The sequence below is a fragment of the Moschus berezovskii genome, chromosome 11 (assembly GCF_049115385.1).
Source record: "Moschus berezovskii isolate FMDL1 chromosome 11, NW_MosBer_1.0, whole genome shotgun sequence".
Taxonomy (NCBI): domain Eukaryota; kingdom Metazoa; phylum Chordata; class Mammalia; order Artiodactyla; family Moschidae; genus Moschus; species Moschus berezovskii.
Window position 1 is genome coordinate 18676791 of NC_142470.1, and position 72089 is coordinate 18748879.

General features: G+C 45.4%; 1 long non-coding RNA gene and 1 pseudogene across 1 annotated transcript; both read right to left on the reverse strand.

Moving 5' to 3' along the window:
- Positions 1–6583: 6583 nt before the first annotated feature.
- On the reverse strand, positions 6584–10255 carry LOC148776096 (52 kDa repressor of the inhibitor of the protein kinase pseudogene; annotated as a pseudogene).
- A 5709-nt stretch (positions 10256–15964) lies between these two features.
- On the reverse strand, positions 15965–43530 carry LOC129539454 (uncharacterized). The gene is made up of 3 exons (XR_008682455.2): positions 43381–43530; positions 16631–16795; positions 15965–16506 (listed from the first exon to the last, which is right to left on the reverse strand). It is a non-coding gene; the product is annotated as an uncharacterized LOC129539454 (long non-coding RNA).
- Between the last annotated feature and the right edge of the window lie 28559 nt (positions 43531–72089).

The following is a 72089-nucleotide window of genomic DNA, read 5'->3' on the forward strand; positions in this document are numbered from 1 at the left end:
TTGATCCCTGGCCAGGGAACCAGGATACTGAATATCACATGACACAGTCAAACAAGAATACAAAAACAAAAAGACATGTACACTAGTTAAAATTACTTTGTGCATAATATAATAAATTCAAGCTAGTTTAAAAAGCAAGAGGAATTTCTTTTACAGAATTTGGAATATCTTGCACGTGGTAATTACTTTGTATGTAGATTTTACATTGAATTGAAGTTTTAGAATAGTATTCCTTTAAGATGAATGGGGAAATAAAGAGAAGAACAATAGATGTAATGAGAGGGAAAGAATGCTGGTGAGAACAGTTATTAGAGGACATTGAGCTCAATAAAAGAGAAGCTGGGGTCATTCTAATCCAATAATCTTGCTTCATGCCTCATTCTTTGGGCCTGCCAGGCTCCTTTGTCCATGGGATTTCCCAGGTAAGAATACTGGAAGAGGTTGCCATTTCTTCCTCCAGGGGATCTTCCCCACCCAAGAACTGAACCCAAGTCTCCTGTGTCCCTTACATTGGCAGGTAGATTCTTTACCACTGAGCCACCTAGGAAGCCTTTGGGATACCTTGGTCATTCCCAAAACGGATGCTTATGACACAGAGAACTGAATCTTCCTGGCTACTTTCTCCCTTCCTTTTCTGCAACCAGGGATGGAAAGTTTCCTGTTAAAGGAAAACATTTTCACAAGAGGTAGTTTTTCTTTTCCTTTCCACTTTGTATTATCATTAGGCACACAAACTACTGTAATCACATCCCCTTCTGCACAAAGTGGGACAAAGTCAAGTAATGCTATTTCTTAAAAATAATGGTACTAAACAGGAGAAAGAAACATTTACTGTATGACAGATAGTCCTAAGTTTTTAGAGTTTACTTTTCTTCATTGTACATCTCAATCTTGTTTTATTTTGAGAATTAATTCAGAGGGCAAACTCCACTCAGCCTGTTAATATTATAATAAACAGCTGTGAAAGCAAGATTTGTTTTTAAAAGCTGTGAGTATAGTTCAGACAAAATCAACATTACTTCATTTGTTCAAAGAAGATTTAAAAATAAAAAGACAAGTTAAAAGGAACAGTAAGATCAGAGAGGAAAGCAGTCTGGGAAGTGTAAATGAGCAAATATTCCCATATCTTTTTTTGTCTTTTAAGAAACAATTATGAACTTTTGTGACTTTATAGGAAGAAAAACTTAATGTAACATTAAACTACAATTACTATTATTCCAATTTTATTTAGAATCTTTTCATGTAATTTATAAACCTTACATTGTAATAAGTAAGGTATACCCCTAATATGTTCTATTTGGGGCTTTTTCATTTTTGGTTTTATATAAACATGTCCATGTACTGATGTTAGCACACTTGTCATTCTAACATCCTATCGTGTTGACATAACCCCTACATACTTGGTAATTGGAGAGTGAGTGAGAGGGTGTTCATACCATTACAAGGCCTTTCTCCAACCGCAAATTGACTTCGTATGTGTAGAAGAACAGCCAAGTGGAGCAGTATAAACAAAGAAGAAGGAAAGTCATTATGTGAAGAATTTTATTATGGTTGTTATTTTCAGGAATAGGTTCTCGGTAACTTCTGTTTGTGAGGTTTTCTTTAATAAAAAAATAAAACCCAACAGAGGCAAGATAGTAAATCATTTCAACATGTTGGAGGAATAGGCTTAAGAGACTTGCGTGCCAGTTACTAAGTTATTGTCTATTAGGTGAAAATCACCCTTCCACACTCTGGGATGTTGGAGCTGAAACTCTGAAAACCACACTTCCATTTTGCCAGCAGCTCCATGTCTGGCTCTGTCCATAGGGGCATTAGTGGAAATCTTCAACACTGGAAGGAAGAAGGAATTTGTCTCTTCCTAGTTGTTTCCTGGTGACTTCCTGTTTACTTCCTGTGTGGCTTTTGTCTACTGTGTGTGACTTCCTGTCTTCTTCCTGGTGACTCCGTGTCTACTTCCTGTGTGATTTCTGTCTTCTGTGTGTGGATTCTTGTCTTCTTCCTGGTGTGTGTGTATGTGTTTGCTCAGTATTACTCAGTCATGTCCGACTCTTTGCAACCCCATGGGCTACAACCCACCAGACTCCTCTGTCCATGGGATGTTATAGGCAAGAATACTGGAGTGGGTTGCCATTTCCTTCTCTAGGGGATCTTCCTGACCCAGGGATCGAACCCAGGTCTGATCGAACCCACTGTGCCACCTGGGAAGCCCTGAGACTTCCTGACTGTGTACTTGCTCCTACTTCTCACCCTGACCACCAGGGTTCCTTCCTGAAGTATCTGAATCCAGATCAGAGTTGGGACTCAGAATTTTGAGGAAGGGCATGGGCTGACTGCTGTCTGTTTACTGAGTGGGTGAAATGAGGCTGATCCTGTGAGCATCAGGAATAAAGTTGGATACTAGAACCAACCACTACCACTGAGGTGAAAAGTCACCACAGCGGGAAACTGTTAGAAGAGCAAGCAAAACTGAAGGATCAACTCCCTTCTCTATTTCTACCTTTCAGTCTCCTATCCAGCCTCCAATTGATAAAATCTAACATGGCAAAGAAGAGATATTTTTCTCAGAGTCTCAGCCCCATTTCACAGAGCAGCACAAAGAAAAGTCGATTTAGAGTTGAGAGACAACAGCTTACTAGTTGGCACAAGTGCTTTACTAAATAGGAATGGCAAGGACTTCCCTCGTGGTCCAGTGGTTAAGACTCTGTGCTCCTAATGTCAGGAGCCCAGGTTTGATCCCTGGTCAGAGAACTAGATCCCACATTCCACAACTAAAGACCCCTACGTGTGGCAATGAAGATCGTAGGTCTCAAGGGCCACAACAAAGAGCTAGTGCAGCTAAATTAAATGAATAAATAATTGTATTTTTTAAAGGGGATGGTGATAGGCCATATCTTGGCTTTATTCCTATATTTAAAAGAGGGATGATGCTAGTATCCTTCATTAAGTATAAAGATTGAGGACAGGAAAGGAGACGACAGGATGAGATGGTTGGATGGCATCACCAACTCAATGGACATGAGTTTGAGCAAGCTCTGAGAGATGGTGATGGACAGGGAAGTCTGGAGTGCTGTAGTCCATGGGGTCACAAAGAGTCAGACACGGCTGAGTGACTGAACTACAACAACATAAGGACTACCAAGTAGTTCAGACGTAAAGCTAAGATTCATGGCTGGACTATTATCAGCCTTCACTGATGAATACAAAACCAGTAATCTCTGAGGGTTTACTCGCTCAACAAGGACTGGCAGTGAGATGACTCTGGTGCCAGGCATGTGTCGTTCAGCTACGTGGACCAACTGAAGGGCATGTCCCTGCTTTTAGGGCTGAGAGCAACATTAACAGGTGGGGATAAATCGGCAAGCTAATATAACTGGTTGTAATATATATATTGCTGCTGCTTCTGCTAAGTCGCTTCAGTCGGGTCCGACTCTGTGCAGCCCCATAGACGGCACCAGGCTCTCCTGTCCCTGGGATTCTCCAGGCAAGAACTCTGGAGTGGGTTGCCATTTCATTCTCCAATGCGTGAAAGTGAAGTTGTTCAGTCGAGTCTGACTCTCAGCGACCCCATGGACTGCAGCCTACCAGGCTCCTCCATCCATGGGATTTTCCAGGCAAGAGTACTGGAGTGGGGTGCCATTGCCTTCTCCGAATATATATTGACACATAATTAAATTTGATTAAGATCAATTCAACTAGATGAAGTTGAATATCCTAAATTATGTTCTGAGTATTAGTATGTTCAATTTCTGACTTCTCTTGGAGTATAGCATTCAGTTCAGTTCAGTTCAGTCGCTCTGTCGTTCCCAACTCTTTGTGACCCCATGGACTGCAGTACGACAGGCCTCCCTGTCCATCACCAACTCCCGGAATTTACTCAAACTCATGTCCATTTAGTTGGTCATGCCATCCAACCATCTCATCCTCTGTCGTCCCCTTCTCCTCCTGCCCTCAATCTTTCCCAGCATCAGGGTCTTTTCCAATCAGTCAACTCTTTGCATCAGGTGGCCAAAGTATTGGAGTTTCAGCTTCAACATCAGTCCTTCCAATGAACACCCAGGACAAATCTCCTTTAGGATGAACTGGTTGGATCTCCTTGCAGTCCAAGGGACTCTCAAGAGTCTTCTCCAACACCACAGTTCGAAAGCATCAATTCTTTGGTGCTCAGCTTTCTTTATAGTCCAACTCTCACATCCATACATGACCACTGGAAAAACCATAGCCTTGACTAGACAGACCTTTGTTAACAAAGTAATGTCTCTGCTTTTTAATATGCTGTCTAGGTTGGTCATAACTTTCCTTCCAAGGAGTAAGCGTCTTTTAATTTCATGGCTGCAATCACCATCTGCAGTGATTTTGGAGCCCCCCAAAATAAAGTCTGACAGTTTCCACTGTTCCCCATCTATTCCCCATGAAGTGATGGCACCAGATGCCATGATCTTAGTTTTCTGAATGTTGAGCTTTAAGCCAACTTTTTCACTCTCCTCTTTCACTTTCATCAAGAGGCTCTTTAGTTCTTCTTCACTTTCTGCCATAAGGAAGGTATCAACTGCATATCTGAGGTTATTGATATTTCTTCCAGCAATCTTGATTCCAGCTTGTGCTTCTTCCAGCCTAGCGTTTCTCATGATGTACTCTGCATATAAGTTAAATAAGCAGGGGGACAATATACAGCCTTGACGTACTCCTTTTCCCACTTGGAACCACTCTGTTGTTCCATGTCCAGTTCTAACTGTTGCTTCCTGACCTGCATACAGGTTTCTCAAGAGGCAGGTCAGGTGGTCTGGTATTCCCATCTCTCTCAGATTTTTCCACAGTTTGTTGTGTTTCACACAGTCAAAGGCTTTGGCATAGTCAATAAAGCAGAAATAGATGTTTTTCTGGAACTCTCATGCTTTTTCGATGATCCAGTGGATGTTGGCAATTTGACCTCTGGTTCCTCTGCTTTTTCTAAAACCAGCTTGAACATCTGGAAGTTGACGGTTCACATATTGCTGAAGCCTGGCTTGGAGAATTTTGAGCATGACTTTACTAGCGTGTGAGATGAGTGCAATTGTGCAGTAGTTTGAGCATTCTTTGGTATTGCCTTTCTTTGGGATTGGAATGAAAACTGACCTTTTCCAGTCCTGTGGCCACTGCTGAGTTTTCCAAATTTGCTGACATATTGAGTGTAACACTTTCACAGCATCATCTTTTAGGATTTGAAATAGCTCAACTGGAATTCCATCACCTCCACTAGCTCTGTTTGTAGTGATGCTTCCTAAGGCTTGACTTCACATTCCAGGATGTCTGGCTCTAGGTGAGTGTGAGTGATCACACCATCATGATTATCTGGGTCGTGAAGATCTTTTTTGTACAGTTCTTTTGTGTATTCTTGCCATCTCTTCTTAATATCTTCTGCTTCTTTTAGGTCTCTACCATTTCTGTCCTTTATAGAGCCCATCTTTGGATGAAATGTTCCCTTGGTATCTCTAATTTTCTTGAAGAGATCTCTAGTCTTTCCCATTCTATTGTTTTCCTCTATTTCTTTGCATTGATCACTGAGGAATGCTTTCTTATGTCTCCCTGCTGTTCTTTGGAACTCTGCATTCAAATGGGTATATCTTTCCTTTTTCGTTTGCTTTTCACTTCTCTTCTTTTTTTCTTTTTTACGCAAAATTCACATTTTATTTAGGTTGAAATAAACTATACAAAATTGATTTTCTTCACCAAAAATACCAGCAATATTTTCTGTATTATTCCTAGATAAACTACAAAACACTTATTTTTGTAGGCTTTCTAGGCTTTGCTTGTAAATCAAGATGAGGCAGTAGATACAGTCATGGAAAAAGACAGAAGAAAACAGATAAATCAGTTGTCAGTTTCCATGGCCTCTGATCCTTTCTTGACCATGAAACTGAAGTGTTCAACATATACCTGCCAAAAAGCTTGCAAAGACGTAGGCTCAATAAAGGAATGTCAGCAATAACCAGATGTGGAACAACAATGGCAGGCTCTTCCATTCAAATTTTAACTTGTTGCCTTAACTTCATTTGATAAAGAGAAAATCTACACTGAAATCCTTGTTTGACAAGTTCACACAATTCTCTTATAGTCTGATAATTTTCTTAACTGTCCTTTACAGATTTTTAATAGCATACTTATAACTCCTAGTATTCAAAAGTCAGTCATGAGCTTCATTGTAACATTTTACAAAATTCATTCCTTCCTCCCATACCTCCTCTAATTTTATTTTTTCAAAGGTCTGATAATTTAATACCTGACAATTTGATCCACAGTGATAAACGTAATGCCTAAAATCACTTAACTAAAACAATTCCAAAGTGCCATTAGCAGAGATCACATAAAACTGTAATATGGTACTTTCAATGCTATCTTCTGGAAGAACAGTTAGGTCTCCAAAGCATGGGCATTCGAACAGGCAGATTGTCAATAACTAATGTACTCAATGGGAGGCCTACAGGTCAAGATATTCAGTGATTAAGTGGCCTACCCTTACAACTTTTCTGTAAGATATTTTAAATTTTCTTACAAGTTTTTTTTTCAAATATCAAATATAAGAGAAAGACTAGGTTAAAATCTCTTAGGTATTTTCAGTGGTTTCCAAATTATCTGTAGGAAGCTCTAACTTATTTGTATAGAGTTTGATATATGTATCCACCATTAAATCCAAATCATGTTTTATATCAAAATTTATGTTAAGCAAAGCCAAGTTACTTGACCTTTGATCTGTCAAAGTGTTCCTCAAGTATGCTTTGAGAGGCTTTCACCTGTTTTCATAGCGTTCATTCTCAACTTTCATCACAGGAAGAATATATAGGACCTTCACCAATGCATAAACATTAGGAAAAAACTTGATGTCTGGTAGATGAAGGGCTTCGTAAATAGTGGATGGAAGTTCTATATCTTTCCCTCTGTGTTTCCATTTGATTCTCCAACAATGAAGCTCAGCAGAGAGTGTGTCAGGATTAGGTAAGTCATTTTGGTATATGTCATCATGGTGCTCCTCTGATATATTTAATTTGAGCTGTCCCATGACAGAGGGTACCAGGGATAAGCATTTAAGAGCTTTGAGGTGCTGTTCTGAGAATATATCTTTCAGTTCCTGAATAATGTGTTCCACAGTTGGAACACTTAGAGTTTCTTTATAGTAACTCTCAGAGGTTACCTGAGATTCCAGATTACTGTGCTGAGCTCTTTGAAATTTCCCTGGGAGTTTCATCTGAATATCAAGTTTGGTTGCCAAATTTGTGGCTTCCTCAAACCAAAATTCATGATAAACTTCAATATTTTCCATCACTTCATTTAGTGAATGTAACACTGCAGTCAAGCTGCTAAGTCACTTCAGTCGTGTCCGACTCTGTGCGACCCCACAGACGGAAGCCCACCAGGCTCCCCCGTCCCTGGGATTCTCCAGGCAAGAACACTGGAGTGGGTTGCCATTTCCTTCTCCTGGCTGCAAAAAAGACATCAGAGGTTTGCCCCTGAAGATTTTTCCCAAAGGCTCTTGTAAAAGATAAAACATTTTTAAGAACAATAATGGTAACGATGAAATCAAAATCTGTTACCACAGTACAGAGCACAAATGCTCGGCCAGCTTTACAGTTATTCCATCTAACATTTGTATCACTATTTATACCATCTAAACATAAAAGAAGTGCTTGTAGGAAGTTCACTAAGATTTCAAAAGCATCATGCCTGCCTGTCCACTGAGAATGGCAAAATTCCTCCAGTTCTTTGCCCCTTTCTTCATTGTTCTGAAAGAAGACAGAAATCACATTTTCAAGCTCTAAAAGCAGTTGTGGTGATAGATGAAAAAAAGAACAAACTTCCTCAATTGTTCCTAATGCAACAGATACTCCCATAACAGGCACTGATTTTGTCAACCACATATTTAAGGCACAGGAAAAGCAGAGTGTGTAGATAGCTTGGGGATATTTCTCTAAAAGTCTAGAAGCAACAACTTTCATTTTGGATGAAAATCCACTAGATACAATGTAAGCCTGGCCAGGACAGTACTCCATGTTTAATCCCCATTTCTCAGTTATTGTAGGGTGCAATTTCACAGCCAAAATTTCTGCATCAGCTTCATAAGGCAGGAAGCCTACAAATTCCTCTCTCAGGTTGTGAGCTTCATCGACAAACCTCACAAACACAGGCAGGTGCTTGCTCTTCCCCTGCTATGTCCACCACATCATCAGTGATGATGGGAAAGAAGTGAGAATCTCTCACTTCCCTGAGGGTTTCTTCCTGAATGCAGCTGTCACAGATCTCCAGCATCTGTTTCTGCTGTTTTGTAACAGAACAATGTGTTAACTGCTGTTGTCTCAAAGCGCTTTCTCAGAACCTCTTCAGCAGAATTGATCCAGCACTCTAGCAGTGCTTGAAAGTTATCAGGAGTAAAAAGACCTTCTGGGATTTCATCAGCTTCATGCCCATCCAGAGGTATGTTTTATTTTCCCATAAGAATCAAAATGTCAAATAAAGATTTTAAATATTCTTTGTTTTCCTTCTCTTCAAGGGTTAAAGGTAAAATGGCTTCATCCTGCTCTTCACTCTCTTCTTCTGCACTGGGATTCTGAGCATTGCTGTTGTTTATTTCCTTATGTTTTGGTTCCTGTTCAGAAGTTTCATCAATTTTTTTCTGTTTCAGTGTCCTGATTTCACCTTCACTCAATTCTTTTATTCGTTTTCTGGGTCTACTATGTAGATTATTCAAATGGCTGGTAAGATCGAATATTGTTAGTATGGCATTATCTCGGAGAACTGTCCTGTAAGGAACTAGTTCTGCAGATCACAGAAGTTTCAAAGTGTTTGGCACACAATCGATAATGTTTATTTAGTTAATCAAGTGTGTTATCTTCTAAGTCTGCTCTCCTACAGCTCTTCACCCACTTCTGGCATCTGGCCAGATCACGCGGGAACCTGAAGAAGGCCAGGTCCGACTGCGTGCTCTTCCGCCTGCAGTTGGGGGCCCGCGCAGAAGTTCCGAATTGTTGTCTGCCCACCGCCGACCCAGCCCTCCCCTCCCTGCCTCCTCAGGGCAGCCTTGTCGGGCGGGGGAGGGGAGCCAGGCCGACCGGACGGGGCTGCTGGCTCATCAGGGCCCCACTTCTCTTCTTTTCATAGCTATTTGTAAGACCTCCTCAGACAGTCATTTTGCTTTTTTGCATTTCTTTTCCATGGGGATGGTCTTGATTCCTGTCTCTTGTACAATGTCACGAACCTCCATCCATATGTTAGGAGCCCTAACATCTGAGTAGCCAGGATAGGCCTGAGACCTTGCTTAGGCCTAAGTTTCCAATTCCTGGAGACAGGGTGGAGGCTAAGTTCACAGAAACTCCTCCCTAAGAAGATCCCTCCGGGGCCAAAAATAAGAAACTCCTCCCTATAAAAGTCCCGCTGGTGCCAAAAATGGCCAATCAGAGTGAAAAGGGAAATCCCCCAGAAAAACCCCACACGCGCGCACATGAACTGGCCAATGAGCTTCTGCGCGCATATGAACTGGCCAATGAGCTTCTGCCAGCTTGATCTTTTGAACAAAAATAGGTGCTTATGTAATCTGAGACTATAAAAACCGCTGTGACCTGGGCTCAGGACCGCACTCCACTGCGCTGGAGGAGGCATGAGCCCTAGCTCCAGCTAGAAATAAACCCCATTCTTGCTTTTGCATTGCTGCGAGTGTCTTATTCTACCAGGATGGGGGGACCGGACTCAGGGCATAACACATAGTTCATCAGGCACTCTGTCTATCAGATCTAGTCCCTTAAATCTATTTCTCACTTCCACTCTGTAATCGTAAGGGATTTGATTTAGGTCATACCTGAATGGTCTAGTGGTTTTCCCCACTTTCTTCAATTTAAGTCTGAATTTAGCAATAAGGAGTTCATGATCTGAGTTCCCGGTCTTGTTTTTGCTGACTGTATAGAGTATAGTGTAGAGGAAGGAAAAAGAAGATAATAATATGTACTCCTATCCAGAGAAGAGAGGGTGACTATGGGGGAAAGGACATTTAGCAACACCACATGCCAGCCTTTGGTTTGGGCAGAAATTCCATGACCATGAGTTTGTTGATATTCCTTTCCCTGGCAGTGGAGTGGATTTCTTGATCAGCTTTGACCACTGAGAATATTTGCTTTTTCTTACTTAAATAGCACATCTGAGAGGAGCATTATAAATAAAGAAGTACCTTGGGCTGGGAAAATGCACCTGAGGGTGTGTGTGTGTGTGTGTGTGTGTGTGTACGTGAGCCCATGCCATATCCTTAGCAAAGCTGTTCCATTTTATAGCTGGGTCTGACAATAGCGACAGAAGCTGAGATTCTCTGTTAAGGCAAGCATGAGTCTCTTATCGCCAGGACTGGATAATCTTTTCTGCTGAGAACTGCTTTTCTGGAGAGAACTCCTGGAGAACCAGAGTGAGATGTCTGCCAGTTTCCTCTCGGGGAGAGTTGACTGTGAGCAGAGACAGTGGTTTAATCTCATTGACCTCAGCTCCTCCAAAGCCTTCAAGCCTGTGGGCTGAACCGTGGGATGGTTAAGAGTGTAGGCTCTGAAGTCAGGCTGACCTGAGCTGAAATCTTGGATCTTCCCAGTGTTGTTGCACAAGTTTCAACTGAATCTGTGTCCAAGTCTATAAATGGTAATAATAAGTGTGCTCATATCCAGTCATTTGTGATAGGAGCCCATAAAACACTGACATGGAAAACAGAAAAGACCGAACAAGTATTATGGTTGATGATTATTGTGGTGTTTATTAGGCTTCTTAGAAACTGAAGTAACAGCATTCAACCATGTTTTCATGGCTCCTCTTACTTACCTGTCTTGGCCCAAGATCAGTTAGCAACTTTCTCCTCCTCTTAACAGTCAGTGTTGGCCTCAGCACACAGCTGGGGACTCACAAGTTACAATAGCTGAGAACTCTGCCTCTCTACAGCCTCAGGCTGCCTCCCAACTCCAGTTGGCAAAAACGACAGAGGTGTGGGCAGATAGGAACCCCATACCTTAACAACGTACACAGAGAACCCCAGTCCATCTGCCAGAACACCCAGTCTTTTCTAATCAGGACATTAACTTTAGACACAGGAAATTAGCTGACACAGTTCTGAAAGGTAAATTAATTTCTCAGTCTAGCCCTCCACCCTCTCAGAACAATGTCTCTGCTTCCTCTGTCCCTTGTGAAAACACCCCTCTCAAGAGCCACAAGTAAACAGGCTTTCATGTCAGGAATATATTCTCTAATAATTTCTTTTTTAAAATTTATTTATTTTTTAATTGGAGGATAATTGTTTTATAGTATTGTGTAATTGCAGTGTATGGTTTCTTGGGTACCAATATTGCTATGTTGGGTCTTATTTCATTATCTAGTGTGGTTCATTCCGCTGGCATCCTTATCATCTGTTCATATAATTTAGCCATATCCGGGTTCTCCCTGCTTGTGTGTTATCAGCCCCCACTGTGTCTTTGCTGCAATAGTTCTGTTCCCGACAACTCCCCCAATGTCTTGGGTTTCTCTGCAAACATTTATAGCACTAAGCAGACTCTCAGAGTACAGAGCATTCTTTTGTAACAATCTTTCTTTTCTCTTTTTTCCCTTTTATAAAAGTGTTGCTATCAATTCATTCAAGGCTGCTTTAAAGAGTTCTGTTGCTTCAGGAGCTATAGTTGTGTTTTCAGGGTTAATTTTCACTGTTTCAAATATTTTTATTGAGGCTTTCTTCAGTAGATTTAGCTTGGTGTGATTGTACCTTTTCTGGCAAATATTTTATCCCTTCTCATAGTTAAAGAAGTATATTAACGTAACATATCTGCCTCATTATGCTACACTATGGCTGGTCAATGTTTGCTCTAGTTCAGTGCATTTAAGCAAGACAGATCCGGTTTCCTTATCCAGGCAGCAAGCACTAATTTTATTATAAATAGTTTTTTGTTGTTGACCTTGGCAACATTTCCTAATGGTTCACTTGCTCAACTTTCTAGCAATATTAGAAAAAGAATTTAAAGAATGTTAAAACATTCGCTGAAAACAGTCTTTGTTATCATCGTTTGGAATTCTTTGCCACAAAGAAATCTGAAGCAAAGAGTAGGTGACAAAAGGGACAGGATATTGACAAGGGAATCCATGTTTCGGGGGGGATGCCACGGCTGGATGGTTCCCTGGGTGTCCCTCAACATGAAGATTCCGTGTTCTCCGTGATCCACTCCCTAGAGCCACGCCTCTGCAGTGCTCCAGCGTGCTCCTCTGTGCTGATGGTGTGACACCACGCTGGTGGTGGTGGTGCTGCTGCTGCTAAGTCGCTTCAGTCGTGTCTGACTCTGTGCGACCCCATAGATGGCAGCCCACCAGGCTCCCCCGTCCCTGGGATTCTCCAGGCAAGAACACTGGAGTGGGCTGCCATTTCCTTCTCCAATGCATGAAAGTGAAAAGTGAAAGTGAAATCGCTTTGTCTTGTCCGACTCTTCACAACCCCATAGACTGCAGCCTACCAGGCTCCTCCATCCATGGGATTTTCCAGGCAAGAGTACTGGAGTGGGGTGCCATTGCCTTCTCCATGGTGGTGCTGCTCCTAAGCAAATACCTGCAAGGCAGCAGATTGAGGAAACACCAGTTGTTAGTTTACGGTAATCTTAGAAGCCAAACCAAACCTACTGTAATATTTTTATTCCTTTAAAAGCAAACAAAAAGGACTACGTGTGCTGGCAACCCTCTCACTCCACGTCATATCTCCTTACTCCAACCTCTGCTGCTAGACTGGCTTTGCTCCTGCTCCGACCAGCCTCGCACAGGTGCAGGCTGGCCAACCTCACCTGAGCCCCACACCCACTGCCCGGCCCCTCCCTTTGGAGGAAATCGTAACCCTCTCTGCACTCAGGCAACCTTGACCCGTGAGCGCAGGAACTGGGCACGCCATTGGACCAGGTGTGGGTGGGGGCCAGGGACGAAGCCCTCCTCCCTCTAAACCCTGCACACAGCCCCACAGTACATCTTTTCCAGGCTCCTGTGGTCCTCACGGGCCGTGACCCCCAAGCTGGTCGCCTCCAGTGGGAGCTCTTGAGGAAACAGAATCTTTTCCCAACCCAGAAATCCTCTCCACGTTGGTGGCAGAAAAAGAAAACATTCTTATTATTGAACAAGCCTTGAACTAGAATGCGAGGTGCCTCAGAGGCAACTGACCTGCTGAAAAAATGCAGAGACAGAAGGAATCTCTCTACCTCCCACCACCAAGCAGAAAGAGCCCCTTCCGGGCATGTTCTCAAGGTAAACACTAACTAGTCCTGCAGCGCTGTGACCTGACAGTACCACTGGTCACATAGAGTTCACCCCAACTTTACCTGTAGCTGGGGTTATCCAGTGGAAAACAGACTTCTGTCTGTATGACAGCAGGTCGTTTTGCCAACTGGGGCAAAGCACTCACCAAAGTGAGGCTCCTCCCTCCCCCCACCCCAGGAACTGGAAGGGAGGGGAACTTCCTCTTTTGTTCCCCCCCCCGCCCCCCTCCTGGATTCCACCTTTACTTATTTGTTTGGTTGGTTGGCTTTTAAAATCCAAATGATTTTTTCTTACCTGTTTTGGAGACATTTTATTTCTTCAAGTAGAGGTGATAGGAAACCACTTCTTTTAATGCTTGAATTTCAAAAAGGTGGTTCTCAAAATGTTTGCCTTTTAAGAGATGTCTCTCAGGTTCTTGAGAAAGCATTCCTGAGTCAAAAAGCTTAAAAAGAAAAAAGAAAAAAAAGACGCAAAAAAAGGCCAGCTAACAAAAGACTAATGTATTCAAAGGAATATATTTTAAAGAGTTGAGAAAGTACATCTCCATTTTCTAAACTAAATGCTCTGAGAAAAAGAGAGGAGGGAAATCTCCCCTTTGCAGCAGGGAGAATTAAGACTCTTAGTTTCTGTTTGTCCTTGCATAGCCAAAGCAATGGGGCTTCCCATTGCCCATTGGGGCCATACAGACAGGTGGCTCAGAGGCAAAGAATCTGCCTGCAATGCAGGAGACCTGGGTTTGATCCCTGGGTCAGGAAGACCCCTGGAGAAGGGAATGGCAACCCACTCCAGTATTCTAACCTGGGAAATCCCATGGACAGAGGAAACTTGTGGACTACAGTCCAGGGGGTGGCAAAGAGTCGGACATGATTGAAGAGACTGAACACACATACACACACATAAAGCAATAATGCATCTGTACTGGCTTTCCTTCCTTTCTCACCCACTGCTTCCTGGGGTCACTTAAAAATCCACCTCCCTGGAAAGCCTGCTAGTGAGGAGCCCCAGGTAGGGTGCTCCTAACAAAGGCACTCTATAACAAAGCTTCATAATTAAAATTAAAAGGCAGAAAAAAAATGGGGGAGATATTTATTACAAAAGAGAGAAATAATATTCTAATATACTAAAACATGTGCAAATTAATAAAAATACTAAACCCTCCCACAAATTTAAATTAGAAACCTTTTCCTCATCATTATTAAACACTTTTAAAAGATAATATTCTACTTAATCAAATGTAAGATGCTTTCATTACATGATGCACCGTTATGTTATGAGTCATTGAGAAAGGAAAAATGCAACCTACTCAACTAGAACCCCTTTTTTTCACTTTGATGTATAATTTTATTTAATATAAAATAAAATGAGAGCCTCAAGCCTTGAAAAGGAACTTCTGAAATGTGAATTTCTGATATTTTCAAGTCAGATTTGGAATTCAAATTTAGTCTCTCCTCTAGGATTTCAATTATTGCAAGATTTGCCCTAGTCTGAATGACAGTTTACATTATAATTTTCACATCAATGAGCATTGAGTCAACAAAACAAAACCAAATATAAATTAAACACTGACTACTACAATCCTTTAATGGACTGATTACCAGCAATATACAAGTTTTGTTTTCATTTTTGTTACTTAATAAACTTATTTTAGAACAGGTTTATATTTACAGAAAAATTGTGAAGATTGTATAGTTTTCATATACCCAGTACCCAATTCTCCCATTTTTAACATCTTACATTGGTTACATATGTTGTCACAATTAATAGGTCAATATTAACATACTATTAATCAATAATAGAAAACTAAGATCATGGCACCCGGTTCCATCATTTCATGGCAAATAGATGAGGAAACAATGGAAACACTGACAGACTTTATTTTTCTGGGCTCCAAAATCACTGCAGTTGGTGATTGCAGCCATGAAATTAAAAGATACTTGCTCCTTGGAAGAAAAGCTATGAACAATCTCAGTTCAGTTCAGTCGCTCTGTCGTGTCCAACTCTTTGCGACCCCACGAATCACAGCACGCCAGGCCTCCCTGTCCGTCATCAACTCCCAGAGTTCACTCAAACTCATGTCCATCGAGTCGGTGATGCCATCAAGCCATCTCATTCTCTATCGTCCCCTTCTCCTCCTGTCCCCAATCCCTCCCAGCATCAGAGTCTTTTCCAGTGAATCAACTCTTCTCACGAGGTGGCCAAAGTATTGGAGTTTCAGCTTTAGCATCAGTCCTTCCAATGAACACCCAGGACTGATCTCCTTCATATTAAAAAGCAGAGACATTACTTTGCCTACAAAGGTCCATATAGTCAAAAGCTATCATTTTTCCAGTAGTCAGGTATGGATGTGAGAGTTGGACAATAAAGAAAGCTGAGTGCCGAAGAATTGATGCTTTTGAAATGAGGTGTTGGAGAAGACTCTTGAGAGTCCCTTGGACTGCAAGGAGATCCAACCAGTCCATCCTAAAGGAAATCAGTCTTGAATATTCATTAGAAGGACTGATGCTGAAGCTGAAGCTCCAATACTTTGGCTACCTGATGCGAAGAACTGACTCATTAGAAAAGACCCTGATGCTGGGAAAGATTGAAGGCAGGAGGAGAAGAGGACGACAGAGGATGAGATGGTTGGATGGCATCATCAACTCAATGGACATGTGTAAATTCCGGGAGTTGGTGATGGACAGGGAGGTCTGGCGTGCTGTAGGACACAAAGAGTCAGACATGACTAAGTGACTGAACTGAACTGAATTAATAATATTAACCAAATCCCAAACTGGATTCAGATTTTCTTATCTTTTTCCTAACATCCCAATCTCTTCCAGGATCCCATCCAAGATACCACATCATATTTAGTTATCCTGTCTCCCAAGGTTCCTTTTTTCTGTGACAGTTTCTCAGACTTTCCTTGTGTTGGAAGACCTGGACAGTTTTAAGGTCAGGCATTGTTATAAAGTCTCTTGAGTGGGATTTGTCTGGCATTTTCCTCATTATAATACTGGGTTCTTAGGTTTGAAGGAGGAAAGACATAAAAAATCAAGTTCCATTTCCATCACATCATATCAAAGGTACTGACCATAAATAAAGACTTATCATGGCTGACGTCGACCTTGATCGCCCAGCTGAAGTAACATCTGTTAGATTTCTCATTGTAAAATCATTCTTTCCCCTTCGTCCACAGTGTCCTCTTTGGGAGGAAGTCTCTTTGTTCAGCCCACACTTCAGGAGGTTATGCTCCACTTCCTAAAGGGCAGAGTGTCTACATCAAACACTTGGAATTCTTATGCACAACAGATCTGTCTTTTCTCCCTCATGTATTCATTTATTCAGTCATTTTTTATATCAGTATGGACTCATGAGTACTTACTTTATACTTTGGGTTCCAGAACGATTTTATTTTCTTGCTCAAATCATTTCCACTTTGAATTCTGGATGCTCTTTCAGTTGCTTCCTTTGTTCCTGTGACATTCCTCGATCAATGTGGGCTTTGATTTTGTTTTGTTTTGTTTTAACACATCCTTATCTTCTGCCACTACAAGATACCACAGGTATGTCAGCTATACCTCTATAAAACTGAAGGGGAAAAAACATGATGTATTCTTTTTAAGTATGTCAGCATAAAGTGTTCTCCCTCTGCCAAAAAGATTTCCATACTCTAGTCCAAAAAAAAGTACTATGGCTCATCAAAATATAATCTACTTAATGGTTTTCCTAGGTCTAAAAATAAAATCAATTGTAACTGACTTTTAAGGAAGAAATTGTATTAGCATGCTTTATCAGCAAACATTAAACTGACTTAAATTTCTTCATAACATGCGTGTTTGCAAAGTCACTTCAGTCATGTCGGATGCTTTGTGACCCCATGGTCTGTAACCCACCAGGCTCCTCCATCCATGGGATTTTCCAGGCAAGAATACTGGAGTGGGCTGCTGTGCCCTCCTCCAGGGGATCTGCCTGACTTAGGGATGGATCCCACGTCTGTTACATCTGCTGCACTGGCAGACGAGTTCTTTCCCACTAGCTCCACCTGGGAAGTCCTCTTCATAACATAGTTTATCTTAAACTCTTACTTGCTAGATCTAAGGTATGAGTATAAGCTAAGCTGCTGTAACAAAAAGATTCTGAAACACTGTGGCTTTAAAAAGTTAAAAGTTAATGTCTTTTTCAAGAACAGTCCAGCAGTGAGGTCCTGGATGAATGAGGCAGCGCTGCCCTGTGGGGTCATTCAGTGACCTGGGACCCATTCCTCTGAGTCCCTTTCACCATCAGCCCCCTCCCAGGGCTTCTTCTCATAGCATGGTTGAGCTGATTCACCTCCGTCCATGCTCATGTTTTGGCTCACAGGAAGGAGGAAAAAGAAGCTCGAGGTCACACAGCGTTGTCTCTAAGTATTTAGATCACCCCTGTTCACACAGCTCTGCAAGGAGCCTGGGAACTGTAGTAACTGCTTGGGTTTCTCTGTGCCCCGCTGACACTCTTAGAACTTCAGTACCTAAACAGGAGAAGGGAGGATGGGCGCGGTGTCCATTAGCCATCCCAGGTACACTGCTGTCATCCTGAGATCTAATGTTGTTCAGTTGCCAAGTTGTGTCTGACTGTTTGCGACCCCAGGGACTACAGCACGCCTGGCTTCCCTGTCCTTCGCTATCTCCCAGGGTTTGCTCAAATTCATGTGCATTGAGTTGGTGATGCCATCTGACCATCTGAGATCTAATACCAGTTCCCCACAGTGAACTCCGTGGTCACAGCCCTTCGTGTTCAGTTCTTTCTGGCATGTGCCCCATGCCATCTATCCCCATCCAACTGTAGTCCCTGCTTCTCACCTGCCCTTCCCAATCTCAAAGAATCTGACTCCCTAAACAGAGACCAGTCCTTTCTTAACTCCTTAAACCCCCAAACTCCAAGTCCCAGTATTGTGAGAAAACACATTTCTGTTGTTTAAGCCAGTCTGTTGTTTGTTGGTGTGGCAGCCTGAGCAAACCAGCTAACTAATAATCCTGATTTCTGAGCAGGAGGCAGGTATTGTAGCAGCAAATTTAGATACATTTGCTGATTTGTAATTATAGATTAATAACAGTAGGATTTAGCTTAAAGAGTAGGGACTCAAGTCTGGGCATCCAAATTTTAATTCTTTTAATTTCTTCATTGTGTATCTGGCCTGGTACCTGGCCAAGTAACTTCTCTAGACCTTGGATTGCTTATTTATTACACAATGAAAGGCTTCGAACAGGTCATCTTCAAGCAGTCAATTTCTGAGTCCATACTTGATAAAACTATTAGAAACCCCTAACTGAGTCACTCTATTCTAGCTTTTACAAAATGTGATTTGTGCAATACTGGAACCTAGAGATAACAGATGCTTCTATAAAAAGAGATCAAAGAAGTTTGGGAAACTCTGTATTTTATATCCCACTTTTGGAAAGACGCCAAGTCCATTAACATCTTAAAGAATCTTTCAAAAAGTCCTACAGGAAAGGAAACTGTTGGTTTTGTGAAAGCCCAGGCCCTCTTTCCAAGCTTGCAATCTTTATAAACATCCTGAGGGGCTAATATTCCACAGCTCTTGCTTGGACAGCGCTGAGCTATATATTCCTTTGTTAAAATTCTCCTGACACTTGTTAACCATAGAGAGGTTTTTCAGCAGTACTGCATTCTAAGTCGCTTCAGTCGTGTCCGATTCTGTGCGACCCCGTAGACTGCAGCCCACCAGGCTACCCCGTCCCTGGGATTCTCCAGGCAAGAACACTGGAGTGGGTTGCCATTTCCTTCTCCAATGTGTGAAAGTGAAAAGTGAAAGTGAAGTCGCTCAATCATGTCCAACTCTTCGAGACCCCATGGACTGCAGCCCACCAGGCTCCTCCGTCCATGGGATTTTTCAGGCAAGAGGACTGGAGTAGGTTGCCATTGCCTTCTCCATAGGAGGTTAATTTATTAAACTTCCCTGGTGGCTCAGCAGTAAAGAATCTGCCTGCAATGTGGGAGACCTGGGTTTGATTCCTGAGTTGGGAAGATCCCTGGAGAAAAGAATGGTAACCCGCTCTAGTATTCTTGCCTGGAGAATCCCATGGGACAGAGGAGCCTGGTGGGCTACAGTCCATGAGGGTAGCATAGAGTCAGACATGACTGAGCAACCAACACACTTTGAATTTATTACAACAGGGGAGAAAGTTAGGGCTGAATTCCAGATACAGCAAGGATAAGTCTTCTTATAGGCAAGGGACAGAATGAGAGGGTCAGTGGATGCAAAATTACTGACAAGGGACATGAAGACTTGGTGGGGGAGGGGAAGAGGGGGAGCCTTGACAAACTGGCCAAGCAGGACTCTTGATGAAGTCAGGCCAGGCTGATCAGATAATAACAGCTGGGGAGAAGGAGGAATTTGGTCAAATATCAAAGATGGGAGGGTGATTACTAAAACAACTTAGCAGGATTCTTGCTAAAACTGGACTCTGCAGGCTTAATTTAAAAAACAAAAAAGTTCCTCAGTCATGTCCATCTCTTTCCAACCCCATGGACTATAACCTGTGAGGCTCCTCTGTCCATGGGATTCTCCAGGCAAGAATACTGGAGTAGGTTGCCATTCCCTTTTCCAGGGGATCTTCCTGACCCAGGGATTGAACCCAGATCTCCTGCATTGGAGGTAGATTCTTTACCATCTGAGCCACCAGGGAAGCCCAGGCTAAAGGCAAGGCCTAGTCAAAAAGAGCTCACCAGAGACTGACTCAGTTTTGCTTGTCATTGGGTCCGTCTGTGACAATTAATCATAAGAAGCTGCCACAAAATCTTTATCACTCAATCTTCCTTTATTTTTTCAGTAAATAATTTCAGATAGTCTCATTTTCCAAGAGGGGAAAAAGATGGGAACCCAGTAATAGGAATTGAACTGTGCTGGTTTCAGTCTAATTTCTGTACAGAATCTACTGTGAAGAGAGTGTGCCTGAAGTCGACTGGCACAAAAGCTCATCTTGACAGTACTGCCCAGCAGGTCTGGTCTGGGACCTGACAGTGCCGGGTGCTCGTCCCCACGCAGAAATCCACCAGGCGGTTTCCCATGACCCAGGGGAGATCAACAGCATGGGAGCCCAGGGGCCAACAGTGGCCAAGAAAAGTCCAAAGACTATTTCAGTCCACGGTGTTCGTGCGTCTGGTCCCATCTCTGTCTGTCACCTCACTTTCTTCACAGCAGCTGGAGGACATTTCTATGGTGGGGTGGCAGCAACCCTGTTTCACTGAAACGGTGCTGTGTGAAGTGAGAAAGACTGCGTTCACGGAAAATGTAGCAAGAACAGTGGTGGTGTTTTTTCCCCCACTAGACTTCACTGTTAATCAGGAAGCTATTTGTGATGAAGGCTTAAAACCCAACCCCAATGAGATGGGGTTATATAAACACCTCCTTTGCACCTACCTATGTCCCTGGGACTAAAACTGAACTTTAAGAAAATGAACCATGGAAGTGAATGGATGTAAGAACCGCCTGGCTCAGTGACTTCACATCCTACTGGTCAGTTGAGGAGCTTGCCTGAGTACTGCCCCCTGAAATTCTGACTCAGTTGATCTAAGGAGGGAGAGGGAGGGAGGCTGTGAGCTTTTAAAAGAAAATACATGTTAAAATCTCCCCCAGGTAACTTTAATGTCTAACCGGGGTTGAGACTTATGATCTATTTTAGCCTCCTTAAACTTTATGGGTCAAGAAACTGAGGCCCAGAGGAGGGAAGTAACTTGTGAAAGGTCATACAGCTAAATAATGACAAAGACCCCCCCCCCCCCAAAAAAAATAAAACTGGCATTATGCAACACTGCAGGTTTTAAGAAGTTTACTTAATTTCACCTGGTAATCACAGTTGACACACATCTTTACTTATGGTCTTAGAAAACAAGGTAAAAAATCTGCAGACATCTGATTCATGTTCATTCACTCACAATTTGGATGTGCTGATTATAAGAATGTAAAGTTGACAAGAAGTAACTGGGAAAAAAATTATATTTCAGTCTTTGTGTTTAAGCGTTTCTAATTATTTATCATTGTGTCATGTATTACATGCATCACATCAACTACATATATCATTGCAATATCATTATCTGAAGATAACTGACACTAGGAAGAAAGTGTTAGTTGCTCAGTCGTGTCCGACTCTACAATCCCATGAACTGTATAGCCAGTAGGCTCCTACATCCATGGGATTCTCCAAGCAAAAATACTGAAGTGGGTAGCCATTCCTTTCTCCAGGGGGTCTTCCCGACCCAGGGTTCAAACCTACGTCTCTTATGTTGCAGGCGGATTCTTTACCAACTGAGCTACCATAAAATACAAACCAAATTTTTACAGAAAACAGTGAAAAAGGTTGGGACTTTATTTTGAAAAATGAAAGCATACTTAATACTTATAATTGCCATGACAAACTACCTCTTAGAATGAACAAAAAAAGTACTAAATGTTGATGGCTTTTACTGGCATTATTTTGCCATGTAACCAAACAAGCCCTTCACTTCCCATTCAACTTTCAAAAGATGATCTTAGAGAGGCACTTTGGCAAAAACACTTCAGAGCTTCATGAATTTTCCCAAGGTTTAAAAGGGTTCTCTTAATCCTTTGTTATTCAAATCCCCCTCCTTTCAAGCAGTGTTCTTGTGTTTTTACTTGTTCCCTCTCCTTCATTGGGTACCAGCTGTTCTCCAGTCTCAGATCACCAACTTCATCAAAATCCAACATCTTTTGAAAACTCGACGATATCACTTCACAAACAACTTTCATGGGATTTGCATTATATTTCCATGTGCAATTACAATTTGTGAGAGATTGATGAAGACACAGCCGGAGTGATCAGGGATAGTTATGCTCATATCAAGGAGGAGTGACATTTGAATGGAGACTGATTTTGCAAGTTGTCAGTTGTTTAGTGATTACTTCCTGGTAGAACAAGTCTTCTCCACACAGTTATTTAAAACTATTGACACTTGGATTCTAACTGCTCATCTAAGTTGAACACCCTGCGCTGGTTGGCAATCCCAGTAGATCAACATGGCCTCTGTGGAGATGGAAATTGCCTTCTTAGCCGGCAGGAAAAGCAAGTTTTGCAACCCATCCATGTGGTAGCTCTTCTCTGCCTAGGACACCTCTCTTACCTTTTTATGGTAACAGATCCCACCCCCTGATTACAGTGGGAGGACTTGGCGGTTCTGGGTCAATTATTGTAGCCTATGCTTTGAGGTTGGTAAGTGCAGCAGTCCTCAGCCTTTTTGGCACCAGGGACCAGTTTCGTGGAAGACCATTCTTCCATGGGGGGCAGGGGGCACAGATGGTTTGTTGATGATTCACAACTGTGCACTTGATTTCTGTTATCACATCAGCTCCACCTCAGCAGCAGGCATTAGCTCCCAGAGGTTGAGGACCCCTGGATAAGGAGGTCTTCCTTCCTCTATAATGAAGTCCCCATTCTAGACCGGGGGTTTCTCAGCTGGCCTCATGTCCAGCAGTGTGGTCCATACAGACCCGGTGCAGCCCTAGCTGCCTGGAACCTGGGTTTGGCGATCACAGCTCTGAAGACGGGAAGATGATGAGTGGTCTCTCCTCTGCCTTAAGAGGAGAAAGATTGAAGGCAAAAGGAGAAGTGGACGGCAGAGGATGAGGTGGTTGGATGGCATCACTGACTCAATGGACATGAATGTGAGCAAACTCCGGGAGATAGTGAAGGACAGCGGAGCCTGGTGGGCTGCAGTCCATGGGGTTGCAGAGTCAGACACAACCGAGCGACTGAACAACAGCAACGACTCTGCCTTATCAACATGATTTCTGGGGGAAAGACTTGATTTCTGCAAGTGTCATCTCAGTCAGATTTATCCACTGGTTGGCACACTGATAACAGCTGTCTGACGCCTGGATGCTCTCCTTGTTCTGTGCTGTTACTACAGGAGGTCAAGCAGCGTCTTCCCAAGGAAAAGGAGATGAGAGGGAGTTTCCTTGAGGACAGAAAAGAGAGGCTCAAATACCCAAGCTCCCTGGCTGTATGTTAAAGTGAAATTTGCTCAGTCTTGTCTGACTCTTTGCAACCCCATGGTCTATCTAGTCCATGGAATTCTCCAGGCCCAAAATACTGGAGTGTGTAGCTGTTCCCTTCTCCAGGGAATCTTCCCAACCTAGGGATCGAACCCAGGGCTCCCACATTGCAGGAGGATTCTTTACCAGCTGAGCCATGAGGGAAGCCCAAGAATACTGGAATGGGTAGCCTATCCCTTCTCCAGCGGATCTTCCCAACCCAGGAATCAAACCAGGGTCTCCTGCCTTGCAGGCAGGTTCTTTACCAACTGAACTATCAGGAAAGCCTGTACGTTAAAGGGACAAAGCAAAGACACTGCGGTCCTTGCTCCACAGCCCAGAATGAACGGAGGCTGCAGCTGTTTTGTTGCCTGAAAGGGGTTTTGTAGGAAAATAATTTCTCCTGAAGGACAGAAATAGACCTGAGGCAGGCCTGACCCCCGGGTCTGCTCAATGGTGTGATGGGTAGGAAACTGACTTCTGATTGATCCAGAGTCATAGTAAACATTCTGTGCGAAGGGCGGTGGGGGGCGGGCAGGGTAGGGGCAGGGGGCAAAGGCAGGCAGACAGTCAGAAGTCTCCAAAGTGAGGTCCAGTCATGCAGGGGATGTGAATTTAAGCTGCATCCTCCCATAAGAGTGGCAAAGGCACACTGCTTTTCCCTGGTGGGTCCTCACGCCCGGCAATGATACTACCAGGTGGTCAACCCTTGGTTTCTGGGAAACCTGCATTTATGTCTGTGTAGTCGTCCTCCCTTTATCACAATCTCCACACAATTTTTTAATTAACGCTGCTGCTGCTTAGTTGCTTCAGTCATGTCTGATTCTGTGCGACCCTATGGACTATACTCTGCCAGGCTCCTCTGTCCATGGAATTCTCTAGGCAAGAGTACTAGGGTAGGTTGCCATGCCCTCCTCCAGGGGATCTTTCCGACCCAGGGATCAAACCCAGGTCTCCTGTATTGTGGGCAGACTTTTTACCGCTGAGCCACCAGGGAAGCCCAAATTAACACTATCACCTCTCTTAAGAACGTACATTTTCACCAATCACATTGCCATCACTTTGTGACATCCACTCAGTGAGGTTTAGATCACAGGAAGGGAGAAGCTTCCCTGTTTCAAAGTGTCGGATCTGAGTTCAGGAATCCTTGCAGGAGAATCCATTCTGGCTCTGCTGGGCCACCATGCTGTGTGCAATGACCTCCAGGGAGCCCACTAGAGACTCAAGGTTATGACAAGCACATGAAAAATGATGCCTTTCATCTTTTTCCCTTTCAGAAAGGCAGATACTTACTGAACAAACCAGCAGGTTCTACCAAACTTCACCCTATTAACCTGGCATCATAAAATGAAATCCACAGTGTAAGCTAGTTCAGCCAGAAAGTTCAGGAAGGGTCTGAAATTCAAGGCTGTACTATGGTTTCCTCACACTAGCACTGCTTTCAAAAGTCCTCTCTCATTTGGGAGACTCTCCAAAGGTTGTGAGTCCCATTTTCCACTGTGACATGTTAAAAATCATCATGGGTAAATTGTTCCACAGATAGTTTTGGGTCTTACGCCAAAGCAATTTCCTGTGAATTAAACAAAATTGTACTTGTAGGATTGAAAAGCCTATATTTTATTGTGGCGGGATGGGGGGGAAGATCTAGAAATTATTCTTTCCAACCTGGGTTGTGTGGAGGTGGTACTATTGGCAATGTGACCTCAGTTATCTTGATCCATAAAAGCAGTATCCAATTGGCTTCTACCACCATTTTTCAGAAAACAATTCTGTGGAACAGTTTGCCCCATAGGTGGAAGCTTCAAAGCTCTGAGAGAAATTCAAAAGCTGTTCCTTTCTCTTGAAGCACACCAGTTAATTGCCTACCAGATGGCCTCTGAAGACTCTGGCATTGAAACTGCACCTATAAACAGTGAAAGGTTAACAGCATAAATGGCCAACTTGGGAGGGTCCTAATAGGCTAGGAATGTTGTGTAAGTGTCCCCAATTATTCAGTCATTATTAATTAGGACATAGAGAGATTGAAGATGAAATAGCCAGCCTTCAGAAGAGTCACACCCTGAAAGGGAGCACCCTTGGGTGCTCCGACTGACTGCTGGGTTTGAGAATGAGGAGGTGGCTGGTGCTTACTCATGACTGAGTAGCTGGTCAGATGCTGCAAGAGCTTCACCTCCTTTTCCCATCCTCTTAGAAAAGCAAAAGATTTGCCTTGCTGAGAATGAAGGCAGGATATACTTGTATATATGGAAATAGAAATCAGAAGTAAGCTAGAGAAAAAGAAGTGATGAAACTCTCACAATTTCAAAGCCAGGAGTGTGTGGAGTCAGAATCATTGCTCAGCACTGGACGACCAGTGGACCCCTTCAAAGCAGGCAAGTGCCATTGAAAATGAATTCTTGGAAGAGTCAATCATAACTTAACAAAAAAGCACTTCCGGAGGTTCGGTTAGGTCACAGGATAGACTTTTGAGAATTACAATGAAATACTTTTTAAATTTTGAAATTCACATCTAAAGAAAATGAAAACACTAATTTGAAAAGATCCATGCACCCTGATGTTCATCACAGGATTATTTACAATAACCAAGATATGGAAGCAACGTATGTACTCACTGGTAGGTAAATGGATAAAGAAGATGGGATAGATAGACATATATACACATGCACAAAATAGAATGTTATTCAGGCATTAAAAAAAAAAAGTGAAATCTTGCCATTTTTGACAACACAGATGGACCTAGAAGGTATTGGGTTAAGTGAATAAGCCAAACAGAGAAAGATATATATTTCATGATTTCACTTAAATGTAGACTTTAAACAACAAAGCAAATGAACAATAAAACAGGAGCAGAGTCATAGAGACAGAGAACAACCAAGTAGTTGCCAGAGGGGAGGGAGTGGGATGGGGGGGAGAGGGAAATAGGTGAGCAAAGTTAAGAAATACAAAGATCCAGTTACAAAATAAGTGGGTCACAGATATGAAACATACTGTGTGGAGAATATAATCAATAATTGCATAATATCTTTGCATGGTGACAGATGACAGCAAGCCATCATGATGATCATTTTGAAATCTATTGCAACATTGAAACTAACGTAGCAGAAACTATACCAGAATTGTACCAGAAACTAACGTAGTGTTGTAGGTCAGTTATACTTCGAAAACTAGCAAACTCATAGAAAAAGAGATTAGATTTGTGGCCACCGGAGGTAGGGGTGTTGGGAGGGGGAACTGGATGGAAGAGTCAAGAATGCCTCCAGTTACGAGATAAATCAAGTACTAGGTGTATAAGGTTCAACATGATAAAGATCACGGACACTGCCGTATGTTATAGGTGAAAGTTATTAGGAGAGTTAATCCTAACCGTTCTTATCACAAGGAAAAAGTATTTTTCTATTTCTTTAATGTTGTATGAGATGCTGGATGTCCACTAGACCTATTATGTTAATCATTTCATGACGCATAGAAGTCAAATCATTATGCTGTACACTTTAAATGTATACAGTGCTATCTGTCAACTATATCTCAATAAAACCAGCAGTGGGTGGGGGGACTCTATAGCCAAACTGATAAAGAGTGTTCACTGAGGCCTGGGTCATGGTCTGGCTGATAAGACAGAAGACAGGCTCTTCTAAATCCTGAGCAAAAATAAAGTTGAAAATCACATCGGAAAAAAGAAGGTGCTTGGCAACCTCGATGTCCATCAACAGATGAATGGATAAAGAAGCTGTGGTACAAACAATGGGATATTACTCAGCCATGAAAAGGAATGCAATTTGAGTCAGTTCTAATGAGGTGGATGAACCTAAAGCCTATTATACAGAGTGAAGTAATCAGAAACAGAAAAACAATTCCTTGGTGTCTCAGAGGTTAAAGCGTCTGCCTCCAATGCGGGAGACCCAGGTTCAATCCCTGGGTCAGGAAGATCCCCTGGAGAAGGAAATGGTAACCCACTCCAGTATTCTTGCCTGGAGAATCCCATGGACAGAGAAGCCTGGTAGGCTACAGTCCACGGGGTCGCAAAGAGTCAGACACGACTGAGCAACAGAACGGAACGGAACACATATATATGGACTCTAGAAAGATGGTACTGATGAACCTATTTGCAGGGCAGCAAGGAGATGAAGACATGGACATGGAGGGGAAGGAGAGGGTGGGACGAACTCAGAGAGTAGCATTGAAACAGAAACATTACCATATGTAAAATAGATAGCCAACGGGAATTTGCTGTATGACTCAGGGAACTCAAACCAGGGCTCTGTTACAACCTAGAGGGCTGGGAGGTGGGAGGGAGGTTCAAGAGAAAGGGGACAAATGTATATCTATGGCTGATTCATATTGATGTATGGCAGAAAACAACACACTATTGTAAAGCAACTATCCTTCAATTGAAAATAAACTTTTTTTTTTTTTAAAGAAGGTGCTTGTAGGAAAGATTTAGGAAACTTAACAGGGAGAAATATGAACCCTGGAAGGTGAAAAATATGAAAGATGAAGAAGAATGATAACAAAATAAGAGAAGAAATTTTTCAATGATGAGAGGTAAAGCCAAAAATTTTTAAGTCCCCCAAATCAAGCAAGATTGAAGAACAGAACATCTGAGCATATTCTCATAAAATTTCACTACTCCAAAGAGCAGAAATTCTTCCAAGAGATGGTTTAAACTGAGGAATGCCTGGAGACCTTTTTATTCAAACAGTCACACACCGAACAGTCAAGAATGTGCTGCTGTTGTTTGTACCTGTCGTGCCCTCGGAGCACATAGGCAGATTTCTGGAAGAATCCAGAAAGACCAGAAAAGTGTTCTGAAAGCCTAAGAAAGACATGCTTCCCATACCCGGTGGGCTGCCACTACAAGAGGCGACTAACAGGCAGTGGGCACGTCTATGAAGATCCAGGGGTTCTGGAATGGTGCGCATCCACCTGTGACCCTGAAGAGCCATCACCTCCTCCTTGTGGAGCCATTTCTGCAGAAAAGTTTTCACATCCTTTGTAATTAAAGAAACCTCACATCTCTTAGTGGTATCTGCTAAATTTTCCAAATATTGACCGTCATCCTAACGTGATGACGTATCCACCTAAAAATAAAGCCTTCCAAGCTCCCAACTGGAAAGAACAAGTTCCTTACAAAGGAAGTAGAATCACTGGCATCAGGTTCTTATCTGTAACTCTGGAAGCTAAACAACAGAGTGGAATCTATAAACCACTGAGGAAAAAATAACACAACTCCGAGGATCCCATACGCAGTCAAGAAGAACAAACAAGATACCGTGGGTATATGAGAATCAGAATAATCACAGCATAGGTTAGGATCTTAGCAGCAGAAGGCAGAACCTGCTCCAGCTAGTCTTACCAGAAAGGGCTAGAGATCTTTGAAAGAATCACTGGGAGAGCTGAAGAAACAGGTTATGGGATTAGGGCCTGAGAATAATTCTCTGATTCACACTGCAAAATAGATCTGCTAAGGATGTGGACATTTTGGTAGGCCATTAGTCAGCTGAGTTATTTTATAGTCTGTGTCCAGTAACTTCAAGATCTAAAAGTATTGGAAAGTCTGTTTCTGTGGTACATTTTCGCAGATGGTTCCCTCACATGTTGCTCGCTTATGTTTGACAGTATGTTTGGTATGTTTGACTATGTACTGCCCTCTAGGCTCCTGGGGCTTTGCAGGAAGAGATGGTACCTGGATTCTATCAATACAGAGACTCTTCTCAGGCACTAATTGGGCCATTAACAAAAACACAAGCACCTCTTTTCTACCAATAATTCTGAATTTTTGTTGGAAAACCACTAAAAGTTGTGTAGTCTATAAATTTTGTAATACATCTTTAATCAAGTTGTGTATACAAACAGGGCCCCGCTAAAACATATTTGCCCCAAGTTCGTGTAAACCATAGGCTTCCCAGGTGGCACTAGCTGTAAACAATCTGCCTGCAATGCAGGAGACCTGAGTCAGGAAGATGCCCTTGAGGAGAGCATGGCAACTCACTCCAGTATTCTTGCCTGGAGAATCCCAGGACAGAGGAGCCAGGTAGGCTACAGTCTATGGGGTTGCAAAGAGGCGGACACATTGGAAGTGACTTAGCACACATGCACGCTCTGTAAACCACGAAGAAGCCCCAGCCACAGCTGCACAGGCAGAAAAGTGGGGACGTTGAACCAAAGAAGTAGAAGCAGGGGTGGAGCAGAGGGATCTGAGCTCTAAACTATGTAAGGTGTCGAAGCAGGTGGGCTAGATGGTCATCCTGGTGTGTCTCAGAGAAAGGATGCCGGGTGGGGGCGTGGGAGTGGATAGGATACGTGAACACAGCAAAAGAGCACGTTTGAGACCAGGATGGGTCTGTGTCCTATGAATGAAGCTAAACATGTCCGTGGGGCTTCTGGGAGATGTCCAGCAAAACACAGGCAGTGTGATGTAAAGCCTGAGCTTGGAGAGAGAGGGGGGCCATTGGTGGATGGGGGGCGGGGTGGGGGTGGGGGTGAAAATCTTGAGGGAACATGAGATTCTTCCAGGAGAGTGTACAGGGCTGAGCAGCAGCTGAGACAGAATCCACTGAAATTTACTGACCACAGCTGAGTCTAGATTCTCACCCTCCTCCTGACCACCAGGATGAGATCCCAGGCTAAAAGTGGGTAATGATTATAAAACTACAGCCCATTGCTTTATGTAATCTAAGTCCTTGGATTTGTTTGCTAAGGGACAGGATATACTTCTCATAAGTAAGAGCTAATAATGGTAACATGGCTTTACAGGTTTCATTAAATATGTTGAGGGTAAAAACTCAGAACTAAATCAAACTCAGATATGAGAAGACAAATAAAATTCATCTTAATATTATATCTTTATGTTCAAGTGCTTTGTCCCCTGGGATGTTCAGTTCAGTTCAGTTCAGTTGCTCATTTGTGTCCGACTCTTTGCGACCCCATGAATCACAGCACACCAGGCCTCCCTGTCCAACACCAACTCCCAGAGTTCACTCAAAACTCATGTCCATTGAGTCAGTGATGCCATCCAGCCATCTTATTCTCTGTTGTCCCCGTCTCCTCCCACCTCCAATCCCTCCCAGCATCAGAGTCTTTTCCAGTGAGTCAACTCGTCGCATGAGGTGGCCAAAGTATTGGAGTTTCAGCTTTAGCATCAGTCCTTCCAATGAACACCAAGGATTGATCTCCTTTAGAATGGACTGGCTGGATCTCCTTGCAGTCCAAGGGATTCTCAAGAGTCTTCTCCAGCACCACAGTTCAAAAGCATCAATTCTTCGGCGATCAGCTTTCTTCACAGTCCAGCTCTCACATCCATACATGACCACGGGAAAAACCATAGCCTTGACTAGATGGACCTTGGTTGGCAAAGTAATGTTACGTGCTACTAAAAAGCTCCTTCCTGGGACTTCCTTGGTCCAGTAGTTAAGAATCTGCCTTCCAATGAAGGGGACACAGGTGCGATCCCTGGTCTAGGAACCAAGATCCCACAGGCAGGAGCAGGGCAACTAAGCCCACACATGCTACAGCTCCTGAGTCCATTCACCACAACGAAAGGTCCCAAGGGCTGCAGCTAAGCCCTGATGCAGCCAAATACATAAATTAAAGATAAAAACTCCTTTTTCTGGTTAGTGATGCTTCTGAGAGGAGGTATACGAACTCCCTCTCCACTCCTTATTTTTCTGAATCGTGTTGTCTAGCAAGGGAATCTTATTTTGGTTCTATCTTTAGCTGTGGCTGAACTGACGGAACTGACTGACTTAGCTGTGTTACAGTTTGGCTGGACTTCTTTGGTGGTGCAGCAGTAAAAATCCACCTGCCAATGCAGGAGATGTTGGTTTGATCCCTGGATCCGAAGATCCCCTGGAGAAGGAAATGGCAAATCACTCCAGTATTCTTGTCTGGGAAATCCCATGGACAGAGGAGACTGGTGAGCTATAGTCCAGGAGGTCACAAAGAGTTGGATATGACTTAGCAACTAAACAACAATAATATAACCATGTTAAAAGTCTAAGGTACTTTAGGCAAAAAACTAATCCAAAGTTAACTGAAACTGACTTTACAACTGTAGGCAGACTTAGAAACATACAGTTATTACTGAGAGTTAATTATCCATATTAGTAAGTTCACAGCCTTTAACTCCTGGCAGGATACAGGCAGAGTAGAAATAATGTAAATTAAAATGTGAATTTACCCAGAAAATTCCTTTTCAACTCACTGACTACATTTTAGCCACAAAGTCTATATTAATGTTAACTACATTATCTAGTCAGCTAATCAAACTCAGTGGAAGAAATATTTCTTCAATGACTTTTACTATTATTAAAGGACAGTGAAACACACCACAGAGATAGACAGGAAATCAAGACTTTTCTCTTTTAAAAACAACATAAGTAAATTTTTGAGGAAATACTTGTAATCTCACTTTCCTAATACAAAAATTATTTTAATTTTTACCTGTTTTCCATTCTTTGGCCATATATGAACATTTCCATGTTGTTGCAATCATACCAAACATATACTTTTGCTGTTTGCTTTAAAATTTTTATATTGTAAGATATTGTGATGTTTATACTCTCTTAACAAATGATCATTATTTTCAAAGTCTTCATGTTGATAAAATATAATTTTCAGACATTCTCTTGTAGTTGGATATTTTAATCACATATAGCTTTTGATTTATTAGAGAAGATGGCAGTGAACAAACATCAGTATTTTTCTAATTAGGCTTCTGTCTAATGAAAACATCCAGTTTCATCATATCTTTACCAGCACAGAGCATTACTACTTTTTAGACGATTTGATAATTTAGTGTAAAAGTTCCCTGAGGTTTACCTTAATTGCATTCTTTTGGTTGTTAGGGAGAAAACATTTTTGTATGGATTTACATACCATGATTAGAGTGCTAATGATAAAACAAAAAGGAATGAAATAAATCATTGTGTAATTTCAGTACACTAACCACAGTCTACGTACTAACTGAAGGAGCTTTGATCTTGTCCCCGTGTCAGCTTCTTTACTTGAACAGTCAGAAATCTCTATGTTACGATGGGCTTTCTCCCCTTCTCTACTCTTTTTCTGCTGGAAGAAGGCTTATCTTCTGTTACTGTGTTCAGTGCAGTCCGTAAGGTAGAATACACGTGGCCTCCACAAAGTCCAACCTCTATATGCTTTTTGTATTGCTATCCCACAGAAAAGTAAACTGAGGCTAAGAAGGCAGGTTGCTTACTCAAGATCATACAGGTCATGATTTGGCAAAGCACAGGTTTGAATCCAGATAAGTCCCTCCAAATGCTATGCTTTCTCCAATGTGCTGACCAAGCCAGCTGATCACAAAATTAACCTACCCCAACTCATTCTAATAAACAGCTCCTGAATCAACCCTCTTTGCAAACACAAAGTTGCATACAGATTCTTGGTCGCATTACTGTATTTTGCAATAACAAGTTTAGTAGGACATGAGGCCTTCCCAATGTCCTCTCAGATAGTATGATTCCATAAAAATTAGATTATGTAAGAGGGCCCTGTCTCCACTGTCGCTCAGGAACCACATATAATTATCTCTTGCTGACTGATTTAATTAAAATTCAAGAAGCACTGATTCACATCCAAAACCACATTCACTGTGATAAAATCTACTGGACAGAGTCCTTTGATGTGCTAATTAATAAGACACACGATTCTCCTTTTAGTTGCCTCATCTTTGAGTACTTTTCCAAACATTCTCTTTAGGAGATAATGGGATTTAAATTTTTTTTTCCTTTATGCCATTTAATGAGATCTTGGTTGCTACCAGGTTCAGGGAAGTTATGCTAAACAATGTATATAACACAAGTCCAGTCATTTGATGGATCTTGGTGGCTCTGAAATCCTGGCCAAAGATACACGTTCAGCAGGATGTCCTTCTATTTTGGGTACTGGATGGAGCCAACAATTCTGGACAATTTTCTACCTCGGTGATTGGAATGCCCGTGGCTTACTTCTACTTTTTGTGAGGGGAAGCACACTAAGATACCTGAGATTCCAAAGAATACTCACAGGTATTGTGATGGAGTGAGCAGGAAAGGGGAATTAAGATGCTTCATTTCTTATAAAAAAATAAAGCTGAGAGTGTAGACCATCTATGATAACTCCCAGCAATGCCATTTAAATCCAGTAATCCTTTAAAGTCCAGTTAATAAACAGCCATGTGATACAGGATATGTTATAAGAAAAGTATCTTGTTTGGACTAATCTCAGTTCCACTATTAACTATATAAGTGACCATAGCACCTAATAATGTTGAATATTTAATATCCAGTTGGACTTCCCAGGTGGCTCAGTGGCAGAGAATCCACCTGCCAATGCAGGAGATGAAGGTTTGATCCTTGGGTTGGGAAGGTTCCCTGGAGGAGGAAATGGCACCCCACTCCAGTATTCTTGCCTGGGAAATCCTATGGACAGAGGAGCCTGGCAGGCCACAGTCCATCGGGTCCCAAAGATGGGACACGGCTGAACATCTGAGCACACACACACAGCACACTATGCAAGTAGTCCAGTTTTATGTCTACCTTTTCAAACTCTAAGTTTTTTGTTTCTTTTTCTTGCCTTCTTGCATTGGCTGTAGCAATAATCTTGTAATATCATTTACTACAGAGAGAACTGAAAAACAATTCAGCCTTTCCTCTAATATGGCTGACTGAAATGTTTTAATTATTTTTCTTTATTCCTGATCATTGGACTACATTCAACATATAACTTAACACATAAATATATTCACAGGAATTCTGATGACTTTATCAAAAATATTTTTGATGCGTTTGTAAATAATTATATGCTACATGATCTAGTACGTTCCTTTAATAAAAGGTTAGGCATCATTGTTTTGGTTAGGCATCAATAGAAAACAAATTTTCTGCTCATGAATATACATCTGATCATTGTAAACATATTCCAAAGACAAGCTGACTTTGTATTTTCAAACCTTATTTCATCAATGGCTACACACATGCTCCCAAAGCTGTGCACAGAGGGACACATCTTTACTTGTAAACAATCTAGGTCATAATGCTGTGTAGGTGGATGATAGGATTATTCCTGGAAGTCATTTTTATACGGAAACAGCTAGAATGATCTTAAATATGCACTGATGTGACTGCAAATCCACAAACACATTTCAACAAATGGAACTAAATATAATGTCAGCTTGAATGCCCTTTAACCAGGACCCATGTGTACATAGCCAGTGTTTTGTTAATATTTTCAGCATACAGATTCTGCACAATTTTGTCAGACTTATATCTAAGTATTTTATAATTTAGGGTGCTATTTTAAAGGGCAGAATTTTTTCAGTTCCAAACTGTTCGTTAATAAAATCTAGAAATATGATTGGCTGACGTTTGTATACGGTGATATTGTGACCCTGATAAACTCACTTATTCTACTAATTTGGAGTCGATTCTTCAGGAATTTCTACAATCTTGTCATCTGAAAATAGGAACGGTGTTGTCTTTCTCCCAACCTGTATGCTGATTTTTCCTGTCTGTGCCTTCCCGCTCTGCTAGGACCTCCAGGCCAATACTGAGCAGAAGAAGTGATAGCAAACATCCTTCCTTTTTCCTTACTGTAGGGGGAAAGCATTAAGCCTTTTTCCATTAAGTGTGTTGTTACCTGTGGGTATTTGCACAGGGCTCTTTATCAGATTGAGAACATTTCCTTCAGTTTCTAGTTTGTTGAGTTTTTGTGTTTGTTTTGCAATAAATGGATGCTGGATTTTGTCATGTGCTTTTCCTGAACTCATTGAGATGATCATGGAGTTTCTTTTCTTTTGTCTGTGGATATGGTGAAGACGCTTGCTCCTTGAAAGGAAAGCTATGACAAACCTAGACAGTGTATTCAAAAGCAGAGATATCACTTTGCTTTCAAAGGTCCATGTAGTTAAAGCTATGGTTTTTCCAGTAGTCATGTATGAATGTGAGAGTTGAACCATATAGAAGGCTGAGAGCCGAAGAACTGATGCTTTCGAACTATGGTGTTGGAGAAGACTCTTGAGAGTCCCCTTGGACTGCAAGGAGATCCAAACAATCCATCCTAAATCAACACTGAATGTTCACTGGAAGGACCGATGTTAAAGCTGGAGATCCAATACTTTGGCTACCTGATGTGAAGAGCCAATTCATTGGAAACAACCCTGATGCTAGGAAAGATTGAGGGAAGGAGGAGTTTAAGCACACTCCGGGAGATAGTGAAGGACACGGAAGCCTGGCATGCTGGGGTCTCAAAGAGTCAGACACAACTTGACTGAACAACAAAATAGTGAATTACAGTGATTAATTTTTAAGGCATAAGTCATGTTACTGATTGATTCATTTGACAAACACTTATGGGCAGTTACTTTGCCTGGGCATGATGTTGGGTGCTGGAGATACAGTTCTGACCCGGGGGCAGGCCCTGCCCTGGGGGAGCTCAGGGATCGCTGAACCCCTCGTGCTCACTAGCTTTGGAGCCTGCACCCCATATCGCTTCTGCTTGGAGGAGCAGGTCACCAGGGTCCCCCTCAACCAGGATGGCATGCTTTTCCTGCACCTCTAGGGTGAATGGGTAAGATGCTGCTGGCCCCAGGAATAAGGGAATCAGGAGATGTGGGCTGGAGGACGCAGGGCCGGCCTTGTAGCTTCTACTGCTGTTTGTTGTTGTTTAGTTGCTCAATCATGTCCGACTCTTTGTGGCCACCTGGATTGTAGCCCTCCAGGCTCCTTGCTCCATAGAATTCCCCAGGCAAGATACTGGGGTGGGTTGCCATTTCCTTCTCTAGAGGATAGCAGGTTCAATTCCTGGGTGGGGAAGATCCCCTGGAGAAGGAGATGGCAACCCACCCCAGTATTCTTGCCTGCAGAATTCCACGGACCAAGGAGCCTGGTGGGCTACAGTCCACCACATCACAAAAGACCTGGACACGACTGAGTGACTAAACTACCACCACGCATCTCAAGCAAGTTCCTGGAGCAACACCCAACTCTGTGCAGTGGACAGCGGGCAGGACATGGCAGCAAGATTCGCTTCTGGGGGCAGGGAGAGGTTATCAGTTCTAAGGGGAATTGTCACCAGGTTAACTCATCAGTTACCAGGGAAACTAGCAGAAAACCACGCCCCTCACCATCCCTTTGATAAGCTATCGTGGTGGAGATGTTCTGAACTAAAGTTCGAGTAATCAGTAGTTGGGAAGGTATGTAGGAAGTATGCAGGAAGGTCAGACGTGCGAGGAGGTATACGTGAAGCAGGCACTGGTTGAGCAGGGATGCACAGAGCTTAAGAGGACATCTGTCTTGGTGGCCCAATCATACACATCCCAAGATGCAGAGTTCTCAGAAATAGAGCCGCTCAAGACGGCCCAAACTTGGCTGAGTTCTAGTATGTACGAAGCTCTAGTCTTCCAGGGTGGAGCCACAGGGCCTGCACCTGGTTACCCAGCTGGCCAGGGCTGTAATCCCTTCAAGCCCTTTTGTTAATTACTCTTGAGATCCTAAAGCAGAGGAACCTTTAAGGCACATCTAGCCAAGACCCTGGAGAAGGCAATGCAACCCACTCCAGTACACTTGCCTGGAAAATCCCATGGACAGAGGAGCCTGGGAGTCTGCAGTCCCTGGGGTCGCTAGGAGTCGGACACGACTGAGTGACTTCACTTTCACTTTTCACTTTCATGCATTGGAGAAGGAAATGGCAACCCACTCCAGTATTCTTGCCTGGAGGATCCCAGGGATGGGGGAGCCTGGTGGGCTGCCGTCTATGGTATTACACAGAGTCGGACATGACTGAAGCAACTTAGTAGCAGCAGCAGCAGCCAAGACCCTTAAACCATCTCCTTAAAAATCTCTCATTCCCACTCCGGTGCATCTAGAGTGAATATTTACTGAAAGCAGGCCCCCCTTGGAGAAATTTACCTACACTCTTGTTGAGCTCTGAACCTTTTAACTTCAGATGTGAAAATAAACGGGAAGGTGTCAGAGGCAGGATGGAGGGGGTGGTCGGGAGTTTGAGTCTCGATATGTACATAACACCTGTGGTGAGTGGGTGGCTGAATAACACCTAGAGAAATTGGGAGAGCAAGGTGATGGCTGAGCCCTCTATAGGAAATTAGTTTGTTCTATCCTTGTTTCTCAAACTGGGTCCTTGCGGGGCCACATCAGAGTGGCTGCAGTGCGTCTTCCTGCTGTGTCAAATTTACCCCAAGATTTTGGGTGAAATCGGTAAATTCAGTGGTCAGTCAGTGATTGAAAATATTACTTGCACATCAAAGTAAACATGACTATATTAAGGAGTAAGATAAAACTAAGATGGGAAGCCTAGTGGACATATGATCACTTTGGAAGCTTGGATGCTCCTTTGTAATCAATGCTGCCTCTTTCCTGAAGTCAGGGAAGCGCAGGGGAAAGCACTGCCCACAGCGATGTGCTCAGCCCAGGAGCATATTTTCTGGGAGACAGATTGGCAGGTGTGAAGGTGTGACTTCCCTGCCCACTTCCCTGTCATTGTTATTCTTGTCGCTCACGCCATCATGAGCTCGAGAGGTGGATGAAACCAAAATCCATTCCTGTGTCTGGGTTTGGGAAGAGCCGATGCGCCAGGCCCCCAGCAGAAGTGGCAGCTGGCGGGGGCGGGGGAGACGGGAAGCGCTGACTGCAGCCTCCCAGGCCTGCTTGATATTCTGGGGACGCAGGCAGCAGTGGTCAGAATCCTCAGCTGAACCTGCCTGGCTGCTCCGGAGGCCAGAGGGCGCTTGGCAGGAAGGCCAGGAAGTGAAATAGCAAACAGTCTCCAAAGAGCACACAACCAAGGGGCCATTTGCTGCCCCCACCCCGTGGAGAAGTCCGGGCGGGGGCGGAGAGGGCTCTGAAGGGTCCAACCAGCACCATCCCTTCCCCACAGGGACCTCTGCCCTGCTTGTCTCTCCGTCTCTCCGGGTGCAAATGACTCTAGGCCGTGATGGCAGTTGTGGTGGCTGGGTCCCCGCCAGACCCCTAGAGAGGCATCTGGGGAGCCCTGGGACATGGGGGGAATCTGGGGGGGGCAATGTGCCAGAGATGCCCCTGTCTTCACAGTGCCCTAGGAGTCTAAGTGATGTTGTTCAGCCACTAAGTCGTGTCCGACTTGGTGCAACCCTATGAACTGCCACCCGCCATAGGAACAGCCTAAATCATATGGAAAGCAGAAAGGGGTCTGAGTGACACAGGGTCCATTGCCTTCCGACACTGAGGGATAAATTGGGGTCCAGTGAAATGAAAATGTTTCCTTATTGGCAAAGGAGGCCCCACACACAGCCCCTGGCGGGGGGAGGTCTCCTCCCCAGAGCGGGTATCCTCCGTGCTGTCCTTCCCTCCTGGGCTTACTAGTCCCAGGTTTGCTCGGGACCTGCCCAGCAGGACTGCAACACCCTAGGGAGACGCAGCCCCGCAGGACAGTCAGGCCCGGCCCCAGGTCCCCGGCAGTGGGCTCCTCTCAGTACGGGTGGTCCACAGGAGCACTCTCAGATGTTTTCAGAGGGGCAGGAAACTCCACAGGCCCTTTAGCTGAGCTCGTTGTGGCGGTTCAGTTGCTCAGTTGTGTCTGACTCTTTGTGACCCCACAGACTGAAGCACACCAAGCTTCCCAGTCCTTCACCAGCTCCGGGAGTTTGCTTAAATTCACATCCAGTGATGCCATCCAACCACTTCATCCTCTGTCACCCGCCTCTGCTGTCTCAGCTGAGCTGCAGACCTGCAACAGCCTGTGACTCGGTCACGAGAACAGAGGGGACCCCAGCTGTGCAGAGAATGAAAGAGTGCAGAGCAGGGATGGGTGCAGGCAGGAGCCACCTGGATGGGGCACGGAGGGGACGGGCAGAACCGAAGAGCTGGGCGTCTGAAGCCAGGAGAGAGAACGGCAAACCGGGGGCCGGAGCAGGCCTTGGGCCGGCGAGAGGAGCAGGTGCAACTCAGGGGGCTCAACAGAGTCTGGGTGCCAGGCTGAGGGCCGCACACACCCTCTTAGGGCAGGAGGGACAGGGAGAGTAACCTGACACGTGCCTGAAGCCCCATCATCCCAAATAAGAGCTGGTCATTTTTGAAATTCTCCCTCCACAGTGGAGATGTAGACACAGCCAAGAGCTAAACGGTGGTTGGGCTGTCCGCGCAGAGCAGAAGAGGAAAGCACCCAGGGTGTGGGTGCTGGAGTCATGGGAATGCGGGGTAAGGGAGAGTCTAGAAGGTCCCTGGGGGCTCTAGGGACCCCTCTCTAGCCCTCAGGCTCTTCCAAGACTTCAGCTGGCCAGCGGCCCCAGGGACTGCTTCAGGACTGCGGTCTCCATGGCTGGCAGACACTGAAATGTCAGGAATGTCAAAGTCAAAGATTCCTGCTCCACGGACCTCTCCCCAAGGCCCCGGGTTTGGGGGAGGGGGTCTGTAAAGAATGTGACATGACTGTTACTATTTATAGTAGATGGGTCTGCACTCAGGCCTGGGACCCTTCCTGCCCCACACCCCCTGACTTTTGAAAAAGGGTTAGAATGACCGGTACCAGGATCTGGGTTCTAGCCAGCTCTGCCCAGACATGCCACGTGGCCTCCAGCAAGTGGAGCCATTAATATTCTCTGGGCCTTCCCTCTCAGGTTTAAAAAGGAGTCCGAGCCATCTGAGGTTGTTCAAGAATCAAGGGAAATAACAGATGTGAAAGGAGACCGCCTAAAATTCATTTTTTTGAATGAAGTCGTGTGCATATCTTCATTTATTTGTTTTTGCTCATTCATTCATTCAGCAAACACGCCTTGTGCCAGGTGTTGAGAACTCAGCAGAAAGAAGAACTGGCATGGCCCGTGTTCTCAGGAAGCTGACAATTTTGTTTGGAAAGACAAACATTAGTAATAAACACAAAAGCGCATACCATGTTCGAGATTATGGAGAGCAGAAACAGCCAGCTCTGAGCAGGAATAAAGCACAGTGGGAGATGGGCTGGAACCTCGGGCCTAGGATGGCCCCCCAGGAGGCAGGCCCAGGAGGTTCTGAGCCCAGAACTCTGTCCACAGGGGACTGGACACAGGCTTATTAGCCAGGACAAGACCAGGAACCTGGGAATTTGCCCGAACAGGGATGGGGTCTGTGGCAGCAGACAAGGTCCCAGGCGGCAGACCAGCAACAGGACAGGAGGCATAGAGTCAGGATGTGTAGGGAAGTAAGACCATCAGAGTCCAGTTCCTGGCGGAAGAGGGTGCCAAGGTCCTAGGAGGACTCCTCCATAGGAATGGAGTCCTGATCCTTAGTATCCAAGACAGCCTGGGGTGCTAGCCCAGAAACCCTGCTGGCTGGGGTCACGCTCCTCTCCTGGCGTGGCCAACTAGGCATCCTGTGGCTTTGTCCCTTGTCTCCAGCCCCAAGCGAGAGCCAGGGAGGCTAAGACTGTTCCGAAGACTCTAAGACTGGTTCTGGCTTCTCTGCTATTCTTCTCCATGCTGTTCAATGCCAGAATTCACATAACTTCGCCTTGTAACTCCCTGGGGGCAGTGCTGGTCTCCTAACCAGGGCGCCACCCTGACCTCCTCTGACCCTCCTGAAAGGGTTTGAGCATCAGGCTGCTGCCAGCCTGGGGCCCGCTGGTACTCAACTTGTCAGGACCTGAGTGGATTTCAGAGTCTGAAACAGGGACTGTCATCTTGATGGAGGTTCAGTGGTCCCAGGCCAATGGGCCAATGAGTGAGCGAACGGATGACTGAGAAAGAAACCCGAGGGCTGAAGGTGTGTGGAACCGAGATGCTCTTTTGCATTTAAAAGAAACAGTTTGAAGGCCAGAATCTCCAATGTAGATGGAAATGGCTAATCTTCCCAAGTATCTTTTCTAGAGGGACTTCTAAAAGATTCACACATACTCCTAAACAGGTTTTACTTTTGAGCCCTACAATCACAGAAAACAAATAACAGTCTAGCTCTCAACATTGAGATTGTATTCTTAAGTAGTTCTAGATAGAAAGGGCTTTCCTCACTCAGACCTTATAGTAACACCACAGGGTAGATGCTACTTGTGTCCACTGCAAAGAAAACCCTGAGCTCCAAGAAGGAGGGCACACAACCAGTGGCTGGCAGAACACAGACAGCTCCACGCGCAGCGTGTCTCGCTCATGACCTTGGAGTTCGGCTTCGGCAGTTTGGTGCTGGTTAATCTCGTTTAAGCAACTAAGGCTATGAAACGATTTGGCTCCTTTCTGGTGTTTGTTTTCAAACTTTAAAGGCTGATCCAGACCTCTGGCTGCCCCCACATTCTCCTCCTGTCAGTGGCTTCCACAAAATCCCGTGCTAAAGAAGGTGGGGGTGGGGGAGGAGTCTGCCGCTGGAAACCCTCCCAGGCGTTGTGGGGGGCAACCAGCAGGCAGCCTTCCTCATCAGACCCCCATCAGGGAGACAAGCACAGCACCGGTTCCCAGGGGGAAAGGAAACCAGTGTCCCAAGTTGCCTCTATTTAGTCATGAAAAGCTGGAGAGGTATCCTGGTGCCTACCGACAGCGCTAGGCTTCAGCAAGTATTTCAAATAATACACAGACAATGTCATCATCAAGATACTTAGATGGCAAGCCTACTTAAGGCAAACACCTCTCTTTTTTTTTAACTCTGAGAACCCTCGGGGAGCCTTTCAAGCATCTACTCTACATGACTTAAGCTGTATTTGGCTCTGAGAGCAGGTTAGAGACCTGCAGAGACCCTCCTTGTAGATCAGGTGATCTAAAGGTATAGGTGAGAAAACCTAGTGAAGCAGCATGACTCTCAGAAATCAAATATGCCAAAACTGTAACTTTATTTTTCTATTTTACTAGCCCTCCCTCTTCTGGGTTGCATGAATGCCAAGTCACTGTAGTGTCCAACTCTTTGCAATCCTGTGGACTGTAGCCCGCCAGGCCCCTCAGTCCATGGGATTCTCTAGGCTAGAATACTGGAGTGGGTTGGCTTGCCCTCCTACAGGCCATCTTCCCAACACAGTTATCAGACCCTTGTCTCCTGTGTCTCCTGTTTTGCAAGTGTGTTCTTTACCACGAGCCACCAGGGAAGCCTTCCCTCTTCTGGGGTAGTAACAACTCATTTTGGTCACGTCAGTGTTCCCTTACCCACTTTCCCCTGTGGTTCCTGTAAGTTCCAGTGGCGGAGTGATGGTGGCGGGAATTCCACAGAGCTCAGGGCTTGGGGAAGGGGACATATCATCTTCATGTCATCCTTTTACACTGTCAGCAGCTGAAACTGCACACTTGCCCGTTGGTCAAGTGGCTGTGCAGCTCTCCTGGTCTATCAACCCTCCCATCTTCCCAGTGTTCCTCAAAGACCCATGGACAAACTTCAGCAGCTCCTGTGCGTCGCTGGGGAGAGGAAACTCTGGGAGGTGGACAAAGGCCCTGCCAACTGGGACACATGGTGCCACTGTTTCTCCCAGAAGACTTTCTTCTAAGTTTAGGAGCTTACATGCTTATTGGGGATTTCAGTTCCAGCCTGAGGCTCACAGCCTGGGAAACTGGCCTCTCGGCATCTTGCTGTCTGTGCCCGTCAATCTAAACCATCAGTGCTACAGAGAATCTGAAGGGCTCCCCATCTCCTCCCCTTATTTATGTCCCCCCAGTTCCTAAGGACAGCTTTCCTCCTTTTCTTCTCCGTCAATTTTTCCTGAAATTTAAGGCATTAAAGACCTAGTAGGATTATCCCTGTAGAAAATGCCATGGAGAACTGGTGGGGCAAACTGACCCCAAGAAGACGCAAGAACTGGACTTGATGCTGTGTGAGGTGGCGGTCCAGCATGGCTGGAGCTGAATTCCTTGGGTCAAATCTGGTCTTTTTCATATGCTGTGTTATTCTTGGACAATTTATAAAAATTAAAGATTTAGAAAGCAACAACAAAAACTCTATGCTTCCTTTTCCATACATAAAGAGATGATAATAGAATCTCATGCAGAAGGTTTATCGTAAGAATCAAGTGAGATAAAGCAGGTAAACCATGTGACTCGTCCCTGCTCACTGGTCTCACTGAAAGGAGACTATGAAAACAGAGATGCTAATATTTCACCGTGTTATTCACGCTGCAGAAGGACAAGCTGAACGTTATAAGTTCCCTTTGGTGTTTACCTGGAGAGGCTCGTGGGAGTGACCTGATTCGGCTGGTTGCACATGGAGGCAGAAGTCAGTGGGTACAAGGTAGAAGAAGCCACGCTCCACTTTCCAGGGAGAGTAGACCAGAGATGAAGGCTCGTAAGGCAAAGTGAGCCATCCCTGAGAAGCAGGCTGGAGTTCAGCAGAAAACAGAAAAGCAGGCAGGTTTGGGCATGTTCATTCGGGGACTTTGTGCCAGGCAGGGAGATGCCAGGTGATGCGTGTCCAGAATGAGGGCTCCAGGGCAGCAAATGGCCTCTGGACCAGATAGAGACAGAGATTGTGACAAAAGAGCCCCTGAAGGTCAAAGCCAGCATGGAGCTGGGCATGGAACTGCGGGGCTGCCCCTTGGAGTGGGTGGGCGGGGGCCCTGGGGAGATTCATGGCCAACTGTATAGAAATGGAGGAGACCGCGTTTATGTGGGTGTCAGGAGGGCTCAGGGTACAGGGCTCCACGTCTGCACTGGAACCGGGTTCTGAAAGGAGACGGGCCCCCCCAGTGGCCCTTCAGGGGAGTGAGGAGACTAGTTTGAAGCATTAGGAATTGTTTTGACCTTTTTCTCCCTCGGAAATTGGAATCCGAATGAGACTCTTAACTTATTATTGAAAATCATCAGGACCCAAAGGATGAGAAGCTGAAACTGAGATATCCACAAATTTAAACTTACTGGAGCGAGGTGGAAGGAATTACTGTAGGCAGATCAGCTCCTCTAGAAAACACAAGAAGTGAAGATAAGCCTCGTTGGAGAGACACGTTCCCTGTGGCCACATCCACAGGGGAATTCCAGATCTCTTCATCATCCCAAAGGGCCGCGTCAGATAGGCCTGTGTCCCTCGGAATGCTTAACAAACACCTGTTAAAGGAATGAACCTGTGACCTGTCACCAAAGCTTAAGTACATGAGTGTCATAAGAACCTTGGGGAACCCAGGTCTTAAGCAGTACAAAGATAGCAATTTTCTAACATGTTTTCATTTTAGCATCAGTTTGGTTTTTTTTTTCTTTCTTCCACCCTACTGTTTTGTGATGTCTTAAGGCATCACACAATTCCAAGGAGATGCAACACGAGATTTGAAAAGCAATTCCACCAGTAAGCTGGAGAGTGGTAGAACTGAGATCCGTGTGACACCTTTCAGTTTACAAAGCACTTCGCTGGCCATTCCAGGGTTTTCAGCTTCGGAGGAGATGGAACTGAGGGACATGATGTGGAAAAGAGGTCACTGTCTCAAAGACACTGAAACGACCGTGAGAGATGTACTCAGAAGCGAAACCCCAGGGCTACATGCAAGTCTGTGTCATTGACAAACTCTCACTCTGAGATTTCCCAGGTCAGCGGATGACTCAGATTCTCTACCACCAGCTGCAGAAGGAAAAAAATGAAGAGTAGGGAGAAATCCAGGGCTTCCCTGGTGGCTCGGTGATAAAGAACCCCCTTGCTGATGCAGGAGACATACGAGTTTGAGCTGTATCCCCTGGAAGAGGGCCCGGAAACCCCCTCCAGTATTCTGGCCTGGACAATCCCATGGACAGAAGAGCCTGGCAGGCTACAGTCCTTGGGGTCACAAAGAGTTGGACACAACTGAGCGACTGAGCACACAGGGAGAAATTCAGCCCCACGTGCTCGTCTGCGGAGGAGGTGAGCTGGGATCAGGGTCTCTCCTGAGTGCAGAAGACTCGGACGAGAGCGGCAGTAGCCAGGCACCAAGCAGAGGCTTGGCGATCTGGTCCAGACCCTGGTCCCCTCTCAGTGGGTGACTCTGAGTCAGGGGGGAGGTTTGAAACCATCACCAGAGCACCTGAACTTTTAGCCAATGCATTTGGAAAATAGTCTATCTTTGGCAAGGTGGGGAGGGGTCATTCATGTGTGCAAGGACCACTCTGATCCTCGCTGGAAAGTTCCAGGCCAGCTCTGGTTATCTGGGGTGTCCACTGGCACTCACTTTTCTTTCTCGGCACAACTCTGCCCTGGAAGATGCCAAAGGAGATGGAAGCTTGGTGACTGTCAGGTCCGGCCCGGGCACTTCCGGCTGTTGTGATTGTTTTTCTGCATTTTCAATTTACTGCGCAGATTCCAAACCTCCGAGGGGAGATGGTATCTAGTTTGGGGAAATTGTAGCACTCTACCTGTGCCCCTTCCACCCCAGGAGACAGCGGCACATGGGGTACAGTTTGACAGACTCTTAAAGGCCTCACGTAGCCAAGAACAAGCCCCATGACATTCACAGGGGCTGGAAATCCCTCCATTAAAAATTCACTTCTGTGGACTTCCCTGGTGGTCCAGTGGTTAAGACTCTGCACTTCCAAGCAGGGGGCTCGGGTTCGATCCTTGATCAGGGAACTAGATCTCACATACTGCAGCTTGGGGCTTCCCCGGTGGCTCAGATGGTAAAGAATCTGTCTGCAAGGTGGGAGACCTGGGTTTGATCCCTGGGTTGGGAAGATTCCCTTGAAGAAGGGAATGGCTACCCACTCCAGTATTCTGGCCTGGAGAATTCCATGGACTGTATAGTCCATGGGGTCACACAGAGTCGGACACGACTGAGCAACTTCACTTTCACTTTACTGCAGCTAAGACCTGGAGCAGTCAAATAAATAAAAACAAGTATTTAAAGATAAATTAATAAAACTGTTTTAAAAATTCACTCCTTTGGTCTCGGATGTTTTTCCTGAGTCAGGGATATTGGAGTAGAAAGAGAACACAGCAGGAGTCAGAACACCTGGCCCTGGGTCCCCGCCCCTGATGTGAGGCTGGCTGTGCCCTTTCTAGCCTGATGACCTGAAACTCCAAGCCTTTGGCCACCTGATTTGAAGAACTGACTCATTGGAAAAGACCCTGACGCTGGGAAAGATTGAAGGCGGGAGGAGAAGGGGACGATAGAGGATGAGATGGTTGGATGGCATCACCGACTCAATGGACATGAGCTTGAGTAAACTCCGGGAATTGGTGATGGACAGGGAGGCCTGGCTTGCTGCAGTCTATGGGGTCACAAAGAGTCAGACACGACTGAGCAACAGCTGAACTGAGCTGACCTGGAATAAACCCCCTCTCTTCCATCCCTTCTCTCTTTTTTTTTTTTTTTCTCATCTAAAATGGCACCACTAATGCTTGTCTCACAGGGCTGCTGTGAGGATCAGGCGAGATAATGGATGTGAAAGCTGAACACTGCAGAAACCTAAGAAGGACTGTGATTACTGAAATGCTCATCGGCAGGGCTGGCTAATCCCTAGTGGGGATTAGGGGGCGACTCCCCAGGCCCAGGCACGCACCCAGGGTGGGCAGAGCAGAAGAGCCAGGGGATGACAGTGAGGAGGAAGACTCCAGGAGAGGAAAGGCAGGGGACCCCTCCCTCCTGCTGGCATGACTGAGAAAGCTTTGGGGTGAGGAGGGGCCCAAGATCTTTCCCTGCTTTTCAAGAGGACTGGGAGCATCACGAGGGTCCCAGGGCTACAGGCCCACCTTGGCCTTTGCACCCTGCTCTCCTGTGGCCATGGATGTGAAGCCCCCGGGGAGATTCACTTGGGTAAAGAACCATTATCAGGGGCTTCCCTGGTAGCTCAGCGGTTAAAAAATACATCTATCCGCCCGCCAATACTGGAGACACAGGTTCGATCCGTGGTCCAGGAAGATCCCATGGGCCACAGAGCAGCTAAGCCTGAGAGCCACAACTACTGAGCCTATGCTCTGGAGTCCAGGAGTTACAACAACAGAAGCCCGAGTGCACCCCAAAGCCCATGCTGCACAACAGTAAGACGCCTGTACACCCCAAGCAGGAGGTGCCCCCACTCGCTGTAACTGGAGAAAGCCCCACAGCAACAAAGGCCCACCATGGCCGAAAATAAATAAATATATTTTTTAAAAAGGGACCATTAGGAAAAACAACCAGCTGTGTCTAGGTCTATGCAGACATATCACGCAGGTAATTGAAGCAGAAGGCCTGGTTTTCGTGCAAGAAGCCCGCATGCATCAGAGTAATTGCTTGCTTTGTCACAATTTCCTGGATAATCTCCTCCTCATTGTTTGGCTAAAAGAGCCAACCTCGCTTCTGGGAGCTTGCTTGCCAAACATGATTGGGTCCTTGGAGATGAAAGGCCCAGACAGCATAAGCGATTTTCCACAGACACGTTGGCACACATATTAATTATCACGAGGAAGAAGATGTGCCTGTGTGTTCCACTGCGGGGGATGGTGCGGGATGAAAGGTGTGGAGAGGAAACGGCTGGGGAGGGAAACACAGAGCTCCTACTTATCAGAAAACTGCCGGCATCCAGGCTCTGTCCTGGGTGAAATTAGTGAGTGAAGTTGCTCACTCATGTCCGACCCTTTGTGACCCCTGTAGCCCACCAGGCTCCCCTGTCCATGGGATTTTCCAGGCAAGAATACTGGAGTGGGTTACCATTCCCTTCTCCAGAGGATCTTCCCAACCCAGGGATTGAACCCGGGTCTCCCGTATTGCAGGCAGATGCTTTACCATCTGAGCCACCAGGAAAGCCACCCTGTCCTGGGTATCTTACATTAAAAAAAAAAATGTCATTGAATTCTCACAAGAGAGTGGGAGGCCTCAGTCAAGATCGGAAGATTTGATAACCAACGGCTGCCGTTTGCAGTGAGAATGAAGCAAGAGGTCCGGTCTTCTTGTCTGTTTGTGGGAAGGAGGACAGTGGCCTCAGAGGGCAGGGGGAACGTGATCGTGAGTTTGGCACACTCGAGGGCACAGAGCAGGCATGTGACAAGTGTCCGACTTTGCAGATGAGCCTGACTGCCCAGCAGATGCAGAGCCATCTCCCACCATCTGGCAGGCGTTGCGTTGAGAGGTGAATTAACCCACACCCTTCACGACACCTGCTGCAGCCCTTGAGGTCTTACCTCCAGGGTTTGCAAGCAGGTCAAGGGGACAATCATGCATTTCTCTCTGCATCCTCAGTGTCTCCCACACAGCGCCTGGAACACACCCAGAATTCCTCGGTTGTGTGTTCAGTTAAGTTCAGTTACTCAGTCGTGTCCGACTCTTTGCGACCCCATGGATTGCAGCACGCCAGGCCTCCCTGTCCATCACCAGCTCCCGGAGTTTACTCAAACTCATGTCCATCAAGTTGGCGATGCCATCCAACTATCTCATCCTCTGTCGTGCCCTTCTCCCGCCTTCAATCTTTCCCATCATCAGGGTCTTTTCAGATGAGTCAGTTCTTCGCATCAGGTGGCCAAAGGATTGGAGTTTCAGCTTCAGCATCAGTCCTTCCAATGAATAGTCAGGACTGATTTCCTTTAGGAGGGATACGTGTAAAGTGTGTTAAGAATGTGTGTTAAGTGAATGGGAAAAGCTCAGATTGACTGAGCCAAGTCAGGTGACCCTGTGACAGGGAATCCCCTGGTGCCTGACAAGTCTGGGTTGGGTCGTGAGCTCCCCTCTAGCCACAGGGAACATAGCATGAAGGCTCTGTGATGCGACCATCCTTGTAGGCAAAGGGATGGCCCTCCAAGGAGGAGGTGGCAGAGGTGGCCGAAATGACACAGACTGGGGCCCGTAGGGAAGCTTGGGATGAAGACGCGCTGGGAAGACCAAACAGGGTAACAGCCAGAACACGCTCTGAAAGATGCCACAGCAAGGGAAAATGAAAGGTAGGGCCATTTTCATGAAGAGAAGCACATCCCAGACCAAGAGTTAGGGTGTTGGGTTTGGGCTTCCATGAGTTGCAGTGAGAAGACAGGAAAAACAAAGGCCCAGACAAGAATCCCAGTGGTGATCCACACCTAGGTCTCTAGGTGTAGGTCTAGAAGAAGAAAACCAGGATCAGTGCCCTCCCCGCCCAAGGACACAGGGCAGTGGCTCCCTCAGCCCGCAAGGAAGGCAGAAAGAAGCCCTTGATGGAAGAACTTCAGTGAACTCCAGAGGGGCCAGATGGGGTGATGCCCTCTGGCCGAGGCCAAACTCACTGCAAGCCCCAGTCTTCCTTCTGCAGGACAAGCCCTCAGCAGGCGGGCTCCCCTCCGGCCCTGCCCAGCCCCAGGCCCCAGCCTGGGGTGCGTGCACCTGGGGTGGCACAGACTCTGCCCCTACAGACGGAACCAGAGGCTCCCCTAACCCAGCCCTTGGTGCAGAGCTTCCCAGGGCGGGGCTCCCCTCTGGGCTAAACACGGGCTCCTGTCCCACCCTCAGGGCCTTGGCCCAGCCGCTGGGAGAAGTTGCACAGCTACAGGGCCTCACAGAACAGCTAATTAGGGTCCCCCCGACAGACGGCAGCCTGAAATCCCGAGCTCACGGCAGCTTCCTCTTCCCTGTCCCTCCAGACCCTGCCCCCTCCCTCGTAGATGGCATCTGACTTCCTTGATCTGCATAAACAAGTTCAGTTTAGTTCGGTTCAGTCGCTCAGTCGTGTCCAACTCTTTGTGACCCCATGAACCGCAGCATGCCGAGCCTCCCTATCCATCACCAACTCCCAGAGTTTACTCAAACTCATGTCCATTCAGTCGGTGATGCCATCCAATCATCTCATCCTCTGTCATCCCCTTCTCCTCCTGCCTTCAATCTTCCCCAGCATCAGGGTCAGTGATGCTGAGTCAGTTCTTCACATCAGGTGGTCAAAATATTGGAGTTTCAGCTTCAACATCAGTCCTTCCAATGAACACTCAGGATTGATCTTTAGGATGGACTGGTTGGATCTCCTTGCAGTCCAAGGGACTCTCAAGAGTCTTCTCCAACACCACAGTTCAAGGGTGCTGCTTTATTCAAATAGCAATAACTAGTTGGAGGATGTGCCCTTGGCAATGATGGGGGAGTTAGAGAGACATATACATCTCCTGATGTCAAGGAGTCAGGAACCTAGAAGGGAGGGGGTGGCCAGAACCAAGATCCCGACTCACCTGCTGGTGGAGGAGGGCAGGCTCCCCAGTGAAGTCCCCTTGAACTGGGCCTGGAAGGGGAGGTGAACAGAAAGTGGGACAGGATGCAATGAGGTGTATTTTAATGTGTTGACAGGGCTGAGGGATGCCCAGGTGGCTGGTAAAACATTATTTCTGGGTGTGTCTGATGGGCTATTTCTGGAAAAGATTAGCATTTGAATCAGTAGACTGGGTAAGAAGACAGCCCTCCCGGTGTGGAGAAAAAAGAACCCTCTTACACTGTTGGTGAGAATGCAAACTAGTACAGCCACTACGGAGAACAGTGTGGAGATTCCTTAAAAAACTGGAACTAGAACTGCCATATGACCCAGCTATCCCACTGCTGGGCATACATACCGAGGAAACCAGAATTGAAAGAGACACGTGTACCCCAATGTTCATCGCAGCACTGTTTACAATAGCCAGGACATCACGGAAGCAACCTAGATGTCCATCGGCAGACGAATGGATAAGAAAGCTGTGGTACATATACACGATGGAATATTACTCAGTCATTAAAAAGAATGCATTTTAATCAGTTCTAATGAGGTAGATGATACGAGCCTACTATACAGAGTGAAGTAAGTCAGAAAGAAAAACACCAATACAGTATATTAATGCATATATATGGAATTTAGAAAGATGCGAGACAGCAAAAGAGACACAGATGTAAAGAACAGACTTTTGAACTCTGTGGGAGAAGGCGAGGGTGGGATGATTTGAGAGCATAGCATTGAAACATGTATATTATCATATGTGAAATAGATCTCCAGTCCAGGTTTGATGCATAAGACAGGGTGCTCAGGGCTGGTGCGCTGGGATGACCCTGAGGGATGGGATGGGGAGGGGAGTTCAGGATGGGGAACACATGTACACCAATGGCTGATTCATGTGAATGTATGCAAAAACCACCACAATATTGTAAAGTAATTAGCCTCCAATTAAAATAAAATTAAAAAAAGACAGCTCTCCCTCATGAAGGTGGCAGCATCCAGTCTGCCAAGGGCCTAAAAAAAAAACAAAGGAAAAGATAGGACATCCATCTCTTCTGCCCTCATATGTCAGTGGTCCTGGGCCTTCAGATGTGAGTTGAAACTCCCACCACCGTGGGCTTCCCTCATAGCTCGGCTGGTAAAGAATCTACCTGCATTGCAGGAGACCCAGGTTCGATTCCTGGATTGGGAAGATCCCCTGGAGAAGGAAAGGACAATCCACTCCAGTATTTTTACCTGGAAAATCCCATGGAGGGAGGAGCCTGTGGGGTCGCAAGAGTCAGACACAACTTAGCGGCAAAACTACCACCACAGTTCTTGGGCCTTTGGACTCAGACTTGCGTCTTGAGCTGTTCAGGCTTCTCAGGCCTGCAGTCTTGCACTGAATTACCTACTGGTTTTCCTGGTTCTTCAGCGTACAGCGTAGTAGACCTAAGGACTTAGTTCTCAGCCTCCACGGTCACATGAGCCACTTCCTATAAAAAATGTCCCCATAGCTGTCTATCCATCCTGTTGGTTCGGTTTCTTGAACACCCCTAATACACTCCTCAAGGGATGTAGGTCCCTGTGCTCAGTTGTGTCTGACTCTTTACGACTCCATGGACTGTAGCCCACCTGGCTCCTCCATCCATGGGATTTTCCAGGCAAGAAGATTGGAGTGGGTTCCCATTCCCTGCCATTCCCTTTTCTAGGAGATCTTCCTGACCCAGGGATAGAACCTGGATCTCCTGCATTGCAGGCAGATTCTTTACCGTCTGAGCCACAAACATTACTTAACACATTCCTATTCAGGCACAAACTAAGAAGCACGACATAGCCAAGTGCTGGAGACGACGTGGATCCATAGATCCTCATAAAACAGCTGGACAGTCCCCAGGGCAAATTCACATATGCCATGACCCGACAATTCCACCTCCAGGTTTATTTCCAAGAAAATGCACATACAAAAAATGTTTGTAGCAGAATTGTCTTAAATAACAACAGAAGACTAGATAAGCAGACTGAGACATACTCACACCACCGAGGATCAGGCAGCAGTCAAAATAAATGGACCACAGTGACAATAACAATGAAGGATGCTTATCAGCTTAATAGTAAGTGAGAAAAATGAATCCCAAAAGACTACATACAGCATGACCTTCTTAAGATATATTTTAGAAATACATATGGAAGAGATAAATAGATGACATGAGATGATATAACAAGGCAAATAAAGAAGGCACTGAGGTTTAAGGATGGTGATTACTTAGAAGAGGCAAAGAAGAGAGGAGTGACAGGGTGAATCACACAGCTGGGTGCTTGCTTAGGGCCCTGGGTGTCAGGTTGAGAGGTGGTTTCACAAGTGTTTATTTCATCACTTTTATACTTATTTATTTAGCTGCATGGGGTCTTAGTTGCAACATGTAGGATCTAGTTCCCTGAGCAAGGATCAAACCCAGGCCCCCTGCATTGGGAGGGTGGAGTCTTGGCCATTGGACCATCAGGGAAGTTTCTATTTCATTGTTTTTTAAATGTGATGTATAATACAGGTAGGGAGATAGGTAGGTATGCAGCAGGACCATGCATGGACCAATAATAAAGATATATCATGAACCAAGGATATGATTTAGTCAATTTTGTATACTCAAGGTCCATGGGATTTTTTTTTTCAAGTGGTAGGGAATTCAAGAAAGGGGGAATGGCCTGAGCAGAAGGAATGAGCCTGGTTCAAACTGGGGACAATACAGGAACCCAACTTGCTGATGCAGGGGGTATCCTTGGGGTCATCTGAACACAGGGGGCTTCCAGACTTTCCCCAGGTCTCAGGTTGGCAGGTCAGGTGTTGGTACCTGGAGCCCCAGAGCTCGGAGGCCCAGACTGTGCCCTTGGAAGCCAGAACCAGAGAACCGGACAGCTTCAGCCCCCAGAGGAGAATGAAGGCTGGTGTAAGCCGGAGAGGCTGGGGGGGGCGTCCAGCACTGGTCACACAGGGCCTGGACACGGGGATATGCCTTTTGCTGCCGAAATCTTCCCATCCTTAACTGGTACCTCTGCCGGGACACACCCTTCCCTGGAACCACGTGCATATTCCAGGACTGGAGCGGACCCACACCCAGATTCTAGAACGTGGCCTGGCAGATGGTGTGGGGCCCTGGACTCACAGGGACTGAGAGTTCTGTCAGAATCCTCTCCCCCGTCTGCAGTCCTCCAGGCCCGCCTGCTCTCCCAGCTCCCGCCACACTCCATCTCCCACTCCCATCCCCGACCCTGAGGTCCCCTGAGAGCACTGGCCCTGGCCCCTGCACCCCTCACCCCGCCCCACCCCAGGCTTCCGGAGCGGCCATCCTCAGACAACTCTGTCTCCCAGGACACCCTGACACCCCGGAGCCCCCACTCAGCCCCACCTCCTTCCCGCCTTGCTGTCTGGGTGGGTCAGCTTCACCACGCCCTCTCCGCCGTGACCACGCCCCCTCTGCCCGTGACCACGCCCTCTCCCTGGGCTTCCTCCACCCATACCTTCCACCCTGGACCTTCCTTCCCTCTGACCAACTCCTTCCCGGCTCAGTCCTCAGACATGCTCACTGACCTCTTCTCTCCGCTATTCGCATCCAATCTCTCCAGGAAAAGCCTACACTCTGCTGGTATCCAATCTCTCCAGGAAAAGCATACACTCTGCTCTCCAAACCAGCTTCCCTCCCTCATTACCAGATTACTTGCAATTTGGGTTTCACCCCACCCACTCACACCCATGTCTCTGAAACTTGCTTCCCAGGTGGCGCTAGTGGTAAAGAATCTGCTTGCAAAAGCAGCAGACCCAAGAGATGCAGGTTCCATCCCTGGGTGGGGAAGATCCCCTGGAGGAGGACATGGCAACCCACTCCAGTGTGATTGCCTGGAGAATCCCATGGACAGAGGAGCCTGGCAGGCGACAGTGCATGGGGTCCTGAAAGAGTCAGACACGACTGAGCAACTGAGCACACAGTCCCAAGTCCCTGAAACAGGTCTGCTTCTCCAGGCCCTTACATGCCAAACAGAACAGAACAGCATTCTTAGTCCTATCTTTCCAGCCATCTCTACTGGAAGCTCTCTTGTAACTTTCTTCCTGAAACTCACTGGTCCGCTGGTTTCCACGGTCTGTCATGGCTTCCCTCTTACCTCTTGGCCTGTTTCTTCCTTGACTCCTTCTTTTATTTGCCCCTGAATGTGAAAGCAATTTCTCCCTAGAACAGCAAGGAGATCAAACCAGCCAATCCTAAAAGGAAATTAACCCTGAATATTCAGTGGAAGGACTGATGCTGAAGCTGAAACTTTAATACTTTGGCCACCTGATGCGAAGAACTGACTCACTGGAAAAGACCCTGATGCTGGGAAAGATTGAGGGCAGGAGGAAAAGGGGACGATGGAGGATGAGATGGGTTGGATGGCATCATCAATTCGATAGACATGAGTTTGAGCAGGCTCCGGAAGTTGGTGATGGACAGGGAGGCCTGGCGTGCTGTGATTCATGGGGTCGCAAAGAGTCGGACACAACTGAGCGACTGAAATGAACTGAACTGAACTGAAACTGAACTGAAACGTGGAAGGGACTGTCTTTGGCCCCCTCTCTTCCTCTCTCATCACTCTCCTTGGATAACTCAATGGTAGCCGATTCAACCACCAGACACTTGCTCAGGCCTCTCCAAGCTGTGTCCACAGATGAGACATTCCTTCTGACTTCAGCTTCTGTTAGTTGTTACATTACCTGGGCTACCTGCAGTCACCTGGAGCTCATGTGTCAAACAGGACTTGTCAACTTCCCCCCAAAACTTGCCTTTCCTCCTCTGTTTCCTCGCCCAGCGGGCACCACCACTCCCCCATCCAGACTGGGACTCACTCGATTCCCGCCTCTCCCTCAACCTCCCCCCATGACTGAATCAGTCACTGGGTCCTTCTAATCTCACTTCCTACCAGCTTCTTCTCTCCACTCCCACCGCTCCCCAGTTCAGTTCAATTCAGTTCAGTCGCTCAGTCGTGTCCGACTCTTTGTGACCCCATGGACTGCAGCACACCAGGCCTCCCTGTCCATCACCAGCGCCTGGAGTTCACTCAAACTCATGTCCATCACGTCAGTGATGCCATCCAACCATCTCATCTTCTGTCATCCCCTTCTCCTCCTGCCTTCAATCTTTCCCAGCATCAGTAAGTAAGTAAGAATTAGTAAGTGTTAGTCGCTCAGTCATGCCCGACTCTTTGCAACCCCATGGACTGCAGCCCACCAGGCTCCTCTGTCCATGAGATTTTCCAGGCAAGGATAGTGGAGTGGGTTGCCATTTCCTTTTCCAGGGGATCTTCCCAACCCAGGGATCGGACCCAGGTTTCCTGCACCGTAGGCAGATTCTTTACCAAAATGAGTCAGCTCTTAGCATCAGGTGGCTGAAGTATTAGAGCTTCAACATCAACATCAGTCCTTCCAATGAATATTCAGGATTGATTTTCTTTAGGATTGGCTGGTTTGATCGCTTGCTGTCCAAGGCACTCTCAAGAGTCTTCTCCAACACCACAATTCATGCAGCAGAGCTGGGGGGAAAAAATAGTTATAAAACAAATTGCTAGACTTTGCACTTCAAGGGAGGCAGGAGAGAATTTAAGAAGTTGAAGAAGGAGGCGTAAACTGAATCCATGCTCTGCAGTTCTCAGCACCGTTCCTGAAGGCCTACATTCTAAGGAGTGTGTGGTGTTCACAGGCCCCTTTCCTTTAGAGATGAAACAGTGAGCAAAAACCAAGCTCAGCTCCTGAGCCTCCCACACAACTCTAGGAAACAAATCTTCATTCTTTTGGTTATATATCCCATGTATAAAATGGAATTTCCCTTTTGGATTGATTTATTGAGCAGGCATATCTCATATTCATATCTCATGCCACATGTGGCGATATACACCCAATAACTCAGAAAATAAAACACAAAAAGAAGAAAACAGAACTGCATATTTATTCCAGCAGTGGAACAAAGATAAATTCCCAGCTCTTGAAAAATTGAGTCTATCATCAGACAAGATGGGGTTGAATAAATAAACCTTTTGTTATCTTTGTGTAACAAAATTATATACAATATATACTAAGAAGAAGACAACAGAATGGGGAAGTCTTCTCACCAATATAACTGCTAAGCGTTTATTATTAAAGTCGGTAGAAGTGCCCATGTACAGGTCTAGGTGCCCCTCCGAGAAGCGAGTGAAGATGTGTCCAGATGGTGCCCAGGTCCCCAGGAGCCAAGGTCTGGCCTGGAGAGAGCGTCAGACCCCATCGTGTCAGAGTCTGCACATCCCAGTTGCCTAATGAGCCCATGTCTGTCCCTCCATGTGTAAAACGGATGTAATTACACCTATTTTGCAGGATTCTTACAAAGACAAATTAGAGGGCCTATTACTACGGTGAGCATTCAGGAAATGGGATTATTATCATCATCAGAGGGATGCACACCATTCCTGACAGTTAAAGAAATGGAAATTACAATAATTTAAAAGCGACATGACATATCTATTGCAGTAGCCAAAAGATATCCCAATTCACCAAGAAAAGGCTGAGCGAGAATATTCATAGCAGCTTTGTCCATAATTTTCAAATCCTGGAAGGAGCCCAGGTGTCCATCAGTAGATAAATAAACTAATATATTCATGCAATAGAATATTTCCCAGCAATGAAAAGAATGACTCTCTGATACACACTAGAATGTGGGAAATCACACAATCATCCCAAAGAGTTACAGAAGGCTTACACAAAAGATTTTCTACTGGATGTTTCCATGAAGATGGAATCCTGAAACTCTAGGAAAAACTGATCTATGGTTGCTTGAAGTGAAGTGAAGTCGCTTAGATCACAATCAAAATCGTGGTTGCTTTTGGAGGCCGGAGTCCAGGATTGACTAGGAGGAACATGAGGGAATTTTTTGAACTGTGGGAACTACTATATTCTGGTATGGATTTACACGTGCATTTGTCAAAACTCAGCAAAGGAACACTTAAGATCTGTGCATTTCATCATGGATATATCATGTATTCAGCTCAAAAGGCTTCCCTGATAGCTCACTTGGTAAAGAATCCCCTTGCAATGCAGGAGACCCTGGTTCAATTCCTGGGTCGGGAAGATCCCCTGGAGAAGGAATAGGCTACCCTGTCCAGTATTCTTGGGCTTCCCTGTGGCTCAGTTGGTAAAGAATCTGCCTACAATGCAGGAGATCCTCGGTTCAATTCCTGGGTTGGGAAGATCCCCTGGAGAAGGGAAAGGCTACCCAATCTAGCATTCTGGCCTGGAGAATTCCAGGGACAGTATAGTCTATGGGGTCACAAAGAGTCAGACACGACTGAGTGAATTTCATTTTCACTTTAGCTCAAAAGGGAAACTATAAATAAATATTGCACTCCAGTTAGTGATGAGCACGTGTGTTTATACCTGCTTTCCATACATCTATCTTAAAAGCTGTCTGTAGGACACTCCCCATCCTTTTGGTTATCACTTTGCAGCTCTATTTTGTGTGACTGCAAGATCTTAATTTCTTCTTCCACCTTTAATGGTCCTTTCTGAACCCTCATATATCCCATTGTCCTAAAGATAAGAGGCAGTATTTCTTGCGCTTTCACAAAACCCCAGCCACTGGCTCAGGCACTCAGCCGGTGTCGTCTCATTTCACCTTCACAATAACATTGTGAGGGCGGCATTATTCTTCTCATTTTACAAATATGGAAATGGAGCCTCAGATTCCTAAGGTAATCTGACCAGTGTGACTCAGGTAATAAGATAGGGTTTTTACTTGGAGAATAAATGGCATTCTTTCAGGCTTTTTGTTTTAGAATAAAACCATGTTATTTTACAATAAAACCATGAGAGTGCTGTGCTCAGTTGTATCTAACTCTTTGAGGCCCTATGGACTGTAGCCTGCCCGTCTCCCCTGTCCCAGGAATTTTCCAGGCAAGAATACAAGAGTGGGTTGCCATTCCCTACTCCAGGGGATCTTCCTGACCCAGGGATTGAACCCAAGTCTTTTGCATCTCCTGAAATGGCAGGCAGATTCTTTACCACTAACACCACCTGGAAAGCTCCAAAACCATTGAAATTAATCCTATTTCAAACAAAAACTTTTCATTACAATAAAAGTGGCAAATGCTTTTGTTAGGGGAAGCACACTGATTGAAACCGCCCACCCTGGCCAGGCACCATAGTAACTATTTGCATGAGTTGTTTTATGACAGGAGATCCTGATAAGGAATAGGGAACTAATAAGCCACCACCAACAGAAGAGTTCAGGAAAGGTCTAAAGGAGACACCGTGTGTCCACTTCCCAGAATCCCTCTCGCTAGCATCCACCTTGGCTGAGCGATGCGTGCACCACCAGGAAAGACTCTGAATTAGACTGATTGGCCAAAGACCACCCGGAAACTAATCACATCACCATAAAACCCGAGGCTGTGAGCCACGCAGCAGAGCTGTTCTCCTGGGTTCCCTTACCCTACTGCTCTGCACCCGGGTGCCTTTTCCAATAAAGTCTCTTGCTTTGTCAGCACGTGTCTCCTCGGACAATTATTTTCCAAGTGTTAGACAAGAACCCAGTTTCAGGCCCTGGAAGGGGTCCCCTTTCCTGAAACACTTTCATTTTATAATAGAAGAATCAGTCATCTCTTTGTTCTAGGTACAGGGGAAGTAAAATGTTTACAGTCTGGATAAAGGGTTAATTTTAATTCATTGATTTTTCTCCCCTCCTTTAATCTCATAGTTTGTAAATAAGATGAGCAGTGGCTTGGATTTATTTTTGCAGCCTCCAGGAGAAGATAGGTTCAAAGTGACCGCCCAGGGGCCAACTTTGTTCATCAGACTTGCTGTGTGATGAGGCCAGGCTCTGAAGGATGGGTGGGTGCCTGAGTGGCTCCACTTGGCACCTCCAAGCTGGGCCAAGTGCAAGTCTACAGCCGTCCGTCCTCAGCCTGTCCTCCTCACCCCAGGCAGCTGCTGTCCTGCCCTGAAAGAAGATACACCAGGAAGAAAAGGGGCAAGTGGGTCAGAGAGTGGGCGGGGTGTCACAGGGGGCACGCCATGTAGGACACATCTGCTGTGAATCCAGTTCATGTTCAGAGTTTGCAAATACAACTCCAGACTGGTGACTTGGCAACCTGGGCTCTGCCGTCTCATCTCCAGGATGTGACCTGCAGGGTCATGGAAGAACAGGGACTGTCACTCAGCAGGCTATGACCTGGCATCACTTCCTACTGCTTCTGTTGGCCAGAAGGCGGTCCAGTTGCCTCAATCCAACTGCAAAAAAAGGCCAAGGAACGCAAGCTTCATGTGTGCAAAAGAAGGAGAAAGGCCAGTTTCCTGTTTCCTATATTCAACAGCAGCCCAACCCAACCCCGCACACCTCATCCCTCTACCTCACTTTCCCTCCATTTTTCTTTCCCATAGCTTTTCTTCTTCACACACTGAGAGGGTAATAGGCAGGAAGGCCAGGGGTCTCCCAACGGAGGAAATAGGCTGCAAGTGTCAGACATTTTTTATCTCTCTCTTAAGCGGCAGGAGGAAACAAACAAGTGTTAGACTTTTTCCCCCCTTCTCTATACAAATTTAAAAAGGTTTCTTTTAAAATTCTGTGTTGCCATGACAACACCTGGTTCCACCTGAACTTAACTTTTCTCAAACCTTGAGCTAACCAATGTATTTTTCTTATGGGAATGTTTGTTTTAAGCTATGTTAATGAACTCACACACTAATAAAGTAATGCTCAAAATTCTCCAAGCCAGCCTTCATCAATATATGAACCGTGAACTTCCAGATGTTTAAGCTGGTTTCAGAAAAGGCAGAGGAACCAGAGATCAAATTGCCAACATCCGCTGGATCATCAAAAAAGCCAGAGAGTTCCAGAAAAACATCTATTTCTGCTTTATTGACTATGCCAAAGCCTTTGACTGTGTGGATCACAATAAACTGTGGAACATTCTGAAAGAGATGGGAATACCAGACCACCTGACCTGCCTCTTGAGAAACCTGTATGCAGGTCAGGAAGCAACAGTTAGAACTGGACATGGAACAACAGACTGGTTCCAAATAGGAAAAGGAGTACGTCAAGGCTGTATATTGTCACCCTGCTTATTTAACTTATATGCAGAGTACATCATGAGAAACGCTGGGCTGGAGGAAGCACAAGCTGGGATCAAGATTGCCGGGAGAAATATCAATAACCTCAGATATGCAGATGACACCACCCTTATGGCAGAAAGTGAAGAACTAAAGAACCTCTTGATGAAAGTGAAAGAGGAGAGTGAAAAAGTTGGCTTGAAGCTCAACTTTCAGAAAACTAATATCATGGCATCTGGTGCCATCATTTCATGGCAAATAGATGGGGAAACAGTGGCTGACTTTATTTTTCTAGGCTTCAAAATCACTGCAGATGCTGATTGCAGCCATGAAATTAAAAGACACTTACTCCTTGGAAGGAAAGTTATGACCAACCTAGATAGCATATTAAAAAGCAAAGACATTACTTTGTCAACAAAGGTCTGTCTAGTCAAGGCTATGGTTTTTCCCGTGGTCATGTATGGATGTGAGAGTTGGACTAGAAAGAAAGCTGAGCGCCGAAGAATTGATACTTTTGAACTGTGGTGTTGGAGAAGACTCTTGAGAATCCCTTGGACTGCAAAGAGATCCAACCAGTCTATCCTAAAAGAGATCAGTCTGGGTGTTCATTGGAAGGCCTGATGTTGAAGCTGAAACTCCAATACTTTGACTACCTGATGTGAAGAGCTGACTCATTGGAAAAGACCCTGATGCTGGGAAAGCTTGAGGGCAGGAGGAGAAGGGGACGACAGAGGATGAGATAGTTGGATGGCATCACTGACTCGATGGACATGGGTTTGGGTGGACATGGGTTTGGGAGTTGGTAATGGACAGGGAGGCCTGGCGTGCTGTGGTTCATGGAGTCACAAAGAGTCAGACAAGACTGAGTAACTAAACTGAACTGAATGAACTATGTATTTACCCTAGACTCTGTCTTCAAGTTGGTTCCATCTAAGACTCAGTTGACAAACCAGTATGTTTTACTCATGCAAATGTTTTCTTCAGTTCAGTTCAGTTCAATCACTGTCATGTCCGACTCTTTGCGACTCCATGGACTGTAGCACGCCAGCCCTCCCTGTCCATCACCAACTCCCAGAGCTTACCTAGACTCATGTCCATGATGCCATCCAACCATCTCATCCTCATCAGCCCCTTCCCCTCCTGCCTTCCATCTTTCCTACCATCAGGGTCATTTTCCAATGAGTCAGTTCTTTGTATCAGGTGGCCAGAGTATTGGAGTTTCAGCTTCAGCATCAGTCCTTCCAATGAATATTCAGGACTGATTTCCTTTACGATTGACTGGTTGGATCTCCTTGCAGTTCAAGGGACTCTCAAGAGTCTTCTCCAACACCACAGCTCAAAAGCATCAATGTTCTCTTAAGCTATGTTAATGAGACTGTATTTGCTTGGAAACCTGCCTTTCTTCAATATTCATGTTAATCATTTTATGGCCTGGGACAAGTCACCTTGTGCCAATGTTATCGCCAAATACATGTTGTGGGTGAGGGGCCTGGTGCCAGTCTCTGAGTTTTGAGACATGTCCTTTCTCTGATTAGCAGACTGCTAGTTGTTGGAGAAGGAAATGGCAACTCACTTCAGTATTCTTGCCTAGAGAATCTTGTGGACAGAGGATCCTGGTGGGCTGCTGTCCATAGGGTCACATAGAGTTGGACATGACTGAAGCAGCTTAGCATGCATGCATGCCTTGGAGAAGGAAATGGCAGTCCACTCTAGTATCCTTGCCTGGAGAATCCCAGGGACGGAGGAGTCTGGTGGGTTGCCGTCTATGGGGTCGCACAGTCAGACACGACTGAAGCGACTTAGTAGCAGCAGCAGTAGCCATATAACATCCAGCTAAAGACTAGCAGCAGGGACACTCTTTCTGTCCCCTTCTGATGTCTATGTCAGAAGCTTTCTCTATATCTTTTATACTTTACTAAAACTTTATTACACAAAACCTCTGAGGGATCAAGCCTTGTCACTGGCCCCAGATTGAATTCCTCTCCTCCAGAGGCCAAGAATCCCAGCGTCTTTCACGGTTCAGCAACAACCTTTCAAAGTCACATGTATTTATTTATATGTGAATTTATATATTTATTATATTCCTGTTAGTCCTCCCCCACAAATACCATAGGCTCCACTCAGTTAGGGATTTCTGTCTGTTTTGTTCGTGGGCCCAGAAGGGTACCTGGCACATGTGTTGGTTAAAGAGACATTGCCTGGTGCTTCCTAAGGTCCTCATGCTCCCCACCCCTTCCCTTTCCAGCTCCATCACTTCCCCATCACCTGCCTGCCAGCAGCCTGTTCATCCTTCAAACTTCAGCCAGGATCCCCCCTGCTTTATGAGGTCTCCATGACCTCCCTGTCCTCCTGCAGAACTTGTGCTAATTTCTACAATGCATCTATCCCATTATTTCACAGAAGTTAGGTACCTTCCTGATGAAACAGCAAGCTACATCAAGACCAGGAATGTGGGACTTTCCTGGTGGTCCAGTGGTTAAAACCCCACACTCCAAATGCAAGGGACCTGGTTTCAATCCCTGGTCAGGGAACTAGATCCCACCTGCTTCAACTAAGACCAGTGCATCCCAAAACAAAAATACAAACAAAACAAGCATATTAAAGACTTCATGGTGCCAGCTGAATGAATGCACAAACACTTGGAGTGGCCAACCTACTCTTCACACTGTGGATGGTCTTTAAAATGCATGAAATTTGAATGTAGAGTGGGCAGCAGATGATACTGTTAAATTAGGCACAAAATTTTGGCATTAGAGTTAGGTCATGTACAGTTACATATGTCAGTGAGAAATATATACTGGCATTTATAGGCAAACTAAAAACATGTCTGACATTTGCCTTAAAATAAAAATTAAAAAGTGTGTTACGAAGAAGTGTGCTTACCTAATGGGAAAAGATATTTGCAAATGGTATATCCAATAAGGAGTTAAAATCCAAAAAATGCAAAGAACTCATACAACTCAACAACAAGAAAACAACAACCTAGTTCAAAAATGTGCAGAGAGCTGAACAGATATTCTTTCCAGAGATATGTAGACGGCCAACAGGTGCATGGAAAAATGTGCCACATCACTAATTATTAGAGAAATATAAGTGAATACCACAGTGAGATATCACCTCATGCCTGGTAAAATGGCAGTTATCAAAAAGACAAGAAATGACAAGTGTTAGTAAGGATATAAAGAAAAGGAAACCCTTGTATTCTGTTGACAAGGGTAACCTGGTGCAGCCACTATGGAATAGTATGGAGATCCCTCAAAAAATTAAGAACAGAATTATCATATGATCCAGTTATCCCACTTCTGGGTATTTATCCAAAGGAAATGAAAACATTAATTCTAAAAGATATATGCACCCCTAGATTCACTGCAGCATTGTTCACAATAGCCAAGATATGGAAACAACTTACGTGCCCTTTGATGGGTGAATGGGGAAAGAATATGTGATACACACACACTGGTTGTATACACAGTGGAATATTCAGTTCAGTTCAGTTCAGTCGCTCAGTCATGTCTGACTCTCCGCGACCCCATGAATCACAGCACGCCAGGCCTCCCTGTCCATCACCAACTCCCGGAGTTCACTCAAACTCATGTCCACAGAGTCGGTGATGCCATCCAGCCATCTCATTCTCTGTCGTCCCCTTCTCCTCCCACCCCCAACCTTTCCTAGCATCAGAGTCTTTTCCAGTGAGTCAACTCGTCGCATGAGGTAGCCAAAGTATTGCAGTTTCAGCTTTAGCATCAGTCCTTCCAATGAACAACCAGGATTGATCTCCTTTAGAATGGACTGGTTGGATCTCCTTGCAGTATAAGGGACTCTCAAGAGTCTTCTCCAACACCACAGTTCAAAAGCATCAATTCTTCGGCGATCAGCTTTCTTCACAGTCCAACTCTCACATCCATACATGACCACGGGAAAAATCATAGCCTTGACTAGACGGACCTTTGTTGGCAAAGTAATGTCTCTGCTTTTTAATATACTATCAAGGTTGGTCATAACTTTCCTTCCAAGGAGTAAGCGGCTTTTAATTTCATGGCTGCAATCACCATCTGCAGTGATTTTGGAGCCCAAAAATATAAAGCGTGAACTCCCAGATGCTCAAGCAGGTTTTAGGAAAGGCAGAGGCACCAGAGATCAAATTGCCAACATCCGCTGGATCATGGAGAAAGCAAGAGAGTTCCAGAAAAACATCTATTTCTGCTTCATTGACTATGCCAAAGCCTTTGACTGTGTGGATCACAATAAACTGTGGAACATTCTGAAAGAGATGGGAATACCAGACCACCTGACCTGCCTCTTGAGAAACCTGTATGCAGGTCAGGAAGCAACAGTTAGAACTGGACATGGAACAACAGACTGGTTCCAAATAGGAAAAGGAGTACGTCAAGGCTGTATATTGTCACCTTGCTTATTTAACTTATATGCAGAGTACACCATGAGAAACGCTGGGCTGGAAGAAGCACAAGCTGGAATCAAGATTGCCGGGAGAAATATCAATAACCTCAGATATGCAGATGACACCACCCTTATGGCAGAAAGTGAAGAGGAACTAAAAAGCCTCCTGATGAAAGTGAAAGAGGAGAGTGAAAAGGTTGGCTTGAAGCTCAACATTCAGAAAACAAAGATCATGGCATCTGGTCCCATCACTTCATGGGAAATAGATGGAAAAACAGTGGAAACAGTGGAATATTACTCAGCCATAAAAAGATAAAATCTTGCCATTTGCAACAACATGGATGAGCCTTGAGGGTATTATGTTAAATAAAGTAAGTCAGAGAAAGGCAACGATCAAACGATTTCACTCACATGTGGAATATGAGAAGCAAAAAATAAACACACACACACAATAAATGAACAAACCAAACCAAAGCCAAAATGTTGATACAGAGAACAGGGTAGTGGTACCCAGAGGGGAAGCGGGAGGAACAGGGGGAATGATGGAGAGAATCAACTGTGTGATGACAGATAGAAGCCACATGTGCAATGGTGAAGACCTTCGGGGCATATAGAAGCAGAAACACAGTGTTGTACACGTGAAACACACAATGCTACAAACCAGTGTTCCCTCAATAGACAACCTGTGAGGGGAGGCCTATGAAGAGACAACGTGGGGAAACCTTCATCCCTGGTGAACCTTACGCTGTTCTCCCCACCTGTGTATATTTGAAATCTCCTTCATAAAACCGAAAAGCAAACAAAGCGATGGCGCCCTGGGTGTCATCGTCTGGACTCCTGTGTTGCCACCCCACCCTCAGTCTAGGCCTGGCCGTAAAACATCTCAGCTTTCTGCTTCCGATGAAAGTCATCTGAGTTCAGAAAGTATAAGATTGAGTGTGGAGATTAAGATTGAAATGAGGAAGGCCTGACCACAGGACAGTCCTGTCTCCCAGGCCCTCTGAAGAATGAGGGCTCATAAAAACACTTCACTCAACTCCTTCGTGAATGGAATCCATGAATCACAGGTTGAGTGAGTTTCCTAACTTCATGCAGTAAAGCAATAGTGACACCGGAAAACCCAGATCTGGGGCACCTAGAGCCAGCTTCCCTCCACCCCCTGAGCCTCCGATCTGTCTGTGAAGAGTGGCCATGTCTTAACATCTTTCAAATACTTTCCCTTATCTAAACTCACCGGAGAAGGAGGCCTAGAAGATGGACGGGTATGTGCTGGTTAGGTGGATAAATATTTGTAAAACACTGAGCGTGGCTCCGATGCAGTCAAACTCACTAAACATCCATCAGGGAAAAATTCAGAGCCCCTTGGAAACCCATGGGTTTGCGGAGCTGTGGTGGAAGGGTCGTTTGTGGGGAAAAACGCTCCCAACTGAGAAGCAGATGAAAGCTGCCAGCCCTCCACCGTCCGCCCCCAGGTCAGATTCCCCTGGTAAGGAGTCTTACCAGGGTCAGGGGTGTTTTAACAGATCGGTCAGCGCTGTTCCAGCACAAGCTGTTCATTGACTGTTTACTATCTCCAGGCACTCGGTGTTCATCACCGGATGCTGTGAGCAATCCTTCTCTTTTTCCTCAGATAAAGGCAACGAGGCTCAGAGAGAATGCACTTACTGAGGGCTGTGCACCCAGTGAGTGATTGACCCAGGACAGGAATCAAGTTCGTCCAATCTCAGCATCTCCTCTTTCCACTCTGGCAAGCTGTGTGTGAAGAATCCAAATGATTTTGGCCAAATGAGGATCCCTGGTAAAGGAGCCAGAGGCGACTGACATCCTGACACGAGACGGCGCCCAGTGAAAAGGGGGACAGACAGTGTATCCTCTCAGCTCCCCGCCAGGGGCTCTGATAGATGCTCTGTCTCCTATAGACTCAGGGGCCCTCCCAGGATCGAGCAGGACAGGCCACGGCGACAGGAAGGTGATCTGCGGATGACTCACTGATGGCCGTCAAGTCAAACTAAGCGGATCTGACCTCGGGGCTCAAAGTGCCTAAACCCTTCTCACCTGCATCTTTTCCCAGCTCAGCAGAGGGGACAGGGAGATGAGAGAGGACAGGGTCAATGAGCCATCTCTCCCCTCCAAGAATGTTGTCCTGAATTCTCCTGGGATGGGCTGTTGTCCTGAGTGCTTCTCCAGCCCCCTTCTAGTCTGTTTCTTGATCAGCAACCCTCCCCGCCTTCACTCCAGCCCCACACAGAGAAAGATAGATATACATGCATGCATGCGCGTGCACACACACACACGTGCACACACACACACACACTGTGCTCTTCTTCCCAGATCTGTTTTACAGATAAGAAATCTGAACCCAAGCAGACGCAATGTATGCAGTGCCATCCACAAGGGACCTACAGAAACCACAATTGGTTCCTAGAAAAGAATCACATTAAAAATAAAAAATAAATGAAAACACATGGTCACAAAAAAAATCTATGCACGGATGTCCAGAGAGTATTATCCATAATAGTCCAGTGGAAACAACCCAGTGTCCATCAGTGGATGAATGGGTAAACAACATGTTTTCCCCATACAGTGGAATATTTTTCTACCTTAAAAAGGAATGACGTGCTGACGTGTGCAACAGATATGGATGAACCTTGAAAACATGATGCTTGGTGAATGAAGCCAGACCCAAGGGGTCACATATTGTATGATTCCATTTCTATGCCACGTCTAGAACTGGCATAGGGACAGAAAGCAGATTAGTGAGGGGATGGAGGAAGAAAGGTTACTACAAAACCATGTGGAGTTTCTACTGGGAGTGATGAAAATGTTCTAAAATTGACAGTGGTGGTGACTGTGCAAATTATCTCAGTATAGTAAAAGCTATGGTATTATACTCTTTCAATGGGTTGATTGTACAGTATGTGAATTATATCACAGTGAAGCTGTTACTCAAATTAAAAACGAATGCTAAAATCTCCTAAACTGCTGAGGAACCTGCACAGTTCACTTTCATAAGCCTTGAGAAACATGGGAGGCTAAAATAATGAAACTGGCTATCTTTAAGAAAGAGAAATATTGTATACTAACGCATATACTGATGTTGAAGCTGAAACTCCAATACTTTGGCCACCTGATGCGAAGGGCTGACTCATTTGAAAAGACCTTGATGCTGGGAAAGGTTGAGGGCAGGAGGAGAAGCAGATGACAGAGGATGAGATGGTTGGATGGCAGCACCGACTCAACAGACATGAGTTTGGGTGAACTCCGGGAGCTGGTGATGGACAGGGAGGCCTGGCCTGCTGCAGTCTTCGCACAGGGTCGCAAAGAGTCGGACATAACTGAGCGACTGAACTGAACTCATATATGTGGAATCTAGAAAACTGGTACTTATGAATTTATTTACAAAGCAGCAATGGAGAAACGGACATAGAGAACAGACTTATGGACATGGGGAGAGGGGAGGAGAGGGTGAGACATATGGAGGGAGTGCCATGGAAACTTACATCACCATATGTAGAATAGATCACCAATAGGGATTTGCTGTATGTCTCAGGGAACTCAAACAGGGGTTCTATATCAGCCTAGAGGGGTGGGATGGGAAGGGAGATGGGAGGGAGGTTCAAGAGGGAGTGGGCATATGTACACCTATTTCTGATTCATGTTGATGTTTGACAGAAAACAACAAAATTCTGTAAAGCAATTATCCTTCAATTAAAAATAAATTTAAAAAAATAATAATGAAACTGGCTCTCTTGAGACACTTTCGTGGAGTGACCCAGGATAAAACCCCCAGAAGCCCCAGCTCAGGGAACACACTGCCCACAGGTGTGCAACACAGGTAACAGGACCCCAGGCGGGGAAACCAGAAAGACCCAGACCTCAGGTTGACTCTGTCCCCCTCCCCAGTCAAGAAACACAGGCCGGTTCCTCAAGTTAGAGAGTTGTCTGTAAAATGGAGAGGAAAGGAATAGCAGTAGTAGGTGTGACTTAAATGAATCCTGGGCACGTAGTATGAGTCCAAAGAGGTGACTGCTGCAGAGACCATTACTGCACTATCCGAAGGGAAGACCTGGCTAATGGGAGGAAGGCATCGTGTCTTCATTTCAGTGTTCCAAGCATCTTCATGGGAGGTTTTTGAGGGTCTGCACACAAAATGAGCAGAGTCTGCCATCCTTTCGTGTGAAACCCAGAGCAGCAGAGTCCAGTGGGCACATTTGCACAAGACACCAGACAGTATGTTACGACAGCATCACGCCCAACCCATCACTTGCTTGGCTTTGCCTGAGACATTTTCCTGCATTATTTCCTGTTTTCATCATCAAGCGTGACCTGAACCTGTACTAAATGCAACATGCTGGACCGGATGCACACAAGGTGCAAAAGGGAGAAGTTGAGTCTCTACACTCAAGGAGCTCCAAGCAATTCCAGGGGGTAGCAGGGGCTGCTACTTGCATGCCAGTTTTACAGATGAAGAAACTGAGGCCAGGAGAGGCTAGATGACCTGCCCAAGGGCTCATAGCAATTTCAGGTGCTAGCAATGTTGAGCGCACCATGCTGAGAGCCAGCCTCAGGCTTTCTTCCACTGGATCTGAGTTCTCTCCTTCAGACACCTGAGCGTGTGTTTTTAAGACTGTCAATGGCACCACTTGCCCCACAAGTGACCAAGCACCGAGGACACTCATCAGGACCACTGTATAATTTGCAGGGACCAATGCAACATGCAAATGCAGGACACCTTGATCAAAAATCTTAAGGATTTCAAGATGGCCAGAAAAAAGTGTAAACTGAGCCCAGGGCTCTTCTAAGCATAGATCACACAGCTCTGAAGCCACCCTCTCCCATCACTGCCTCACAGATGCCCAGATACATGGAACAGATGGGTCTGTTGCAAGAAAGGGTTTCTCCTGGGCTGGGCTGTGGCTCGCTCTGACCCCAACATCCAGCCACCTGGCCTGTGCACGTGGATCTCTTGGGCCTGCTAACCCAGCATCCTTCAGCGTTCTCGGCTCTGCAGATGTGAAATCTCTGGGCTGACACTGCACTGCCTTCTTTGCATGAGAAATCCAGTCTCCCAACCAAGCTTCAACAGCAGTGACACACAGATCCATCAACAAACCCCCTGGCATGGAGAAAAGGAAATATCTACTCAGAGCTCCGGCGTGTTGGGGCTTCATTTGCCTTATTCAACACTTTCCTTCCCTAGTTTGCAGTGCCTGCAGCTGTCTTGCAGAAAACAAGACAGTCCACCAAAAACCAGTTAATCTTCCCATCCACCATACAAGTCTTCTTTTTCTTGAATAATAGGTTACATAGCAATTGCAGACAAGCCAGAAGCTACTAGCATCTCAACAGTCAGAAAGATAGTTGGATTTGCTGTACGATGCAGGAAACTCAAACAGCTCTGTGTTGACAACGTAGAGGGTTAGGATGGGGTGGGAGGTGAGAGGGGACATACGTATCAGTTCCGTTCAGTTCAGTCGCTCAGTCGTGTCCAACTCTTTGCGACCCCATATGGCTGATTCATGCTGATATGTGGCAGAAACCAATATCATATTGTGACACAATTATCCTCCAGTTAAAAATTTTAAAGAGAGAGAGAGAAAAGAAAGATAATATGGTATTAATTAGGCATCAGAGGCAGACTGAAGTGAATTAATTAATGAATTAGTTGTGAGGCTTCACCAGGTCAAAACCCCTCTGTCATGGGTGAATTGCTCCAACACCCAGGACCTCAGAATGTGATCTTATTGAGACATAGAGTTGTTGCAGATGTAATAAGACGAGCAGAGATAGTGAAGGACAGGGAAGCCTGGCATGCTGCAGTCCATGGGGGTCTCATAGAGTTGGACATGACTGAGCCTCTGAACTATAAGAGGAGGTCACACTGAAGTAGATCAGTCCTGGGTGTTCATTGGAAGGACTGATGTTGAAACTGAGACTCCAATACTTTGGCCACCTGATGCGAAGAGCTGACTCATTTGAAAAGACCCTGATGCTGGGAAAGATTGAGGGCAGGAGGAGAAGGGGACGACAGAGGATGAGATGGTTGGATGGCATCACCGACTCAATGGACATGAGTTTGGGTGAACTCCGGGAGTTGGTGATGGACAGGGAGGCCTTGGCGTGCTGTGGTTCACGGGGTCGCAAAGAGTCGGACACAACTGAGTGACTGAACTGAACTGAAATAGGGTGGAATTTAATCCAATATGACCATATGGATTTTTTACTATGCATTTAGAAAATTTTCCCGGCCAGAGATTGTATCCACGACCCCTGCGGTGGAAGCGCAGAGTCTTAACCACTGGACTGACAGGAAGACGCATCTTCTGTATGTAGTCAAAAAGCATCTAAGAGAGGAATCCAAGGAGAAGCTCCTGCCTTTCAGAGCCTCAGAGGTCGGGACCCAGAGCCATAAACTGGCTGTGCTTGTTTGCTGGTACATACACACATGTGCACGCGTGTACACCAGTATGCCTGCATATGCATGCACTGGTAGCTCAGATGGTACAGCGTCTGCCTACAGTGCAGGAGACCCGGGTTCGATCCCTGGGTTGGGAAGATCCCCTGGAGAAGGAAATGGCAACCCACTCCAGTATTCTTGCCTGTAGAATTCCATGGACAGAGGAGCCTGGTGGACTATAGTCCATGGGGTCGCAAAGAGTCGGACACGACTGAGCGACTTCACTCTCACTCACTCACTCACATATATTCACACACACCTGTATACACAGGAGTACATGTGTGTTTGTACTGGTATATTATATATAATGTATATACTGTTTTTTACCTGTGTGTTTCCATGTATATGTGTATTGCTTGCTAAGTCGCTTCAGTCAAGTCCAACTCTTTGCGATGCTATGGACTACCAGGCACCTCTGTCCATGGGATTCTCCAGGCAAGAACACTGAAGTGGGTTGCCATTTCCATCTCCAGGGGATCTTCCCGACCCAGGGATTGAACCTGCGTCTCTTACTTCTCTTACATTGGCAGGCAGGTTCTTTACCACTAGCACCTCCTTGGAAGTCTATATATGTGTATGTGTATCTATATATACACTGTATATAGATACACACACACAATGGTATATGGATCTATATATACACTATATATAGATACACACACACACTGGTATATGGATCTATATATACACTGTATATAGATACACACACACACTGGTACATGGATTTATATATACACTGTATACAGATACACACACACATACTGGTATATGGATCTACATATACACTGTATATAGATACACACACACAATGGTATGTGGATCTATATATACACTGTATATAGATACACACACACACTGGTACATGGATTTATATATACACTGT